General features: G+C 43.6%; 3 protein-coding genes across 5 annotated transcripts; all 3 read right to left on the bottom strand.

Moving 5' to 3' along the window:
* Window positions 1-11,109: 11,109 nt before the first annotated feature.
* flvcr2b (FLVCR choline and putative heme transporter 2b) lies at window positions 11,110-24,968 on the bottom strand. 2 transcript variants are annotated; one of them, XM_030109899.1, is made up of 10 exons: window positions 21,262-21,954; window positions 20,681-20,822; window positions 17,601-17,741; window positions 16,582-16,649; window positions 16,146-16,249; window positions 15,421-15,531; window positions 13,572-13,677; window positions 13,314-13,425; window positions 12,377-12,432; window positions 11,110-11,268 (listed from the first exon to the last, which is right to left on the bottom strand). In XM_030109899.1, the coding sequence occupies exons 1-10, from the start codon at window positions 21,892-21,894 to the stop codon at window positions 11,188-11,190; spliced, it is 1,554 nt and encodes a 517-aa protein (XP_029965759.1). In that variant the 5' UTR covers window positions 21,895-21,954; the 3' UTR covers window positions 11,110-11,187. The 2 variants fall into 2 exon arrangements, with proteins under 2 accessions (XP_029965759.1, XP_029965760.1); XM_030109900.1 differs by lacking the exon at window positions 21,262-21,954 and adding an exon at window positions 23,925-24,968 and having other exon boundaries at window positions 11,119-11,268.
* A 604-nt stretch (window positions 24,969-25,572) lies between these two features.
* batf (basic leucine zipper transcription factor, ATF-like) lies at window positions 25,573-29,864 on the bottom strand. The gene is made up of 3 exons (XM_030109901.1): window positions 29,605-29,864; window positions 28,602-28,706; window positions 25,573-26,234 (listed from the first exon to the last, which is right to left on the bottom strand). The coding sequence occupies exons 1-3, from the start codon at window positions 29,665-29,667 to the stop codon at window positions 26,031-26,033; spliced, it is 372 nt and encodes a 123-aa protein (XP_029965761.1). The 5' UTR covers window positions 29,668-29,864; the 3' UTR covers window positions 25,573-26,030.
* Window positions 29,865-35,115: 5,251 nt separating this feature from the next.
* On the bottom strand, window positions 35,116-40,265 carry zc3h14 (zinc finger CCCH-type containing 14). 2 transcript variants are annotated; one of them, XM_030109898.1, is made up of 17 exons: window positions 40,124-40,265; window positions 39,778-39,820; window positions 39,576-39,690; window positions 39,453-39,493; window positions 39,170-39,338; window positions 38,759-39,077; window positions 38,348-38,511; window positions 37,533-37,630; window positions 37,300-37,458; window positions 36,926-36,994; window positions 36,713-36,851; window positions 36,409-36,614; window positions 36,064-36,211; window positions 35,837-35,976; window positions 35,620-35,702; window positions 35,423-35,529; window positions 35,116-35,330 (listed from the first exon to the last, which is right to left on the bottom strand). In XM_030109898.1, exons 1-17 carry the CDS (start codon window positions 40,157-40,159, stop codon window positions 35,327-35,329), a joined length of 2,040 nt encoding a protein of 679 aa, XP_029965758.1. In that variant the 5' UTR covers window positions 40,160-40,265; the 3' UTR covers window positions 35,116-35,326. The 2 variants fall into 2 exon arrangements, with proteins under 2 accessions (XP_029965758.1, XP_029965757.1); XM_030109897.1 differs by having other exon boundaries at window positions 36,926-36,997.
* Between the last annotated feature and the right edge of the window lie 31,163 nt (window positions 40,266-71,428).

Below are 71,428 nucleotides of genomic sequence, written 5' to 3' on the forward strand. Positions count from 1 at the left end.
CGCTGGAACTTCATACTCTCCTAGGGTCACCCAGGGGTGACATTTTTAGTATGCATACTCACTGCCAACACGTATCGTAAATTACTCTTTAGAATTTTTTGTTTTCTTTGTTGCTTTTACTTACTGGCAACAAAATGTTGCTGATTGTTCCCATCACCACATTGTAAGCTATTTGTAACAAGTAAAGCCACTAACAGTTGCAAACGTCTGAACATATTGCGCTGAGTTCTTCCATAAGGTCTTTTGTTTTTCTTCTTCTTTTTGATTTAAAACTTTATGTGAAAAAGTCAAAAGTCCACCGAGCAACAGGAAATTGGAAACACGAGGGCGTTTTCACACAGGAAAGGAAAAGGCGGCTTTGATTTCTGCGAGCGTTGACAGCGCAAGGACACCTTATCCAGAGACCTCCCTCCCAACAGCTCCCTGAGCAGCAACCACTACAACAAAGACCTCGGAAGAATGGCAGCGCCACGAGAAACACTCACATGATGTAATTCTTTCAACGATCTCACACACTAACCTGATTTCAGTTCTTACGCAGAAGAAGAAGAAGAAGAAGAAGGAGAAGAAGAAGAAGAAGAAGCCAAATCTGTGACTGTAAATAAGCTCCAAACTTTCAATTTACTGCTGCAATTGTAGGCAGAAATTAGATCCAGGTTTCACTTTATTAAACAGTCTTTATTTGAACTTTGGGGTTGAGAAAAACCGCTCTACTGTAAATCCAAAACAAATAAGTCTTTCTGTGGCTTGTTGGTCAGAGTCTGATTTGAGGGAGGCCTGAAAATCACACACAGTGAGAAAAAACTGCTTACCATGGGAATCGGGACGAAGCTTGATGAAACTAATTCAAGTCATATGGTAAGACGACGGCATCAGAAGTCCACACAAGAGATTGATGTGGAGAGTATAGAGTGCGATCGTTCCAGCACAGTGTTTTTCAAGCGCTGCTGCATAAACAGACACCAGGATTTGTCGCTCAGTGAAGCCATTATTCACATTTAACAGTTAAATTCAGTGCAAAACTCTGCCGTGTTTAAGGATGGCTTCGTGTGTAAACTGCCGGTTTCATTCTGAACGGCGAGGAGTTCATTTTCCAGTCAGCGCACCCTGAGATGGTCCGAGCCTCGCTCACATTTCACCGGGACTCGTTTGCCAGAGGGCCTCAGAGGTTTCAGGCAATACCCCAATTTCCTTGCAAATCCCATACACCAATATTAGCTTTAAACTAGCAAAGCATTCTACGTCACCTCAAGAGACTTTCAGTGTCCAACACTATAGGAAATGGAGTCACAGAGGTTCAACCCCAGCTGCCAACAGACTGAGGGCTGATATGTGTACATTTGTATTTTATACTATAGGCAATGAAAACATGCTCATTTTTATGAAACCACGTTTGAAAATTATATTTTGTTGCCTTCTTTTAGTAACATACAAAATACCCTTATAATAAATAACCAGATATATGATGGCTTGCAGACATTTGCATTTAGTTTTATGTTTTTCAAGTGATTTCAGCACATGTAGTTTGCCGCTTTTATGCTGCGATCATAAATACTATTGCTGTGATAAAGCAGTATTCCCTTTCTACTGTAATTTATTGGAAGAACAAAAATGATTTGAACTCCAAATGGGATCTCAATAAACGCCCCGGTAATAAAAGCAACATTGTCATAGACTGTTCCTTCAAATAAGCCCCAGATGGCCACTTCTGGCTGAGTGCATTTGCAAATTTACATCTCTCTTCAATTATTACCCTTTTCCTGTATATTTTCCACTTGAGAAGCGTTGAGACTTTTGATAAGTCATTATTCATTGCATCTACAGCTCGTTCAGAGGCACCTTTGTGTGAGTTTTTCGAGAATTATGTCATTTCTGGACGAGGCTCGGGAAGAAGAGCAGGTCAGCTGGTAATTGCAGGGTTTGAAGTTCGATCGGAGCACTTCTTGGCCACATGTGGAAGTTTCCCCAAGCAAGACATTCAGCTATAAACAGCTCTAATAATGGCAGCTCTGTTAGCAGTGAGTGGAGGAATCGGTGACATTGTAAAACTTTGGTCAGTGTAGGCAGTATATCTATCAGGTGAAGTGCTGAAGGAGATCCCGGCTGATAAGTTAAGTCTTCATTTCAGCCACCGACACAGTCAAACAAACAGGAAATGCAGTATCTATCAGCATGTATGCTGCACAGTGAGTCCATTATTTAAATGCCTTTTTCTAATAAATCTGGTATAAAAGCTTAAGGATTCAGAAATAGAGGACCAAATGAAGCCAAAGGCAGCTCTCGCTGTTGCTACACTTTTATTGGGCTTTGTGAAAGTCTCAGACTGTGATTGATTGTAATTCACTTAACTGGCTCATGCAGCGCTGATGTAACTTCCTTCTTTACTCCCAGTGATCACATTCACAGTCGACTCTTTCAAGCCAAAGAATTGCTTCCAGAGGAATGTTGGGCTTTTTTTCTTCTTCTTCTTCTTCTTCTTCTTCACCTTACTATAATCCAAACATAAGGAATTTACATGAGATTCAGCCAGGAGGGCAAAAAATGGCAACGAGGCGGCCAGCTGATGCAGCAGATGAATGATCTGTGCGGTGATTCACACACCTGCTGCGTCCAACAGCGAGGCAGACAAATATGAGAGGATCCCGGGTCACGTTCAGCGCTGAGGGAGTAAGAGAATGACTCAACAGTTATTTATTTCTTTAAACCACAGAGTAAATCAAAGATGGGCAGAAGAGCAGGACCGCAGAGACTCATTTTAACTTATTTATTTAATCCTACTTGATTCACAGGCATGTTCAAAAACACATTAAATTTACATTTGACTCTGTCAGGAGCACCTTAATGTGCTGTGAGACAAAAACACAGAATCTCTGGCAATGTAACACATTTCAACAATAACCTCATCAAATATTATTCGACTTAACATTATTTAATTTAAAGGTTTCACAAATTCAAGGTTCAGTATCTTCCGTTGATTGAAACTAATGAAGACGTTAGCAGCCAGGAACTTATTCTAATCACTGGAGGCAGCTGGGTGGTTACAACAGTTTTTCATCCAGGAGCCTGGAGTTTGTCTCACATCAAGCTCACGTATTTATTTTGCTCGCCAACATGATGTTGTCTTAAACGTCACATCGCTGTTGTGTCTAAACTCAACCATGTCACAACAATTTGTTTATCTTGGCGACGATGGCGTGGCTGCCTGACACTGCCGTGCTTCTAAATGTTGATTCTTCAATTCTGGGCCAGAAAAATGGAGCCCTCATAACATTTTCCAGTGTAAACATTTTTTTTCAGGAGATTGAATTGGCTGATATTGTCGTTTTAGAGAGACTTGATACATTAATTTGGTTCCTCTAGCTATGGAGCTTACTGTACTTCTTCGCAGCCTTCTCTGGATCGCCGCCTGACTGCGATCGGCCAACAGCAGCTGTGTTTGTTTGGTGAATCATAAACAGGGTGTGTTTTGCTACAACCCTCTATTGCTTTCCCTTTCTAACATCTTCATCCAGACGATGATTGCCGGTTGAAGAATTTGGACTTTGAGTGATCTCAGGGTTTGTTTGGTGGATCAAAGTGAGACACGGAGGCGATGTGGGTCAGGCTCGTCTTCACGCTGCAGGTGATTGTGCTCGAGGGTTTCCGGAAGGCGGGAATAGAAGATGAACAGCAAAACTGTTATTCTGATAGTTCCCTCTATTATCGTGCAGCGAGTGAAATTTCAATTTTCAAACAATGTTGCGACTTTGAAAACTTGAAGAAGAAGTGGGGCATAATGCTGCTCGTCCATTTATTGATTCCTTTGTCACTTTGCAGCACGCGACATGCTGAACATTATGGTGAGTTTTCCTGGATCTGCTGCACCGACCAGCACTTCTGCACTCTGCTATTGGATTTGTCCACGAGCAACGGGGAACTATGGATGTTGCGCTGTGACTGTCCAGCATTACGTTTCCTTCTGGTTCACTGAATACAACTCAATCTTTAACAACTGGATGATTTTGTCCATATGTACATATATATGTAAAAATGTTCATGAGGCATATTTTCTTCAAGACTGAAGTCAAAATTGAAATAATGACCAGAAGTTATTTGAAATATGCATAAACTTTCCAATGTGTGCTTTTAACAGTGCTCTGATTGTTTTCAATGATGATTATTAATCTTGAATAAGCTCTATTTAAAGGTCACTTCAGACTCTTTAAGGAACAATGCGACTCTTAAATACACTTGCTGATGAAAGGATCGAGGTTCACGTTGATTGCTTTTTCCTTTCTTCCTTAAGACTGAGGACAAACGCCACAGCGGGTGATTGAATCCAGGCCCCACGCCTGGACGCTTCTGGGGCCGATTTTCCGAGAGCGAGGGACTTGGCGCCGGGGATCCTGTGTATTTTCCACCCTGATCTGTGCTTGGCAGAGGTCTAAATAATAAAGCTCTTTCTACCAAGCAGCCCGGGGTTCCCTGTGTACAAACACACACACACACACACACAGACACACACACACACACACACACACACACACACACCGCTTTGCATCTGCTGTTCTGACCATGGGGGTTTACCTCACACCCCGCTAAGCTCCTGCCCTGCAGATGTCTGAAAGTCAGACCCAGACACACACACACACACACACACCAATTTAGTCTTGAGGTAAGTTAAACGCACAATGCTGCATTTGAGCAGTGAACGCAGGGAGGCTGCTGACAACTGACAAATATCTCAATAGAAAAAAAAAGAGAAAACAAAACGGCAATGGAAAAACTCTCCAACAGTGACAGAGTTAATGTAATTTGGTAAGTTTACACTCCAGCGACGCATGTGTTTTTGTGTCATGGCCGTTATGTTTTAATTGCGTCACGGAGAGCGGCGGAGTGCACGATGACAGAGATGTAGCAATCGGTGATGAAACGTCCATTCATGCGTGGATGTGTGTTTATTTAACCACCGTGCAGGTTAATCTGGGTCCTCGAAGCCCCGGTGCTGGGACTCACTGCCAAGGCTCGCAAAACCTTGTGCACTCTGATCAGCCTGCCAGCTCTGAAACACGAGGCGACCGAGGAAACCACCTCCAAAAAGCTGGTGAGCAGAACTCTTCTGCATGCAGAGGAGCTTTCTGACGGGCTCTTTTTTTAAATTCCAACTTTTGCATAAAAACCAGACTTACAATCTGTCTCTCACATAAAAAAAAAAAAAAAAATCCAGATGTCCAGCAACACTGTAGGTCTGCTCATTGTGCCAGTGAAAGAATTTGAAAGGACCTTTACCCCCAGATGCCCACAAGCCTCTGCGAACGAGTTTGAGTTGAGCTCTAAAAGTCAAACGGTAGCTCGGCGCTGGAGGAATATTGTGTAATTTTTCCATTTTTACCAGCTGAGCCATTTCTCCCGTGAACAATAAAATGAAAACAACGCGTAAGCCTCGGGGAACACTGGAAGAAATTAGTCCCCGACTGACGGGAGCTTAATCAACACGGCCACGACTCGCGCTGCGCCGCCGCCGCCGCAGGCTTTTCTGTGTGGCACCGCGAGCGTCTGAGCTGGAATCACAGGAAACCGCATGGAAGGCGCCATGACACGAAGTTATTAAACACAAATTTAACTAGGGAGGGATGCTATTAAAAATATGTTCTTAAAAAAAAAAGAAAGAAATCCACTGGATGAGGATGACATCCTGTAACCAGACGTTCAATTTCTGCCACTTTCTGTTTTTTATTTCTGCATTTTCCACATTCACAACAAATGTGCAAAATCAACAACAAAACAAAGCACTCACAACCAAACTGGAGACAACAAACAAACAAACAAAAAAAAACACACACATCCACACACCCAGCAGTGTAATTAGTGGCTAATTAGAGCTGAATCAGAAGGGATGAGACTTTATCGTCCTCCTTAGAGGAAGAAAACACTGGTTGGGCTCAGCACTGCTCCTCTGGGCCCGAGCCAGCCGCGAATATCAAGAATGGCTTTGCAGTTCCACTGCGCAGCAGCACCTCCCTTCTGCAGTCCATCTGCCAGGGAGTTCAGCCTCTCCAGAATGCGGCATGGATGAGGTGCTCGTTCGGCAGCCTCTCCAAAACACACCGAGCGGCCATCTGTGTGTGACAAAGTCTTCACCACACTTACTTGTGTTTCACTTTCAGGCCCAGCGATGCTTTCATCTCCTCACTCGTCTTCGCAGTTGTGTTGATATCCTGCTTGTCAACGTTTTAGTCTTTCTGTTTTTCTCATCCCCCATAAAATGATTTGGCTTTATCTGTAATTCCCCTTCTTTAAGCTCTCTATAAGCTCCTGAATATCATCCTGAATAAACGATGCACAGAATGTTGTTTTTCTCCCGCTTTTCTACACAAGTTAAATACAGTGTTGAGAATCGGGGCTGTTTAGGTTTGTGGGTGCAGGACGGCTCATGGAGGCGAGACTCGATAGCATCAGTGAAGCTCCAGCTCGCAGATAAGATCGGGACCGTGGCGCAGAGTAAATCGCCATTACTGAGAGCGAAGTTCGCCGTCGCCCGTCCCGCGGTCGCGCCGGGAACACCGGCAGTCTGCGGCCACGCTTCTCCCACAGGGCCAGAAATGAACGCCTCTCGGATTTGGTGAAGTGATGATACAAGCCGCAAGTTGCAATTTATGAGGAATTATATTTCCTTGAAAGGAGCAGTCGGACATTTTAAGGAGTACAGGATTTTTGGACTCTACTTTAGTGATGAGAAAGTTTTTACACCGACGCATGAAAACATCATCCTCTTCTAACCATGTTTCTAATGAATAATTAACTCAAAGAGGTTGTGTGTTTTGCAATGGAAACCCGGAACATACTGCTAGTCTACGTATAGCCGCAGCTACTTCCTTACATCCTGAACAATACGTTACTGGTAAATGTTAGAGAAGAGGAAGAGTTGAGTTCCTCCTCGATCAAAAATACTTCATAACTGACCTTACACATCCACCACACACACACACACATACACACCTTCAGCAGTGACTGAGTCAGAACCAATAGCCTGAACCTTTCACTTGGACACTAAGTTCTTCCAAACCAAGAAGTCTGAAACATACAAGGGGCCTTGTTCAAGCAGCCGCTGGGCCACGTGGGAAGGCAGAAGTTTCCCCAGCAGGCTGCAGGTCACACCCCGCTCGTCCTCATCCCCGCTGACCTTCCTGTCAACAGTGCAAAAAGCTCACCGAGCGGAAACACTGAGCCTCACCTCCACATTTTTACACTCTCCAAATTGCCGTTTTTGCGTTTTTCCTGTGTGAAAGCAGCGTCAGCGCCTCACGAGCCACTGACAGACAGCAGATGAAAACCTGTTACTATCTCCACAACTCCGTCAGCTAATGACAGAAACAAAACAAAAAAAAAAACATTTAAAGATTCAAGCGACGCCAGGGATCAGTCACAAGCTAAGCAGAGAACAATGAGCTCATGAGAGCATCGGTGGAACGGGAAGCGCTCGCTCAGCTCTGGCCTTCAGTCAGCATGAGCTCATAAGAATCAGAGAAGTTTATCTCTTCATGCCAGCGACAAGTTCAGCTCCGTCAGAGCCGTTTATCCACGTCACCGCTGAACTCTCAGGGGCTCGTCCGTGTGCGACACTTCTCAGAATTGATTCCAACAAACGAACAATTCATGTGACACTAAAGACTCGGCTCAGGAGTGCGTGTGCTGGTTGTTTCTGCTTCTCCTGATCCATGTGGAGCTTGTGGTTCATGGAGGAGGACGGAGCCGTTTGGATCCAGCAATGCTGCCACAGTGTGGACAGATCATGGACACACAGTCCGTCCTGAACCCACCGGCACAGACTGACAACACTGAACCTTCAACAACGCAAAGGTTAACTGTGGGTTTAACAGAAGGATAGATATGAAGATATTTCTTCCCACTGTTGTGATACATCTAAAAGAGTGAAAGTATAATTTTGGGTCACGATTTCAAAGTGTATAATGGATTAAAAAGCGTGTTTCTGTCAGAATTTCCAGCGTCACTACTTCTTATACAGACTGACAAACTATTTTAAATGTATGTCAGAAATGTGTTGATTATTTTTATTTTTTTTAAAAAAGTCATTAAAAATAGTAAACTGCACTGGAAAGACGTATACGTTTGAGACAAATCCAGCCAAATATGGACTGATACCATCACATTTACATGGAATTTACAATGTTTTAAAATCACAGTAAAGGGGAAAAAAAACTATTTTGTTTTTGTGTTGATGAGAAGTTTAAAGCAGAATTTATCATGATCATCATAAACGGTCAAAATCCTCTTATCTCAATGTGCAACAATTTCAGTTGTGACAAAAACCGGTAATGCTCACTCAAGGAAAATTGATAAACAAATGGTGAATTTCTTTAAGGTTTCTGTTAAAAAAAAAAAAGTTGTTTGATTTTGTAGAATAAAACAACCGAAGTCAGGTTAGGCCAAGGAGTAAAACAACTGGATCCATCCAGATAAGGATGCTCCTTGTCAAATTCAGTTCGCTGCCTTCAAATGTGAAAAATCTGCTTATTTTCAGTGACTAATGTTCAATCTTTACTTACCATTCAATCCGACAGACTCAATGCTGGTCTTTTAAAGTTAAAGGAAAAAAAAAAACTGTTCCACATAAGGAAAAGTTACACACTTTAAATTGTAATCTGTGGCATCTGCAACTTAAAAACTTTTTGAACATATTTCAGTTCATTGCATCAAAAAATCATGTCACTATTACCGTTAACTTTGTACAATGTGCAGTAAGCATATCTCAGGTATTCATACAGTAGATCTTTAAAAAGTCTCTGATCTATAAGTGGCTGTTTGCTTATGAGATCCGTGGGAAACAACCCGTCTGTTCCAGGGCTCCATTCTTTCTTATCAACTGTTCCTAAGTGATTCAGGATGTATGTTTGGCGTCGTTCTGAGCTGCAGCACGTGTTTAGGACCAGGAAAATTCCTCCCAGTTGTGACAGATGAGGATTTAGACATTATTTTGGACAAATGCACTAAATTCACACAAAATACCAAAACATTGTAAACCAGATTTTATTCTTTTTTTTTTTAAATAAGTAAATATGAGTGGTGTTACCAATCAAACTGCACAGCTACAGTTCAATATGTCTCTTGTCTTAAAAAGAACTGAAACTGATAGAAAACCATTTTACTAAAATGAATTCTAAACTGTATTTACAACTGTTAATGCAAAGAAAAATAAAATTCCCTTAACATTTCTCTTTATACTCAACATGATCGAGGATTCACAAAATACATCAGATTGTTCTCGCGATTGACAGGTTTTAATTTAAATATAAAACATGTTAGATGCGTGGATTACGTGCTTCATGTCTAACTCTTCTTCGAAGGGAAACGGCTCTAAAGGCGTCTTGATGCTCAGTAGTGGCAGGAAAAGGCTCAGGAATCGGTAAAAGTCTAAAAACTGGTCTCTTTGACGACTGCAGGCGGCTCCAGGATTCCATTGCAGTCATCAGGAGGATCCTATCAATCAAAGCACGCAGGTTAATCAATGCAGCTGTATGGATTCAGCAAAGAAAATGTTTTCAGCTCAGTCTTTCATCTGTATATTTACTGTGACTTTATGGTTACGGTGTGTATAAAGCATGTTTACTGTAATGGTGTCTATTCTTTGACAGGGATCAGAAATGAACTGTATGTTGCACCAGAGAATTAACTCGATGAGCCACCAGGGGGCGACTATAGTCAATTAACTGTGCCATAAACAGTAATTACTGAGGCTGAGAGTCATTTTGACTGAACACACACCAGTGTTTTGCCAACTGTCTTTAGCAATTAAGAAAAAAAAAAGTATTCATACCACATGCCTGGACGCACTGATATGCTGGCAATGAGGCAACAAACTGTGACTAATACACTTTTATGCAATTTCACAAAACAGGGATTATGAAATAGTAACTGTGACAAAAGCAAATACTTCATCAAGACTTCATATCACTCCTCTTCAGACTGCAAGAAGCAACAGAAAGAACTCAGTGAGATTATTTAAGGTGTAAGGTAACAGAGATTAACTGTAGTTGTCAAGCAATTATGATGCAAACTTTGAGGGAGAACTGCATATGGGCTTAGAGGGAAGTCAAAGAAAAGCGTCACGATGACGAAAAGTAGCTGCAGGAGTCCTCGAGAGAGAAGCGAGAGATTCTGAGGCACAGACAGGGTCCGTAAGGAAGTTACTGGAACAAATTCTGATAAACTACAATCAGCAAAAACACCTGGTGTTCAGTTGCAAAAAATGAAATGAGCGAATTAATGAACCCTGAAGAGATTCTGCAACTTCTTGAAGAAAAAGTCAGAAACAGACAAAACAAGGCTGCATGATAGAAACTGAGACACATCTTGCACTGATGTGTTGAGAAAAGGGGAACTTGAACCGCAGAGGCACTGAGAGGAAGAAGAAAAAGAAGAAAACCTGCAAAGCTTTTTCAAACGGGCTGTTAAACAATATTATGTCACTTGATTTATGCAAAGCAGCTGGTGTGTAAAAACTAAAAAGATCAGATGGGAATCAGTTATCTTATCTTATCTGTGTGTGTGTGTGCGTGTGCGTGTGTGTAATTTGTTTTCCACGCAGTAAAAGTCTCTGGAATATAGGTGTATTCCAATGTAACACTACCATTTAAACCAGTATTACTCCTCATGTGAGTCCGTGCAGAACGCAGGAGAGGATCAGTATTTTCATCTTGTTTCAACCTACTTTTAAATTGTTATTACATTTGGAAGAAAGTTCTTCTTATTAAATTAAAGCAAATGGAGCTGCAACTTAAGTATGAAAGCTGCTGTACAAATAAAAAGATCTTACCCAAGGCCACATGACCTTGTATATCAACAAAACTTTATCCAATTCATTGTCTGCTAATTTAAAACAGCAAATAAATACATTCCAAAGGGAAGAGTGACGGATTCAGTGATGATTTGATGGTGAATCAGTTGGTTATGATCACAAGGATCAGCTTTGGTGAAATAAAAAGCAGAATTATCGTGTGAGTCTTTGCAGTGAAGCTCAGAAACGTCAGCAGGCGGGTGAAAGGGTGCTCAGCAGGTGATTCAGGTCAGAGTGTGGTGATTTCTCCGTGCTCCTACCTTAGTGCATCTGTGTGTCGAGCTAAGATTTGAGAGGAAAGGTTTTTTTTTTTTTTTTTTTTTTTTTTTTTGTGAAGCAGAAATATTGATTGATCAGGCTTGAGAAGGAGGAGTCTGCTGCTGGGAGATTAGCGCTGTCGCTCCGTAGTCTTGTCCCGACATCTGTGCTTCCGCCTAAAACAACAGCTACTGATCACTTCTCATCCAGGGAGACAGAGAGGAGCGAGGCCCCGAGTCTGGGCTGAAGTCTGCTTTTGATTCACACATTGAATTTGGACTCAAATTATTTTATTATGAATGAAGCTATATGAAGTCTGTTTGTTTTTTTTTGTGACTTTGTGATTGTTTTCAATGGATGAACTTGTGATTAAAGCTTTATAAATGGAGAATTTAGCCGTCAGATCTTTATGAAAAACTTCACCACAGAACTCGGGGTCCCGCCCAGAAACAGAGAGAACTGCTAATGTGACAGAACTGGCTAAAAACAGACAAAAATCACAACAATTTGACACAACATTCACGTTCACTCGTCGATACGCTCGTTTACACACAAATGTCTGACGCCGCAGAACTGCTAAACAGTAAGAAGAATGGCTTTTGAAGCCTATAATCTCACAAAATCTAAATTAAATGACTGTTTTTTTTGTAATCACCCTTTGTCTTTCTCCTGTCTTTTCCTTCCATAAACTGATCTTTCCTTTAAAAAGTAATCTTTCTGATGATACACTGTTTTAAACCTCTCGTCTAGTGTTTTCATTGGGCATTGTAATGTATTCGTAACACACAGTTGGTGCAAACAAGCGGGTCGGCTGAGGATCACAGAAGAAATAACACGTTAAAAAAATCCACATGTGACCTTGACAGCGTTCCTTTGGGCAAGCGTCCTCCTCCTGACATTTCAACTTGTCACATTTAGAAAAGAGTGGGTGTTACAAAAAAAATCTAAACTCTTCATGTTCTGCCATTAACCCTTTACGAGAAACTGACTAATAATAATGTTGACGGCTGGACAACTAAGATTTTTGTGAGACATTTCGATCCTGCGGTCTTCTCCTGAATACTGCCTGGTACTTACAATGATCTACAATAAAATGACGTCCCTCCTGAAAACAGGTTGGTTCTGTGATCATTATCAATGTAAACAAGACAAAGAATTTCCTCGTGCAGTAGTCAATATTTTTAGCACGTGCTTTTCTTTTTTCTCGTTTGTTTTGCAACGACATGTCAAACTGTTCACCGTCAAAAAGACCTTTGGCACTTGATCGTTTGAAAAAACACTTACAGCTGCTTTGGCCTGTTGGTTTGCGTTTTGTCTCCTGAGGTCGGACTTGATTAAACCTGCAAGGAAATAAGGACAGAAAATCAAACCCACATCAGAAGCACATCTTTTAGTCATTAAACAGACTGAATCAGGCAGGGGAAAAGAATAAAAAACAAACATTAAATGGATTTAGATAAAAAAAAAGATACGACATTAGTGATGTAGTGAGGGTGTTTGTCCAGTAGGTGGCTCCAGTGTTCACGCTCACATAACATATTGAACAAAAGTGCTTCAAACTCTTTCCACATGTTAAATATTTTCCAACCAGTGTGGCAAGAAATGCAAAACACAAGACAACAGCTGCCCCTTTTAAATCCAATAACTTCCAACTCCAACGAAAGAAGGCTTTCTCTTGAAAACCTCTGAGCTTCGGAAGTCAATATGTTACAGGGGATGTGAATTTTGGTTGAAAGACAGAAAGAATTTACATAAAATTGTTCTCCGTCTAATAAAAATTCTCAGATAACCAGAAGAGACCTTTCCCTCCTGCATGCGCCGAGTTCCAGCTCTGAGTCAGTCTGCCGACCTTTGTGAGGGACGGATCTTCTGGTAGCTCAAAGTTTAACGCTCCACTGACTAATGCATCTTTTAAAAAGTTATACATTGCTCATGAGAGCCCCGGTGCAGGGACAACGAGCCGTGTTTGTATTGACTCTGGCACAAAGTCTGATTTCTGGTGTGAGAAAACACACTCCTACTAAAAGCAGTGCTGCCGATTAACTGCTGGGTTTCCACCGAGCACATCAAACATTAAAGGAGGCAGATCAGCAGGACGTTTTGTACTGGGAGAGGAAACCGGACTGCCTGGAAAAACCAGAGAGAACATGCAAACTCTACACAGCGGGCAGCCAAAGCAAAAACCTGGAATTGAACCATCTGATGGAAGTTATCTTCATACCTGTCAGAATGGTGCCAATGAGGAGAAAGACACACAGGAAAATGTTTCCTTCCAGCGTTCCAAACTGATCGATGATCTTTCCTTGAGCGATGGTGAATATAATGCCGAACACCTGAGAGCAGAACCGGCAGAATGAAGTAAAACCGACAAGGATGCAAGTTTTCCTAGATCATTTATGCATTGCGGTGAAGGAATGGCATTAGAAAAAGATCAATCCCTCAATTTTCCCTGCATTAGATAAAGATTCTGAGGCAGTACCTGTGCCGAGCAGTTGAGGAGTCCCGATGAGGTTCCCTCTGACTCCGGGTACGTCAGCTCCACCGCATACTCAAACCCCAGAGGCAGGTAGCCCGTCATGAAGAACCTGGACAGACCCGGCGTTTCCTTTCAGCGTTATTGTTAATGTTACGTCAGATGTCATTTCAGCACTCCGCCGTCATGTTAAATCTCATTGTCTCCGCCGGGAGTTTGAGCAGGAATAACGGGTTTTGAAAGTTGTTTAGTGACACCAGGAGTCATTTTCTCTGACTCACTGACAAAACAAGCGAAAGCAAATCAAAAGGTTTTCACGTCGAGGAGCACAAATTAGAAGTGCCTGGCAGTACGCCGTGTGTCTTCCCCGCTGATCAAGTATGCTTTGATGACAAGAATTCAGAGGATCAAACGCGATCGATCTGCTTGACAGATGGTGCAGATGCCTCCATCCAGATGTTTTCAGTCGCCACAGACTAAGAAAAGTATTTTCCATTGGTCGTATAAAACAAGAAATAAAAGAAATAGAAGAAGATGGTTGAAAAAGGCTAAAACAATGCAGGCTGTCTGGCATGCCGACTGCAGGTGTGCATTAAGAAGGTGTGCCATTCAGGGAAAACGACACGCCAACATGCAACTCAAATCTGTGCTACTGAAAAGTTTAATGATTTCAAAACTGCCACGTTGCAAAAGTGCTGCTGGCAACAAATAAAGAAGCACGAAAAGGAAAGACGACTTCCCCCATGAGCGGTGTGATTTTTACAGTTCATATGGGCAATATATCATTTTATATGGGCTCAGCGATGCTTTTACGATGATTATTATCTCATCTAGCTCCACGGTTTTCCCATTTTACTGCCTTGTGTGCGCATTTCCTCTGAGACTCCACGAGTGGAAGATGTTTTCACACAACTGTCGTCTCTGCCGTCCAACAGGTTGGTTTCACTCTGGATGTCCTCAGTCTGAACGCCAGAGTAGTGTAGTGAGAAAAACAGCGAATTATTGATAAAAATATCAACAAAAATATTGAAGGAACCAAACTACCGACCCGAATGACAGGAAACTGTAAATTGTAGACTTCACCCAAGGACTATAGTCCACTCATTCATAACCACACAGATAGAAAAATACAGAGATAGAGACAGAGGGAGATAAGGGGATCGCTTGTATTGTATGTCTGCACTTTACCTTTGCAAACTATGCACAAAAAAGTAGAATGTTTGATACAGTTTTTGTTGTTGTAACAATGCTCCTTGACAAAAAACCCTGACTATTTCCTTTCTGAATGGTGCCATAATAGTAACAAACTGCCATTTGCAGAAAATTGCGGCATAACTATTTGTTTTCTGATTTAAAAAAACTAAAACTGTCCGAATGGCAAACAATATTTTCTCACACTGCTTTTGACTTTTGTTGAGAGTTATAAAAAACAAGCTCTGACAATCAGTAGGCACCTCTCAGTGCAGACACCTATCAATACGAAGTCCTCCAGCCAAATGAATCCGAACTATATTCTCCTTGTTTTCGTGAAAAGTCATCAGAATAAGAAGTTACGTCACTGACATTATCTTCTGCATTAACTTATATGTATTCTGTGTTCTATTCTGTTTGGAGAAACGCTGAAAAGTATTCCCCTCTGGGACCAATCATGCATTTCTATTCTTTTCTATCAGAATTAGAAGACAAAAATGCATTCTGCATGCTGGACTGGTCAGTTGTTTTTCGGAATTGCATAGCATTAATGAAACCAAATTTCCAGATGTTAAAGACAAAGACAACAGAAATAAAGTTTCCAGTGATTAAATAAATAAATAAAAAAGAATAAATAAATAAAATAAATGGATGGGAGGATTACCCGAGAGCTCCACCGGTGATGAAGACCACCCAGAGGTGACCCAGGCTGAGAGTGGCGGCGTAGACGATCATCCCCACCAGAGACATCAGGTAGACTGCAAGAGTCGTCTGTCTGGAAAAAAACAAAACAACACAAAGAAGATGAGAAATATGCTGCATCAAGTTGCAGTGTTCATGATAAACATCAACAAATTCAGACTGTTTTAATGGTCCCTGATCCTGCGGCAGTCTTTCCTCATTCCATTCAAAGGTTAATATGCCGGATAGAACGAAGCATCTGCTTTCCGAGTTGAGCTTGGCAGCTCCTCGGCGAAACAGGCCTCAATCTGCAGTTACTCAGCGCAGCGACAGCTCAACATATGTAAGACACAATGTGTGTGTGTCGGGTGACGGCGTCGGGTCGCGGCAGTGACGAGCGAGGCCGCATTCGCCGCATCGCGGAACACAACTGCTCTCACCACGACGACGACGACGACCGGGGGAATGTCGCCGGGCGGAAACGTGAGAGCTTTGAAAAAAAGCAGTACAGCAGGCTGCAGCTGGATAAACACACACTGACATCCAGCAGACAGCACACACACACACACTCTCAACAGAAGCTGCCGCAGGAAGAACTGAGGGGGAAAATGACAGGAAATAGAAAATAAAATGAAAAACAACAATCTTTTTTTGTTCCGTTTTCTTCTAAACTAGATCGTCGTCTTGTTTCGCCGACGCCAGACTCACTTGTACGTTTTAGTTCTGTCCAACCAAATGCCGCAGATCAGGGAGCCCACCATCCCGGCGATGACGAGGGTCAGGCCGATCCTCCCGGCGTTCACCTCCTCTCCCTCAAGAGTCGGGACACAGTCAAGAGACGCTTCACTTAAAAAAAAAAACTATTCTGCAAACTCAACAGAAGTGACATGATTTGAATAATGAATCCAAAGACCGGCTTCATGATTTAGAGAAGGAAAACACTTTTTTCTGCATCTGATTATCTGACTCATTCATTATTAAAATCACTGCAATATTACCATTCATTAGTGTGAGAACAGCAGTTACAAGGCCAAATATATCAAGCTAAATAACGCTCTGAGCAGCAGCAATAAATGGTCGTCAAACAGAGGAAAGGACACACAAATATTTGCATTTCACAGAGGTGCAGAATACACCGACTTACAGGGTAATGGAAAATAATCATGCGGTTTAACAAGGTCCCGACGGCATAGAAGCAGCCCACGTTCAGACCTGTGAGGCGGAAAACAGCTTCAGAACACAAAACACACCTAAACAATAAAAGAGTTTTATAGAAAAAGAGAACAGCTGTAACCAGCTCACTGTGGCAACGGAGTTAAAGAAATGAGACCCGTGAACCTCATCAGGCCAGATTTCCAAAACAGAGCCGTCCCGACACAATGATTTCTAAAAAAGGATGAATCTTCTCTGAATGGGAGGCTAAAAATAGACAGTCAGGTTTGGGCGTTCAAAAAGACAAACTCTGAGACTCAGAAAAAGTGATGGTTGATAGCGGAGTTTACTTTTTGAATCCAGAGTCGTATCAATGAACGAGAATAGCCTGAATACAGATCGATACGGAGTTTGGCTGAACTGATAGCGGTAGGCGAGGGTAAATAAGCTCGACGCGACGGGGACGGACAGACAGACAGGGACACCTTTGCACTAATAACACACTAATGCTGGTCACATGAGTGAGTCACATGAAGCCGCAGGAGGAAGGTCAAGGCTGAGTCTCTTCCCTTCAGCTGCTCGCAGCCGTCACGCCATTGTTCCTGTGACTCAACGCACTGACTAACGCTCCCGTGGAGAAACAAAGGCTGCCGCTCTGGACCGGCTCTTATCAATAATGATGTAATCGACCGCTTGAATAATGACAGTTCTAATCATTTTACGATCGATCGGTTTATTCAAGCGCGCCTCCGACAAAGTTCATTCATATTCAGCAGCTCGCTCTTTGGATCAGATGGATCTGACTCGTTTGTTAAACATTGTTGGACAATAAACAACCTTTGGACGGGAGCAGGACAGACGCAGTCGCGTCTCAGAGACGTCTCTGGGGACTCTAAATGTCATTTTAATTGACACATAAAGCACTGATTTCAGGAATTATAGTCGGCGAGGTTTAAAAATAAAAATCGCTGCACAATTTCACAGGCCTGGGGAGGAGAGCGGGTGACTAACCGTAAGTGACGATGAGGAGGATGAAGGGCTTGTTGCGGAGCAGCCGTCGGATGGACGCCGTGTAGGAGTAGTGCTCTGGAGGGATGCTCCGAGCGGCGGCCTGGGACTGAGTGGGAGGCAATTTGGGACGCTCCTGGAAGACTGGAGTGCGAAGACATCGGCAGACGATGAGAAAACGAAAACAATCAGCACATAAAACTCAGAGGCAGAGAAGACAGGGTGGACGTCAAGGTGCCTCAAGGTGGAGCTGAAAGCATTTTACAAGGGGAGACTTATTTTTAGTGGAGACGGGATCAAAGGCGGAAGACTAAAACTGAAATAGATGGACTGACCACTGTCACTTCTCCATATGCTCGTCATGGATCTGTCTCACTGAACGTCAGCTTTCAGAATTGGGACAGAAAGTCCTCTGCTCTCTCTGAATTCTCTAAGATCTAAGGTCCTTTCCAGTTCCTCTCCTGAATTTCTTCAACAAAAATTCCTTTCAAGGTGCAAATAAATCAGTGAGGCTCATTTCTGAGCAGAGGCAACATGAAACAGTCAAAATGATTTGGACGCAGCCGAACAGCCGAGTAACACTGTGTTCCGTTCCAGTTTCTCCACCTGAAGAGCGACTGAACTCCTCTCCGTCAGTCGGGGCAGGACCACGGACCCGCAGGGCCTCATGGGGAAACAGATGTCTGTGTTGACATTTTTGGAACCAAGCCAAGCCAAGCAACCCCAAACCCCCACCCCACCACCCCCATCGCCCCAGTGAGGTGACCTGAGGGTGCGCCCGGTCACCCTCTCCACAGCCAGAGAAGAATTTGAAATATGGCTGCACCTTGACAGCACTTTCATTTGAAAAAGTTCCTTTTTTTACGCATCTTTCTTTCCCCGTCCCTCACGTCTCTGTCTCGGCAGATTTCCACGCCTGGACGTTCGTTTAAAGAGGGACGGCAGCCAAACATCCTCCGCCGCCTCCCTCAGCAGCCCGGGGACTCGCAGACCTGCTGCAGGGCTACAGATGGAGCAGCCAGCAGGACAACCCTACACATGGCACGATGCACGCATGTGAAAGGGAGGGCTTCGTGTGTGTGTGTGAGTGTTTGTGTGTGTGTGTCATCTCATGAAATTAGCATAACCGCAGGATACATGGAGAAAGACAAGTTTTCATTTCAGACGCCTGCTGCGACAAGGAGGGCGTCCAACAATACGTCGATGTACAGCAATGAGCAATAACAATAAAGCTCTTATCTTATCTGGAAACAAGACGGATGAATCAGAGTGTGTGTGGAGTGAGTCCCAGTAAAGACGCTTGCCAACATAGTAACTGGTAATATTTACGACTGAAAACGATTAAATTGGGTCAGCTACTCATGTTGACCTGATTCAGTTGCTTTGAGACGCGTCCTACCTGGACATATGAGAAAACGTGTCGACGCCGCCGTTTCTCTGTCACACCAGCCCGACTGGTTCATCAAGGTCTTTCTTCACCCAGCTCCACTCTCAGAGCTTTTAATTGGAACTACCCATCTTCCCATGATTAATTTGAAACAAAAATGAAGTCAATATTGAGAAGCAAGGCAGTGTAATATTACCTACAGGTTATCAGGCATGTTGTTTGAAAGGAGAGCAGAAACAGAGGGAGGACAAGTCAACATCCGACGATCACCTGAGCTGAGGTGAGAACACGACTCCGCCCACGGTCAACCGACCGTTTTATTGTTGCTGCCTTATTTACTTGACTCATACTTGACTTTGCTTCCCATGATCGGTTTAAATTCTGTGGAAAAACATGTTTACTTGGTCAATCTTCATAAAGAATACGAAAACAGGCCTGTTTTTATGTCTCAGTATGAGTCTCAGCAGTGACAAACTGCGTGTAACGTGTTATTCACTGTTCTTTGAAGACGCTATGACACAAATTCTATCTTGCAGATTTGCTAAAATAGTTACTCCAGCTCACTGATTACCCATTTTTCCCTGCACATGTGACCAGGGCTACTTCAGCAATGGATGGATTCAGAATGAATGCCTTGCATAACGTGTGTGTGTGTGTGAGTGTGTGTGTGGTTACACCCAACTTAATACACGAGCAGAGAAAGAGCTGACATTTGCTTTCTGAGGAACAGGAGTCTCCAGTCAAAAGTTGAACCAACCCAGTATAGTCAGCGTGAACGCTGTGCACGGCCGTACTATGAGATGCCTTCACAAGCATCCTTTTGTGTTTTAGGAATGCTGCTGAGCGCCCCCTCGCTCGCTGCCTCCGTCCCGACAGCACAACAGTGTCTTCATGAAGCTCGCTTGAATTTACAAAGTCGATATAGTGGTCCACTCATGGCTTCATTTCTGAATGAATCCCCACTGATGTCCCACCTCAGTGACTGACAGGGCCTATGAACGAATGAATGAATGAAAGCGGATGTTCTCCATGTCAAACGCTCAACTTCTGATAGATCATGTGATCTCTGCGTATGGAGGTCGCAGAAGAGAGAAAAAAAATGCACATTTTTCTCACAGATCACGTCCTGTTCGTCGTGTCTGGTCTTGCCACTTCCCTCTCCTGAAAGCTTTTAGTCTTTAGTCAGCACAAGTCCTCGAAATGAAACTACGGACATCACTGTATGGGAGACTTTGCGCTTTTCCCTTGACCTCGCCTCCATTTTAACAAAGCTCCCCTTCAGGAGAGGTCGCTGCAGGTCAGCGCTCCGTCTCCGTCACTGAATAGTGCTTCTTGTTACGGTGGAAATCAGGTGTAAATTAAAACCATAATCGGGTCAGTCCACTGAATAAGAAATTCCCACTGGCCTCGGTGAGTCAGGAGCCGAATGATGGACGTGGAAACGTCGGAGCGCTTTTTGAGCACAATGAGGGAAAGTTTGAAAGATGGGAAAAGTAAGCCGTTACTGTCCTGATGGTCATTTACAAAAGAAATCCCACAGGTTCAAGTCTAATCACGTATAGTGGGAATCACGCTGCACTGCACAAAGCAGAAAGAAAATACAGCCAAAAGGTTTAATATTTCCCCTCTGGATTAGTTTTAAAAAGGGACCCATAAACAGTTTGAATTTTAAAGTCCTTCAACCCAGTCACCTTACCAAAGACAACAAGGACGAAGAGGAAGGTCGCCACTCCTGCAGTTATGTAAAACATGATCCTGATGTGGTGAGCCAGCTCGTCCATGTCGTCCACGTTGGGCACCAGGACCGGAGGCACGAGGAAGCCGATGGCGATGCCCAGCTGCATGACCACAAGCACATTGAACACAAATTAACCCAAAAAAAACTATCAATTACTTGTTCTGAAGCAATAAAAAAATGGTAATTATTGTAAGACGTTTAAACTGGAAAAAAGGTTGCCAACAGATTTTGGCTGAGAAATACAATACGCATAGACCACAACATCTGCTTCACAAGAAAAAACCTCACCAAAGTTTTAAGATATAAAACAAAACCCACCTTTTTGTCATCTTACTGGTTTAAAACAAAATTCCACCAAAATGTGTTTTACATTCGCAGCTCTGAGCCGAACAACACACTGGTTTCTCACACCAAGACTCTAGAAGTCCCATGTGCCTCTGGTATCCAGCCAAGCCTGCATATCTCCAGGCAGCTGTTCGACAGTCCCCTCAACAAACACACCGTCTATTCCAGCAGGACCAAACATCTGTCAGACAAACCTGATATCCCAGAACTCCAATGGAACAAGCAGTGGAAAGCTCTTCCTCTGAAAACCAGACCGAAGCGAGGTAGGACGGAATGCCGAGGACGTACGCAGACGCCACCGCCGTCACGAACTGGCCGAAGAACGTGAGCGGGAAGAGCGAGGGACTGGCGCTTCCGACTTTGATCCAAGCGCCGATGCAGTTGAAAGCGGAGCCGACGAGGATGACGTCCCGGACGCCCTTGCTGTGCAGGAGCCAGAGGACGGGCAGGATGAGCGGGAGGTACGTCACCAGGTAGATCATGGACAGCCAGTCGATCGCCAGGGCGTCGATGTTGTAGAACTTCATGAAGATGTTGCTGATGATGCTGTACTGCAGCCAGGCGAAGCCGTTGCTGGCCGAGAGGGCGCCGAAGATGAAGAGCATGAGCCAGCGCCGATGGTAAAGCCTGACGTCGGCCTTCGGGATGAGCTTCGCCCGGTCACCCCATCGGGACCCGGCGGAGAAGGCTCTGTCCAGGGGTCCTGGACTCCACCGCTGCGGGGCCAGGCTTGGAGCGAGATCCATTCCAGCCTTGGACCACATCCATCCCTCTCCGCCGAGTTCAGGATTTGCACGGTGGCCTTTCAGGGTATTGTTCTGCGGCATTTGGGCTGCGCTGAAGCGGGAACCCTGCGACGTGCGAGGCGAAGAGGTCCTCCGATTTCGGAGTCGGTACTCTTAACCGCTCGCTGTCCTGTATGCAAAGCAGCTGGAAGGAGGGCAGGGAGCGAGCGCTGATTAACTTTCTATTGTCCAACCGGCGTCCTCGAGCCCTTCGGCGCTCGTTCCATGTGATAGCACAGCGCCGCTCTGCCGCACGCCCATGTGCTCATTACGCTCAGGCCTGGCATGTGAGCAGAATCTAGGAAATCTTACAATGTAGAAACCACTTCTATGACCCCTTGGTATAATGACTGACACAGAAAACCAATTCTGAGACACTTTGGGGGAAATCAGTGATGAATAGAGATGTGATTCTGGGACAAGGGACAGAATCATTACTCTTATTTCATTAGCGCCGCTGGCTGTGTCTCATCAGTGGCAGAAGGAAGGTTAGAATAGCGCTTATTGTCTCAATACATAAAGACGGGGATCTGAACGCTTCCACACAATCCAAAAGTTTACAAATGTTCGTCCTTGTTTGTTTAAACTCCATCCAAACTCTGAAGTGTTTTCGGTGCTAAATGATGACTTTTCTTTGACATTTACTCGGAGTTGACGTTAAGGTGACTCAAGTGTTGTTTGTGAAGAAACTTCCAAGTGTCAACTCTGATACATGTCTGCTTTTACCGACAAAGGCACACTGCTGATCTTTGCACTCTCTCCTGCTTATTTGGCTGTTTTTGTGTGAATTTCAAAACGCTCTGCAGCCATTGTTTAAGTAAAAAAAAAAAAAACTGCAATATTAACAACACACCAACAGCTTTCTTATTTCACGGCTACATGTTTTTTTGCTTGTTTTTTTTTTAAACTTACAAGTGTATCATAAATTCTTACCTGCTGTTTGTGTTCAACCACATATTATGGCTCATATAACGTTATTGCCATATGCTGCCTTGACTGTACTGTACACACAGGACATCCAGACAACTTTAATTAGATTTGGTGTGTTTTATCTTTTGCAGATTGGCTCATAAAAATGGTGAGGCTACAGTTAGTGTATGGAGGCTCAGCTAATGAGAAGGACAGACAGCTTCTCCTTGACCCCCACACACATGCTTTAACCCCCCCCCCCCCCCCCCCCCCCCCCTTTGGTTCCAGTAACCCCCACAGGAACATCTCTCCCACGGGAAACTGGACAGGAGGCAATTCGCAAACACAGCTGTGAGAACAAACTCACATAAATTGAAATAGTGTTTCATATCAATGAGCTTTGGAGGATGTTTAATAAGTTAATTCTGTGTTTAAAACAGAGGCTTGTTTGAAATTTAAAACATTGTGATTGTCCAGATAGCCCACACCCATCTTGCATTTCTTTCTTTCTGCCAAAAACCTTACATTTTTCATTTTTCCAACGCGTTTAACTGCACAGTCTTAAACCATTTCAGTCAGGCAAGGCAGCAGTGAAACACTTTGATTTGTTTTGCACAAAGACACACTAGCCTGAACTTGCTAAATATTATGTCTTTCTTGGAGATGTTTTGGGGAGAGGCTAATCTTTGTGCTCATCATGTTTAATAATTGTAAGAACACACTGAACCTTTATCTGCAAACTTCTGTCAATCATCAAAATACTAGTTGTTTGTGTTGGGCTTTCAATTGGTGGGAAAAGATGGCACACTGAGCATCTTCTTGAAGTTTTCTTTATTTGTGGACCTGTTAAAGTTCTGTTAAACTCACATAATGAATGAAGGCTCAGATCACATTTGTCCTCATGAAGCCCGGTGAGTTAATTTGTATTCATTAATGAAAGCATGATGTCATTTAATCGGCAATTTCAGATTACATTTTCACCAAGCTTAATGCTTGGATGCACTGGAGGTGCTTTGCGGTCGCATGAACGTGCGTAATTACGCAAAATCGTCCAACAGGTGAGGAAATGCACGAGATGTGAAGGAACTGATGAACCACCGACAGGCCAAACCAGTAACCCCAGGGGACCAGTTTCCTCTGGACCTTTCTGAACCACATCCTACCTGATTCCCGAACACCCCTATGGAGCAGGCGGTGGACACCTCCTCCGAGCCGAACCACACGGACGCCATCCTGGACGGCATCCCGAGGATGAAGACCTGCGCCAGGGAGCAGCAGAACTGGCCCAGGAAGGTGACGGCGAACAGGTCGGGTCTGACGCTGGCCACTTTGATCCACGTCCCCGCGCAGTTGAGCGCCGTGGCCACCAGCGCGATGACCCGCAGCCCCTTGGTGTCCAGCAGCCAGGTGACCGGGAAGACGAGCGGGATGTATGTCAGCATGTAGATCATGGACATCCAGTCTATGGTGAAGGCGCTCACGCCGTAGAACCTGGTGAAGATGTTGCTGATGATGCCGTACTGTATCCACTGGTAGGAGTTGCAGAGCGAGTAGGAGCTGAAGAGGAGGACGATCATCCAGCGCCGCTTGTACAGCCGGGTGGGCTGCAGCGCCGCGCCGCCCGGCGCGTCCGGTGCCCCGAGGCGCCGCGCCGCCTCCAGCTTCGCCTGGCTCTCCGGGTCCGTCTTATTATTACACTCATCTCCGTTGAGTTTGGAGTCGCAGGACGCTTGTCTGTCGTTCATGTTCACCGGGTCCTCTCAGTGCACACATGGGAGTCACGGCTCCGAAAAAAAAGTGAAGTCCCCCCGGTTTCTCAAAACTTCTGCAAACTGATGATCAGGACGGAAAAAGTTTTCTGAAAAGTCACGGAGCAAAACTTCGGCCCCGTGTCACCGAAACGAGGCGAGGCGGCTTCATGTGACGGGCAGGCTCGTGTCCAAGGTTATATTAGAAATCTCCAGACTTTTTTATCTTCAACGGTGACGCAAGAAACAACTTCCAGTGTGAGCGGCTTCCCCTCCGTCCATTCACTGATTTCCTCAATGGGAGGGAGTCTGTCAACTCACCCAACTTCACACACCTCGCACGATCAAGCGCGGCCGAGAATAATACAAAACAAACCGGTCTGTTTTACTTGGAGGAAATCTCCTTGCGGGCAGCACGTGCCGCCGACCCTCCACCCGGACCTAAAACCACTTCGGGGATCTGGTCCGACCACCACAGTCAAGGGCGGAGTTACAAGAGCTGCTCTTTCAGCTATCTGATCAGCCTGGAACACTGACTTATCTGCCCCCTGCACCATCTGCGACGCCCTTTTCTGTTTGCAAAAATATATATTCGGTATCACAACTGTAAAAAGAAAAAAAAAGTGATTTATTATACAATTTATAGCCCGCGTCCTTTGTCCAAAAACTAAACAGATCACAGATTAATAATTTGGAACATTTTATGACTAAGCGTAAAGCTGCATTTATGATGAAATATAGTTCATAACCAGACAAAATAATCTGTAAATCCTCCTAGTTTTCAGCTTTATACTGTCTCCTACTGTGACTTCCGCTGTCGTTCTGGTCAACAGTGCCATCTAGGGTTTACTTTACAGTGGTTGACAATATCAGCAGCACTCAAACTACACTGCTTGAAGGCAACAACAACATTAAAAATAATAACTCCTTTAAGGACACACATGATCATCCAAAAGGTGTCACATTTAATAAATAGATCTGCTGGCTCTTGTCACACATCAGCTTTCTCACCAGTACACATGTCAAGATCCTTTAAAATGCCCCTTCTTTCTTGCTTGCTTTCTGGTGCACGTAAGCCTTTCTTTTACAGGGATCTTGACTTTACATTCTCTTTGTCCACATTCAAATTGGTCAGAAGCTCCTGAGCAATGTCGATCAACATTTACACAGTGAAACAAAACGACGAGGGGGGGAAAAAAACCCACAAGACATGACGGAATGATGAAAATAAGCAATTTACAAAAATATAGCCTGAGTCACCTAAAACATACTCGGTCAGTCATTTCTCCCAATGTAAACAAAGACTGGTTGATAAATCTCCTCATGAAGGTCACAAACAGGTCACTGGTCAAAAAGAAAACATTGAGCAGAAGCTAAATAAATAGTTTGGAATACTGGGAGATTCTGTGCTCAGGTTTTTTCTTTTTTCTTTACAATTCGGCATCTCTAGACACATCTCCAGTCTCTTTCCATTGAGGTCAGTCGTCTGTTTCGCAGCACATCTTGGGTTAGTCGGGCGGGTCAGGGCTGGTAGTGTGGGACAGCGATGTGCTGGTGGTAGCTGCCGTGGTGAGGAGGGTAGAGGAGGTCGGGGGTCTGCGGCGCCAGGCCGGTGCACAGCGGCTCGTGGCTGCTCAGCACGGACGTCAGGTACTTGGCCTCCTCCGTCAGCTGCTTCACCTCCTTCCTCAGGGCGGCGTTCTCCTTCTCCAGGTTCTCGCTCTCCTGGAAACCCAGAGGGGAGGAAGTTCAGGCATAAATTCATCCTTCAAACAGCAAAACAGTGCTTTTAATGTGAAATCTGTTGTGCTTTTATCATCTGCAGCTGGTGTTACACGCCAAACTCAATCACATAAGTATGCATTTTAACTAAATATGCCTCAGAATTAGAGAACCACTACTCTGTTTAGCTCTTCCAGATAAAAAGTCAAACTGATTACTGTTGTTGTTCTGCACAATTCAGACCTTAAACTCTAAAGGAACTTTCTGAAGTTTAACATAGTTAATGTTTAACGTGAAAACACAGTCAGGTCGCTGTTTTTATGCAGACTTACTGTAAATGGCGTCAACAGTAGTCTGGTGAATGACTTTTACAGTCATCCAATTGCTGATTGATCTGTTTTTAATCTGTTTCATTCATTCCAAAACAGCACCTGGGTTTCATTGAAAGTTTCAGACTGTTACATTTTACAGCCACACATTTGGACTTTACTTTACTTATGTAAGTAGCCTTGCAGATGCTAACATGCTACAATGTTAGCCAAGTGCAGCTAACAACGTGGATCTGCTCTGCATCTGCAACATAACCGTAAAAAAGCATGTTTTGTTTTTCAAATCAGCGCAAAGATCAGAACCAAGTCTTTCTAAGTGAGAGTTTCATTCCCTCATAAAGATTGCCTGCAATTCTATGGTATTTGTAATAAAACTTTCTCTTATGTGAGGATAAATGTAGCAATGCATTAATTAGTACTGCAAAAATATCAGTGTCATTAATATGAAATGTTCCTTTTATTAATAAATACATTTTAAATCATTAGTTAAGTGTCCCAAAAGGCAAAAAAAAAAAAAAAGTACTAGTATTCTAACCATGACATTAACAGAAACTACAGCAGTTCACTGCAGCAGCTGCACAATCAGAAAACCTGCCGCTTGAAGCATTTTAAGTCTTTCAAAACAAAGTGGGTCAAGGTGTCGTTCTCACTGATCGACAACTTTCAAATACTACAAATAGAGAGAGCGTATATACGTCAGTGCTTGACACACTTTGTTTTTGTGCGGGGAATGGCAGTGGTGGAGAAATCTCCCACTTTGCTGAAGAAAAGGTCATCTCTTTATGGGCCAGAGATTAAAACGCTGAGCTGTGAAGCTTTACTGTCACAGAGGCTCTGGGCAAACCCCTGCTACTTGCGTCACTTAGTCAAATGCAGCCCACTGATAACACTGCTTTACAAGAAGTGACTGCCTTTCTCTCCCCGTCTGCCCACGACGTACTGCATTCAAGCTCATTTACACAGAAGAGAAGAAGAAAAAAATTACTACAGAAGAAACAGGAAACCAGCCACCGTGTCACTGAGAGGGAAAAATTCACCTTCCTGTTTATGTAGTGAGACTGTGAAAGTAAAACCACAGACTATGCTCTGTGGTCCCCTGGCGTTCTCTGTGACTTTGTGAAAGAGGAAAAAAGAGGTTGAATATATACGCCATATTTCACTAGAAGGACGCTGGTGAATTCAAATGAGTTACTTTGAATCTTCACCCGTCTACAGTGCAGCTTTGCTGAAGATCAGAATCAGGAGCTTTACTGAGAACCTCATGTTGACCGAGCACATTTATCAAAGCATTTATTTTGTTGCAGAAACGAGTCTCACGGCAGGTGGACATGTGGTCCGATGGGCTGATGTCAGAAGAACTGAAATCAATCAATGAAGAGATGCGAATAAACTGAACATGGCGTCCACAGAGCTGCTCTCTGCTCCGGCTGGCTGAATCCTGGACTGACTATCATCCGCGACATGCTACAGGCTACGGGCTAAAATAAAACGAGCAGTGAACAGAGGGCAGGGTGCTCCTCTTGTTACATGCAGTGCTCAATCCCTGGCTCTGGATTCATTCTGCTGCAACAACAAAAAAAAAAAAGGAGTGATTGCCCACACGTGCTAATTTATTCCTTAATTTTCTGCAAACACACAGAGCAGCGTCCAAGCGTGCAGCCCGACAGAAGCCATGACACATCGCCACATGGTCAGGTAGCGTTTTATAAATACACAGCAAAAATAGGCCTCAGTGTGTTGCACGGGTTCATAAAAAGCATTTCGGACGGTATTATGTGGGTCATTAGAACTAAATCAGGAACTTTTAGGACGCTCAACAATCACTGCTGCGTCAGGGCGGTTCATATGAATGTATCTTAAGAGTGCATGCATCTCCCTTTCTCTGGAATTTGAACTTATTAATGCCTTTTCTAGCAAACTTTGTCTAGTGTGTGAGCTTTAGCCAGGCTGCCCATGTCTCTTTGTTAAACGTCTGAAGGAGCAGAGGTCAGGACGGTGTGAATGAATGTTGAGATGGCTGCAGAGAAGGAGAGGTCCTCACCAGGTGAAGGCTGTCGGCTTTCTGGGTTTGCCTCATCCTGCTTTTCTGAGCGGCGATCCGGTTCTTCTCCCTCCGCATCACCTTCTTTGCGTCGTCTGAGGAGCTCTGGATGAAGCAGAGTGCAGACATTCAGCGGCTTTGCAGGGGACCTGCGGAAAGTCACTCAGCGTCCTGGCTGGTTTCCCCGTTTTCTCGCCTTTAGTGACCGTTTGACGGAAGACGGGCTGAACATCACGCCTAATGAGAAGGGCTGGGCCGGGGAGTGGCTGACTCATCAGTTAGGTACAACTCACACCCTGTTTCATGTCCTGAACACTCCATCTTCTTGGTATCACAATAAGTAATCCTTTTCAAAATGTTGAGTCAGTTCTGCGTCGACGCGGCAGCACATCAGTTTCTCACACATCACTTAAAACGGACCAGTAAATGCTCAACTGCTGAACATGTGTGGCACCGTATCACTGGATGTTATTTCTTTTCAGGAGCAGATCTGAGTGTGAGCGCGCTGCATGACTGGCACACGTGAAAGCAGCCAGCCAGCCAGCCCTGAGGATGCTGGGCAGCGTCTCACATGCACAGAGATGTACAGTACATGCTGTATTCAGCACGCTGTGCTGTCTGTTCCTGACAGCTCACAAGCCATTCACAGTTTGAGGACTTGCAACGAGAGAAAAAAAAAAAAAACAAATAAAAAAACAAAGGATTCCCACTATCTGGGCGAGTGATGAATTTTGCAGTTCACAAAAGCCTACACTTGAGGCGAGTCATGCCTCCAGCCCATGTGTGCATGTGAAACATTGTGAGAAACTGTGAAAAGAGCCCACAAAGGCAAGAGGAGCGAGTCTGTTTCTGCCCAGAAGAGAACTAAGAAGCCATGCAGCCAGGGGACGACTGAGGATGAAGGCATCCAGTCCACATGCTTCGAATGGAGCTTAAACAGTGAAGACCTCTGTGAGGCATCAATGAAAACAGGAGCAGGTGAAGAGAGAACGTGCACACTCACCGGTCTGCTTCCAGGTGACGGGGACTTGTAGCTTGTGCCATTGCTGTCCGAGCCCTGAGCCATAGCCAACCGCGGCGACCGAAACCCTGTGTTGTTGTCCACTTCTGCTTTGGTCTTGTTTTTTCTTTTTTTGTAGTTTGTGTGTGTGTGTGTGTGGTGAATGTGTGTGAGCCCTGGTGAGAAAGAGAGAGAGAACGAGAGAGAGAGGAGGAGACGAGAACGAGTGCTGAGAAGAACTTGGCTCACCACTTAATGAGTAATGAGACTCTTTCTTCCTTCTTTTCTTTGCCCTTCTATCACTCCTCCTCTCTCTCTCTCTCTCTCTCTCTCTCTCTCTCTCTCTCTCTCTCTCTCTCTCACACACACACACGCATCGAGAGACTGTCTGTACAATTAGCTGTATACGTGATGTGGCTTCTGGTAAGAATCGGGGTGAGTTGCATTAGACTGGAAATCACATGTTTGATGGAAAGTGCAAGCACAACAAGCGAATCTAGAGAAATCGAGAAAAATGTCCTGACATGTCATTTCACGCTGACAGTGAGCATCGGGGGATGTTTACAGCCTCACATGTTAAACAGGCGCCCGGTTACCGACAAGAACCTGCAGTTGGCGGCGCCACAGGGTTAAATTAAAACCTAAACTGCAACCGTTTTTAACTTGAATTCAGTGCGGTTTTGCATTTGTGGCGCCAGGGCACTGTGGGAATTCCTTCTTCCTCTTTTTTCAGTTGATACTACTGTGTGTTTCGACTTGATCCCCAAGAGACGGCACATCCCAAAACTCCACATGGATGACTGATCTCTGAGTATTTACACGATTCATGGTGATTTCCAAGGTTGTGAGACACTTCAAAGCTTGACAGCAGCTGCACAACAAGTGACACAGTGTTCAGAGAATCAGGGAAATGGCTCCAAACCCCCCCAATGCAGAAACTACAGACCCCCCCCCCCCAATTTCTGTCTCTCTAAATGAATCGTTGTGAAAATCCTAAAGTGCGGGAAATCCTCGAGAACATGTACACTTTGCAGAGTTTTGAGATATACTGAACGTAGATAGACATAGGGGAAAACGAGTGTTTGCAACACACACACACACACACACACACACACACACACACACACCGATGACTCATCAAACAGAAAATCCTGATAAAACTGGATGGTGTGATGAATCTAAAGTCGTGGTGCCCTTTACTTGTTAGTCCTTTTCTTCTTGTTTGCCCCCATCACGCGATAGCATTTGGTGGTGCAAGAACAAGATTTTCTTGTGAGAAAAAAAAAAAAAAAAGAATCAGGACTAAAACAGCTTTGCTTGGCAGAACAGTCCTCCCACACAAAAACATGTTCCACCATCACAGGAATTTTGAAGAGCTTGGGCAAGGGCAGACATTTCTAATACTTGGCATTTAACGCTGTCCAAAAGAGTTGAGGCTGTAAAAAAGAAAAGAGAGGCTAACGAGGGAATCTGATTATTCAATTTCGACTTAACCGAGACCTGAATGTGGTGTGATGAAAACACAGAGCCAGGATAGATCAACACACGTCTGCTGACTAGAGTTTGATTTGGTTAACTGTCTGAGGTGCTCAAAAACATTGATCAATTCAAATTCATTTACCAATGCTTGTCACTCTAAATGCCGCTGTTTGGGATCTCAAAGTCGACTTTACGTAACAATCGGTAAATAACTGATGAGCACAGCTGTGAGGAGAAACCGTGGTATTCTCTGTTTTGATCAGTTCACTCGGAAAAACCCTCCGTCTTTCCGTAGATACCAAACTGAGATGCCCTCATCTGTGATCTCCTCTGCTTGGAAGTGACCGTAGGAGGTTTCGAACAAATGCCAGAATATTAAAAGGTTTGTTTAGACGCTGATGACTGCAAAATAACAATACTTGCACATATTGTGGGTTAAATATGTACAACAGAATAAAGGACATCCATGAGTCACTGTATCAAACGTGCAAAAGTCCAGTCTGCAGAAAATGATGCTGTTATTTTCACTTCTTGTCTTTTTTTGGCCTGGTTTTAACAAAGTCATCATCATTTGCACAGGAACATCATGATTAAAATAAGAAAATAGATGGAGATAGACAAATTATTACAACTTTTTAGAAGGATTCCTTTACCATTATTCAGGTATTAGGTAGGACTTGATCATAAAATCTACATTAAAACATACTTCACTTGTTTGGTTGCCAGCAATGGTTAGTGCTCTCACCTCACAAGGAGAAGGTCATGAGTTCAAACATCTTTCTGTGTGGAGTTTGCTTGTTCTCCCCATGTGTGTGCGCATGGGTTTCCTCCCACAGTCTGTGTGGTTGTCCGTCTGTGTGTGTGCTGCGATGGACTGTCCATAAAAACAGAGAACCGCCGATGATAATGTGACTGAAGAATGTTGGCAGGAGTTACAGCAGGTGAATCAAGTGAATTCAATAACTTAACTGACTGCAATGGTAAAAAAAAAATAAATAAATAAAAGACTGAATAATTTTACAGATTTCCAAAAGAATGAAACCCAACATTTCAGTACACCCACACAGGTGTATTCAGTGGTTGAACAAACCTCTGATCGGAGGTAAAGACTGTGACCACACTGCATGTCAGTGACGGAGGATGATGCTGTCATCCCACACACACCTCAACAAAACTGGAAAATGAGGCAAATGTCAGCAATGCAGGTTGTGCCTCCATGGCCACATCACCCACCGGTGTGGGCGTGCAGACACTTTGGGGGGTGGGGGGTGGGGGGTGGGGGGCTTTTGGTTGTCTGAAACCCACAAAAAACTGCAAAAAGGCTCAATACATATGAACAAATGTTCAAAACCATGATAAACATGAAAGCTACAGCATGTGGGAAAAACCACAAATCTGAGTGAAGTCAAAAGGAAGGAAAATGATATAAAAAATATATATATATACTGTTTTATTCAACTTAGTGAACACACACACACACACGCACACACAGACACACACACACGCGCGCGCACACACACACACACACACATACTGAGGCCATTCCAGTGGCACGAATTACCGTCAAACACTTGCTATAGGACTGGAAAATCCATGCAAAAATCTGCTCAGAAAAGTGAAATGATCACGTCCCACCGCCATTAACACCACATTGCGCCTGTGTATTTAAATTAGTCATTCGGGTTTGCACGCGGCCGGGTAACAGTCTTTATTGTGTTCTCTAAAGCGGTTGGTAAATGTTCTGTGATCAAGCAGTCGAAAAGCACCAATAAATGTAAATTTGAAGTGACTCACCAGCGGCTCTTGAACAACGTGAGTTTGTCGCCCCCTGCGGGGCAGTACTGGACGTTTACGTGTAGTTCCACGTGTCCTCCAGGAGGAGGCGGTGTAGGACAGGCGCTGCAGCAGCTTCATGGAGCAGTTCGAAGGCAACAAGGAGAAAAATAAACATCGATAGCGCTGCTGTGCGGTAAAAATCTGACGCTATATGTTTATGTTGAAAGAGCAGTGTGTGAAAAAGACTGGGTCCCGCTGTATTACTCAGGCTGCACTACAGCGTCTATTCACAGGCGCGATCCCACTACTGAGCGGCACGGGGGCTTTGACCTGCTCCGTTTCCGACCTGGGCCGGTGCACCCCTCCTTAGGCGACCTGGTGGTCCCGGGCTCCCCCAGGAGCACCATATCGATACCGAACTTAGTGCGGACACCCGATCGGCATAGTCCGCTGCAGCTCAGAGCTCCTGAGCTCAAACGATCCGCCAGCCTCAGCCTCCCGGTAGCTTGGATTACAGGCGCGCGCCACCGCACCCGGCGAAAACAGCTCGAGCTCAGTGGGCTTTTGACTTCGACTAAAATGACGTCATCGCGTGTGCTCGGTTGCGCCCTCTTGTGGCAGAAGCGACACTTACAGCAGACCTCAAACACGTGTTCGCTAAATGTCACATAACAGCTTTAACAGCAATTTTCAAACGAAAAACACATATTTCCGCCTCCAAACCCTTAAAAATGGGTTACCTTTTTTTTCAATCAAGTGTCCACAAAAACAATTATGTTCAATGAGTTAATATGAGGAAGAAGCATCGAGAATAGTCCTTCAAACGATTACTATTCGCCTCCAGGTTTGGAATTAAATTAGTGACAGTTCACATTTAAACCATTCATATTAAAGTGATTGAAATACCTTTGTATTTTTGTTAAAACCACCTTTACCCAAGCAGTCAAGACCCTGCTTTCTCAGGATAAACAGTAAGTTTTACAGTTTTCTCCTTTGATTACAGAAATTACATTTTCAAAACTCTCAAGATCTTTTCGCTAAACAGCCTTACAGTTCATTAAAACACCATGATTCACTTGCAAAAGCTCATATCTCTCTGCATTTTGTTAATGGAGACGGCCATTGAAATATCCCAGTCCTTCATTCACATATGCTTACTGAGCTGTTTGGTAATCTTTTTATTTATTTATTTATTTTTAGCTAACATTAGACATACTGCATACAAAACTGAAGAAGATTAAAAAAGCATTTTACAGTAAGAAAAACCTTCAAGTTCTGACTTTACACCTTGCTCTCATACTGCCAAGGAAATTTGATTTTTTTGTTTATTCACACACAAAGTAACTTCCGTCTATCAAACCAAAACTAAAGGAAAAAGAAAGGGAAATTGTATGGAGCCTACAGTGCTGTAAATGAAGTTTCACAGCTCACTTTTTCTGAGACAGAGAAATGTACGAAGACATTTGCAATGGGGTGTACTGAGTGATAAATACCGTTCTGTTAAAAGTTTTGAGGTTTGTCCATGTTGTTTTGAGAATGTACTTTATTATTAAAAAACCAAACCAAAACAAACAAACAAAAAAAACAAAACAAAACAAAAAAAAACTAGCCAAACCAATGGAGAAAAACTGGAAGCTGTCACCCCAGGAGTTAATTTCTCTCAGCAAGGACGGCAGAATGGTGTTGAATTGGTTTGAAAAGTCACAATACTTCACTCTCACCTGAAAGAACCAAGAACCAGCCATGTCCAGTGCAGCCGGAGACCCACTGCGTCTTCTAATGTGACTGTGATCTGAGGAGGATGTGGTTCCTGAGTGACCTGCGGTCTGGAGCAATGGAGAAGGAGCCCCAAGCTCTTCGTGATGTGTGGTCTTAAAGACACCGGTATGTAGTCATCCATCTTGGCCAGCACTGGCACTTTTTCCATTTGTAGACTCTTATTGAAGATTCTGAATTGGATTAACAAATTTGTTGCCTTTAGTTGTGTGCAGCAACGGTACAAAGGCCTAAATGTCACTGTTATGATAAAGCACAGCCGTGTATGCAGAGATCTTGAAAGTTTCCTCACCCATGAACAAGTGTAAATCCTACGCTGAGAAATATCAGTATTTCCTCATTTTAGATTTCACTGCACCAAATGTCACTCTCATCAAGACAGACCCGAATATAATAAACTGCAACTGATTCACTAAAAATCATCATGTTGTGCCAAATGAGGAGCGTGAAGAGAGTGAGACTGAGGAGAAAATGAAATTTAAACGCAATAGTCAATTATTTATTATTTCTTGAGCATCAGCGAAACGGTAAAATTTCAAACAAGACAATCCACTTAAAAATCCTTCTAAAACAACAAGTTAAGAGAAAGAAAAGTAGATAAATGTAATAATAATCCATGGACACTCGAGGCACACATCTTCCGGAGCTTCACATGTTGACCAGGAGGTTTGTGGCTGACTCGCAGTGCGTAAAATTAGCTGTGAGAAAGAAAGAGAAAAGTTGGGGTTGATACAGAAAACAGAGGACTATTTGTTTTACTTTGACATGCAGCCGAGAGGGAGAGCTTCACCTGCTCTGTGCTTTGGTCCACTTCAGGGCGTGTCTGGGAGGCACGGCTGTGGTCGGGTGGTAAAAGGTACATCCGGCTCGTTTGCACTGCGCCGCAAAGCGACAAGCCTGGAAAATGCACAGCGGTTCAGGATTTTAAAAGCGACGGATTGCCCACTTGACAACCTTAAACCAATCAAATTAACACACAGGTTTTACCTTGGGATGAAAGAAGGGGCAGTCCATCTTCATGCAGTCTGGGAAGAAGCGGCACACGCTTGTGCTTTGTAACGGCTGCAGCGCTGCGGACACGGGGCGCAAAATGACATCTAATTACACCTTTCCTTCAGTTATTTTTGCGCATTATTTGGTATAATCTGCACAGATTCTATCCTAACCGTGCTGACGACGGGGCTGAACGGCGGGCAGACAGTACCTGGTCTGGGCGGAGGAGCCGCGGCGCTCCTGCGGCTCACGTGAGTGAAGGGACAGTCTGGCTTGGTGCACCGCGCGTCGTATTTACAGTTAGGATGCACAAAGAGGCATTTATCTCCAAACTTGCAGTTGGGAAACGTCCTTCAGGAAAACAAAACACAATGCATGAATGGATTTTGTTTATTTTTTTAAATGAGAAAATCTCCAGGCCTGCTTCCGTCCGCTCACTTGCACTGGGTTGTCGGGTGATGGTACAGACACTCATCTCCGCTCTTGCAGACCGGCCAGAACTTGCAGCGCTCCAGCACCTTTTGCTTCTTCAGAGGGACGTCGTCTTCGTCTTCGTCTTCTGCCATCTCTACGTCCAGCAAGTCATCTGTCGGCAAGAACGGGTGAAACAAAATCTTTAGGGCTGATTGTAGATGAGAAGCTACACGAAGTATTTTTACAGAAATTATCAAAATCTTTTGCTGTTCTTTACAGAAATCTTGCTAATTCAGCGTCTCACACTTATTGTGGTTTATATGTTCTACTGTGGAGAGATTTTTTGGGAGAGAAGGCACATGATCTGACCTTCTGATGATGGGACGGTGCTTTGTATCCTGTCCAGGATGCTGACTTTGGGCTGCTTGTGGGCGTGGCCACCGGCCTCAGTGACCTTGGTGGGGGGTCTCACATGATCCAGCTCCATGTCACAGTCGGCCAGGTTCCCCAGCGGGCTCGGGACTCCATCCAGCGTCACGATGAATTTGGGGCTGTTGGACTCCACTCTGTCCTTACTGGAGGCAGAAAGACGAAGCAGAGAGAGGTGAGATGAAGTGCAGCAGACACACAGATGTGAGAATAAGGCCGTCCGGACGCAGAGTGAAGAGCAGACCTGGCTTGAACCGTGCGTGGTAAAGACGACAGAACGTGCTGCTGGTGTCTGGCCGGAGATTCTTCCACCTGACCCCGACTGACGATGAAGGAGCGTGTATCGGACGCCTTTCCCTCACTGCCTGCAGTGACTTCCACACCTGGCGGAAAGACATGAACAGCATGAAGCCAAAAAGTTCAAATATTAGTAGACGTATCAGAACAAACAACTCACCAAATTCATGAGGTTTATTTCCTTCGTGTCTCTCCAGCTGAAGGCGAGTAGCTAAAGATCTCTCTGGACCTGCTGGGGAACGATGGTGTAAAGTCACTGGAACAGAAAATAAACTCAAATGTGTCCTCAAATCTACATTATACATTAGAGGTGGGCACTAGTGGTCTTGGAGGGTCGCAGGCCTGCAGGGCTGCTTTAGAGCAGGAAAACTTTGAAAACCTATCGGACTGCAGCTCTTTTAAGACAAACAGCATGGAAAAGCTACGCACTGTATGATTTATATCAGGTAACAGTGAGGTGTATTTACAGCCATCCTGATGCATAAACTATTCCTGATCAAAGACAAACACTCTGTGTGCTGCTGGGATACGTACAGGCCGTCCTGGACGGAGGTAGACTGGTGGAGGTGTAGGCCGGGTCCCTTGGGGCCAGGCTGTGGAGATGCTCCTGGACGAGCTGGATGGCTGCGGTCATCTCCTCACTGTTGGCCAGTCGAGTGCGAGGCGCCACAGGAACAGTCTGTCTCTGTGGTACTGTGGGGTAAAGGTCAAGGTGAGACTGCCGTAACTGATGTTAATGATAAGACGCAGCGCGGCAGGTGACGTACTTGTGTAAGCTGTAGTTTTTGTGATGGAGTCCTGAGCCTCAGAGATGGCCTTCAGTATCAGGTTTCTGGTGGCTTGCTTGGTCGGTGGAAGAGTCGGTCTGAAAAATGGAAAAAGAAAGAAAAAAAAAAACATTGATAAAGCCCAGCAGATAGCCTTGTAAGGCATCTCTTTTTTTATACGATTGAAAGGAATTTTTCCTTGACTGGAGATAACATTCATACATTGAAAACAACGTGAAAGCTCCAACTCAGCTGAAAAAAAGGGGTCATGAGGAAAACGCAGCGGTTGATTTTGATGTCTGTGACTGGAGGAGTGGAGAGGAACATGAACGAACTGTGATCTAATCTCATATGAATGTTTGAAGGCTTCACACAACATCAAACTAATTCTGTAGTTTGGATTTACTTCGAATCTTTCTGGGTTGAATCCTGACCTTCAACATGTGGAACCTCAGAAGACATTTGATTGTCCCAGGTAGGGTAAAAAGTGCGCAGGCTTTGGAGCCATTTGCAGTGACTTGCTGTGGGGACCGTCGAACAAACTTTACTATTATTACGACAATTTTAATGATGGAGCAAATCATGTTTCTTTTCAGAAATTCTTTAAAGTGCTTTGGTTGAGGGGCCACACACAGCTCAATGTCATCTTGAGTGGGCTAGACTGGAAAACAGCAGCCCATGGGTCTTATGTTTGACACTCCTGCTTTAGACAATTATTTGCATGTGTGTAAAAATGTGTGTACTTCAGCGAACCATTTTCACATAGTATATATCACAACGGAGGCAAATAAACGAGGTGAGGTGAAAACACTGACTTTCGCTCTGGTTTGGAGGGGAGAGACACTCTGCTGGACAGTCCTCTGCCGCCGTAGCTCGGGTCGTCCTCTTCCACCTCGTCACTGTCTTCATCGGCTGCTCGGCTCACTCGGACCACCGAACTCGCAACTGGAGCCTTTCGCTTCCGGGACAGCTCTTCTGACTGAACGAGCAGATCATTTTTGAACATCAACATTTTTTTTTTGTTTTTTCAACCATAAACTGTCACCAAAAGTTGGCTAGGTATATAACGGTGTATTCATATAGTTTCCACATGTACTGGGTAATTCTGTAAATGAGATTTGAGGAGTATTTCCCTGTCAAATATGAAGCAAAAACAGTTGTTTCTGTCTGACAGACATAAGCTGGACCTCGTCTGTTTTGGACAGCTTGCCGGTGGATCACAGTACCTTACTGGATCCATTTCTGGAGCTCCTGCTTCTGCTGTCCTGCGGCTGCCTGGAGTGAGAGGATCCTTCTGCGGACCGACTCGTGGCCGCAGAACCCATGGATGTGAACTTGCCTTGGCCGGCTCTATAGAGTTCAGCGGCGGATCTACTCGATGCGCCGTGCGTACGACCGTGGTTGTTCATATCTACAGGATCGTCACCAATGAGGTCGTCGTCCATCTCTGGTTTGATGTCAATAACTGCCTCCGAGGGGAGCGTCTCCATTAGCGGCTTGACAGTTGAGGTAAGTTGTGAGGAACTGGTTTCAACGGTCCCCCTCCTGACAAAGAAGAAACACGAATGGGTTGTATTTTAACACTGCGGGTGGGGGGTGGGGGAACCTCATAACAATATCACATGTGAAGGAGGTACCTGCTCTCATGAGCGGAGCTGGACACGCGGGCTTCAGTCCTGTCAGAGCGTGAGCTCGACACCATCAACAACCTGGACTCTTCAGCTCTGCTGTGTTCCCCGGCAGTCATTCGGCTTTTTGAAACAGCACCACTGTCAGACTGCAGCTGATGTCTGAGTGAAGCAGGCTCTGAAAGAAAGAGACAATTGAATTAAGAAGACAGGATCATGAAAAAAATTCTAACCTCAAAAATCTAACCTAGAAGATGAATGGATGGATAGTTAGGTAAAGAAACAAGCTTACCTCCAGCAACAGATCGTAATTTTTCCAAGACTCCTTGCAGCCTGAAAATGAACAAATAATTAAAGCTGTGACAGAAAGAGTGTTTGCATGTGATGCATGCAGTGAAGGGAAAATGACTCTCACCAGGTTGTGAACTTTATAGTGTTGTTTCCAAGGAAAAGAGACAGATCATCAGTCATTTGATGGGAGGTTTTTTTGTTTGCCACCATGACCATGATATAGTCAGGAAGGTCTTCATCTGAGGAGGAAAAGATAGAGAACACATTCAGCATGTTATCTGAGGAGACACGTCTATGGGGATCTTACAGAAACGTCTTAAGCTTACCGATGTATGCACCGAGCTCTTGAAGCTTTCCTTTGATGGCAGCCTGAAACAGAGATTGATGGGATGTAAACAAAACCAAAGCAGCAGATGAAGTGAACACATTCATTCACACTTTCTCACTGACGAACACTCAAAACAACACATTTGACGCCCGTACATTTACTTTAAGACAGTGTAAAAAGAAACCAACCACTCCACAGACATTTTTACTAAGCATAAAGATGAAGTGAAGTCAGTCTTTGAAGTAAAGACTAACTCAAATTTAAGCTAACAGGCTAACAATAGCTCGTAGCGCGTCTCCGACGCAGAACTCGAACGGTTCACCAACACGTGCGTTTCCACTCACTCTTATTTTCTTGCTGATTTCTGTTCCGATTTCCATGTTTGTTTGTTTGTGTTTTATTCAAGAAAAGAAGTCAGAAAGACGCGGGTGTTTTTCTCCTCCACCGCTAAACACCAGGGACGCAGACGGCATGGAACCACGTGACCGGCTACGGCAGCCGCACAGGGACGAAAAGGATTCATTCGACTGTTTTCTTACAAAACGGATTTTATTCTGTGAAAAAAAACCCAAAAACTTCTTTCATTTCCACTGTACGGAATGTCAGGAATTCTGACTTTAGTATTAAGATTCAAATTCGTTGTCATCACACCTGAAGTACAGAGTAAAAACAACTCACCTGTCATGCACAGATTTAAATATACATTACATATTTTTGGTAAATATGAACATAGACTAAATACACAGTGTACACATATGAATATAAAGAAATGTACACATACACAATACAGAAGTATACACATGCACAATGGAGTGGCACGTGTAGAGGTAAGGTCAGCGGCACGAGGAGTTCACATTGAGATCCATCCACAGGTTTACAACACATCAACAGTATACTCTGCTATCATCACAATATTGATATAGAGGCTATATCAATATTACCTAGGCTACTAATACAAGACTGACTGTATTTCATAACAATTTTCAATCAAATTACGAGATTAAAAAAAGTAACCCGAAACTGAATGTTGTGTCCACACGGTGGCGCCAGAGACCAGTTAAAAAAAATCTATACTGCAACTTTACTCCCTTCATAACAAGAGTCGATGACAACTTTAGTGAACAATAATAAAAAAAAAATATATGAATGCATCTCAATGTAAAACCACAGAGAGGCAGAAAACACGAGCAGAGAAAGCTTTGCAAGTCAAAATATTATAGGGAATTTACTGGGAAACATTTTCAAACAGTCATTGGGCACATTGGTTAAAAAAAATAATCCCAATCATTGTGATCACATAGCTTTTGCCATTAAATCTCTCAAAAGACTAATTTTGGGCTTTGAATTAAGTTTTCTGTCATTCAGTTATATAATCAGGAAAAAAAACTTGTTTTATTATTAATCCATCTTGTGCAAAGCTATTTCCTTGCTTCCTTACCTTAATTTATTATTGATTACGTTACTTTGTTGTTGATACTGACAGCTTACTGAACTTTATAACAGCATCAGTTCTTGTTTACTGAATGTTGATGTGTACTATGTTGCACAGTTTTACATTTTAATCACAAAAGCTTGTTCATGTCACACACCAACCTGTATCCAGTAAATTAATCAGATTACTTTCAGCCAGAAACACACTCAAGATTTATCTCACAATGATTTTCAAGCCATAAAGGATTTTTAAAATTAAATGAAACAGTTGTCAACAAATGTTGCCTTTGTTTATTTATTGGCAAGCCATGTGCAAACTGTACACAGCTCTGTGTTTTATTTTGAACGTTTTAACCCATGTGTCATTTGCATAAATCAATGACAAATTTGAGAGTCTTAAAAAACTGATGGATTTTATAGAAGTTTGAACTCTTTGAAAAACAACAGCTGAATAAAATGAACAAAAAAAAAAGTTTAAAAAAAAACAACCTCAGATCATTGTTTGGATATTGTGTTGAATCAATATGAAGTTATTGGAATTTGTTTGAACACACACGTGTAATCACTGTGCTTTACCGCATGTGTCTTTGACTTTCTAATGTTCACGGTTGTGTTTTCCCTCAGAGATTATTTCCTGTTTTGCAGCCCCTCAATGCCAGCCAACAATGACGGGAAGGATCTTGCTCGCAGTCTAGACAAACGTCTAACACACTCTGAGCCGTGGTCGTCTGCTTCATCTCTGTCTGCTTTGTTTGGACTGTCTGGGTTCATCAAAGCTTGTGCACAAACATTAACTTTGCCTATTTTAAAAACGTCACCATGAATTTTCTGTGGTTTACTGTGGCAAATTTTTTTTCTCCCCTCTCTCTTTGCAGTTATGCAAATTGTAATTATTACTATCAGCAACATCACTGTTGCCACACACACAGAGCAGACCGTGATAGTCACTTCAGTGATTTTTTTTTTTTTTGCAGTGCACACCTCAACTTAGAGTAGCTGCCATTTCTATTCAGACGGGAGCTTGAGTGGATGAGTCTGCGAGGGAAAAGAGAGCAGCCTTTTTCTATCTGTTATCGTTTGGAGCGAGAGGCAACCTTGAATGACCCGAGCAGAAATCCTATACACGACTGGGAAAAAAAAAATATTCAACCGAGGGCAGAGCAGGCTCCGTCTCCGTGCTGCGCACTTCACTGTAGCTTAATTAGATCAGAAGAGACACTGGACCTCTGCGGTGACCCCTGTAACAACAATCTTGAAATAACATCAATCTGCTGAGTTTAAAGGAGACTTTTTTTTACTGCAGCATCATACACAGTCAATCTCCCGCACATTATAGGTTCAGGGTTTGGCGTCTGAGCTGTATTCATGCTGTGCATGGTTTCAGTCGTTGCCGTTTGCAGGGGGTTGAATCACTGAAGTAGTAACGACTGGCCTATTTCTTGACGCGTGTGCTTTGGAAATTCTGACTGCATGTTATTGTCTTTGCGGTTTCACTTTATTGAATATGTGCAGGTGACGCTCTGCATTTGCATGGTAATTTTGGAAACTCATCTGTGGTGCAATGTACAAACGGTGAGGCCGGCCTTTCAGAGAATTTTTTTTATGGTAATTCCCTCTGCAGCTGCGCTCTGCCACAATCAGCGCTGAACGCATACGTATAACCGGCAGTCCTGTATTCTGCGGCGTGCACCGTCACCCCTCCGCCTCCAGATACGCGTCTTCAAAGAGAACCATGCTGATCGTACTTCTCTTTTCTTTGAAATGCTGTCATAAGCCAGCACACTTTTTTTTTGGTTGAGAGTCAGGTGATTGACTTCCACAAAGACTCAAACCGCATGTGCTGCAGTGACGTCAACGCTGCCACCACGGCCTCGTGTGTCGCAGCCCTTTCCTCCTTCTGAAACCGAAGAGAAGTGATGCTCCTCACTTTCACGTTACGATGAGTCAAAATCCTACCTCGAGGCTGACAAGTGGTAAAAAAAAACAGGAGGTTGCAGAGAAAAGCTTTTACAGTGACATGTGCGGGGGGATAATTCATTGCACCTGCTCTGACAATGTCCAGAAACCTTACACGGGCTTTCCTGCAGAGCATGACACCTGCATGAATGGGTCTCTTGCAGTTGGGTGTCAGCGCGCACACACACACACGCACACGCGCACACACACTGAAATGGAGACTTGCCAGTGTGCAGCAGTTGTGCAGTTTTTTGTGCACAATCACACACACACACACACACAGATAGGCTGTGCAAACACGCTCTGGTTGAATCATTGGCTGCAGAGAAAAGGAACAACCACTCTGCTGGGCAGAGCTGCATAGAGGGTGTGTTTGCAGGCAAGCGTGCAACCGTCTTCCCCTCAACAGTTTGTTGCAACATGCCAGTAAATCCAGCAACAGACTGAAACCAGATGTCGAAGGGTTAAATCAGTTCGGCACACAGAATCTGAGTGAGGACTAGTTTGTGCTCATTAGTCTGACATGGAAGTAAAAGCCCATTTATATTTTCCAGTTTGTCTAATTGCTGTTGCAAAACCTGCTGGAGGTTCATTTCAGGGACTTGGTGGGTCACAGCAGGGTTGCCAGCGTTTGTGTGCGGATGAGTCAGGGTTACACAGCTGGAAACACTTTCAAATATCAGTCTTGGTGTTGTGTAGCAGTGCAGGTCATGGCTTGATTCTGCCTTTAACAGCATTTTTGGAGGACTGTAGAAGCCGGGAAAGAGTGAGGAACTTGGCGAACTCTGTGCTGTTGTGTCATCACGGCTCCGCATCTGCATTCATTATTAATTGGGCCTCCAGAGGGTAGCATCATTTGCAAGAGCTGAATGTTTTCTGCCTGTCAATAGGCACCTTCGTTCTATTTTATCTCACACAGCAGCCGCCCACACAGACCAGCTCTGTTTTGGTAGGTTCTTCAGGAGATGTGAGCCCGTTGTTTTAAACAAATGCGGCCTTTCTGAAGTGGAGACAGTAAGTGGATGTTCTGGATCATCTGAGGGCAAAACTGTTATCCACAGATAATTCCACTTCCAAAGGATTCAGTCAGAGTTTTCTTATTAGACTCATCTCACTCAAATTGAACATCAGCAGTTCTTTAAATAAGCAAGCATATAAAAGAAGAATTCCACCAAATTTAGATTGCTGTGCTGCAATAAAAAGTCTGAAAACAAACACTATTGTCACCATGGGAAAAAAAAAAAAAAACATAACATAGTCAACACAAGGTTCTCTATGAAGGAAACATCCTTTATTTCAGTGAGTACAAATGAGAACTGACAGGAAGCTAATGCCACATTTTTTGCATGTCATCCATTAGCAACAGTGTCACTTTATTTTTCTCGGAATGGCCGCTCCTGTCAGGGGATGACTCCACACGGAAACCATAATTTACCATGAATGAAGTGACACTCACGACAGCAGGCAGTCGGTCCAGCATATAAACACAGCTGTAACAGAGAAAAATACATGCAAGTGACTACCTTGTCAGTCTGAGACTCATGAGGGAAATTCTCAGATTCAAAGCAGACCATGAGTGTAATCCATTTGTCTTCTATACGTCATGCTCCAGCTGATCTCAGCTGACCATCGGCGAAGGCCCCGCATACAAGACAATGTTTCAGATGAAAATACATTGCTCTTGAGTTGAGAAAATTAAGAATTTAGACTACATTTTTCACCTGTGTATCTCTGCCTTTCTCTCCACAGCATCACTGGTCCAAGTATAAGCAGGTAAACACAAAAAAAAGAAGATCACAAGATCTCATATGCCGACATACTTTTCCACATGGTTTTCTCTCTCGGACACGCTTAACTCTTTTCTCCAGATAACAAGCAAGGCTTATGTTTAATTGCGCACTTATTGGAACTGAGGGGTTTAGTTTGCAGCTTCTCAGGACACTTTGAGCCACAGCCTGTTGGAAACCTTCACAGCTTGGCAGCCTCGTAATAACCTGAGTGCATTTGCAGCTGGTTGGCAAATGAAGCCTCTCCTCAATCTTTCCCAGACGGCCAGGTTTTAGATCTCCTAATATATTCTTTTAGGACGCTTCAATAATGATCTCAAATATTTATTTGTTAAATGCATACATTAGTGAAGCTAATGAAGAAAATGTCTAGTCCAAGATTTTCCTTGGCTTTTTTGAACAGGATGCACACTGGACTGTTTCACTCAACGCTCTCCACATAAAGCCAGAACGAGGGAGGTAATACATGCTATTGTGAAAATGAGTATTGGTGAGATGGTGGGTGGGGGTGGCGGGTGGGGGTGGGGGGGTGCAGCTGATAATGCGGCGGAGCAAGCCGCGCATCTGTTTGGCTTTAATTAGAGTATTAGCAGGAAGCCGAGCCGCACTTTTCATCAGTGGACCAAAGGAAAGAGAAACATCAGAATGAGACACCCTGCAGAGCTTTCGCAGAAACTGCTGAGATTAAGTGCATGAATGATGCAATCTGATATTCACTGAAGATCTTACGATAATTAATACGCTGCCCCGGATCATATCCAGAGATGTTATTCAGCTGGAACTTGGATAATTATTTTTCAATCATAATTAAGGGTAGGCAGTCTGCTCATTGTTACCTGTCAGTGTGATCAAACGACAAAGCAAGCTTTGTTTCAGTACTAAGACCGCAGTTCCACTTTTGATGCATTTAACAACTTGTGAAAAGTTTACTTGATTGTGCCATACATAACGTACTTGTTAGCATTGATGAGTTCAGGCAGCCTCACTTGCAGATGCACCTGCACCCACACAGAGGACTCAGCCCCAAAGGACTGTGGGTGTGAAGTTTCACCATTTCTGTGAGTCACTGAAAACACAAAGAAACGCTCTGTGAAATGTATATTATAGAAAGTGATTCTGTTCTGCGTTGTATAAAAAGCTAACCATTTTTATATTACACAGAAATAACTTTAATCCAAACTGAAATGTGTTTGACAGCCCTGGTTTAGAGGCAATAACCTGTACTGATACGTCGTGACGATTCAATCAAAAATATCACGAAAATACCATGATTTGGTTATTGCACTATAACCATATGAACACTGACCACACAACCTCATGAAATCTTTATAGCTGTTTTCCAGTAGTTTGAAGCGTTTCGCTGTGGCCTGAAGGTGAACACAAACGAGGGAATAAAATTGTAAAGAAACACACGACATGGATCAATACCATCCTATTTTGTGGTGCAATTCAAAGAAAGATGTGTTCAAATAAACTCTTTTAACTAGTAATAACAGGTAGTGGTGGTTTAAGAGCAACTATCTAATTACAAACATGAGTTTATATGGAAGACAGACTTGAATTCATTAACCTTAATGTTTTTTGTAACTGATTAATGTGATTAGCTGTTACTTTAATCAAAAGCTTCCAATACGATGTGAACTTTTCTGAAGTGGATGACTGTGTGGTAAAATGATCATTTTGTGGTCACGGCCTGCAAGTCTGAACTGTGACCTTGTGCTCTCAGCGCATCTGTCTGCAGCCTCATCACCACTCCACACCGGTAGCAATTCCCCACAGCATCCAGCCAAAAACCCTCTGTTTGTGAAGGATGTGGAAGGAATTCTATTATTTGGAATCGTTGTGAATAAAACATGACTTCACCTTAAAATCTGCGCTCTTTTATTATGTGTAATTTTTACCACTGTGTAAATGCGTGTTCCAACAAGGGCAGCCGTTACCGGATGAAAAGACTCTCTGCAGGGAAACAACATTCATACATAACTTTTCGGCCTCTCGTTTAAGCCCTTCTTTCAGCACTTTCATTGCCCCCTTTAACCCTGAAGCCTGTAGCTATAATTATCTATCCGCTCTGCGGTGAGCAGGGAGCGGCCTTAGGTTTCCAGATTAATTACCTTTGTGTGAATATCACTGCTGGTGTTACTGGATGAATAAAGCTGTCAGACGCCGCACCTGATGGATGGGAATGGGGAGGCTCACACAGAGGAGCTGGACTTATCTCAGAGGGTTATATAAGCCCTGTGAGATTACAGGTGCTAAATAATGAGAAACAGAGTCTGATGACAGGAGGCATTTTTTCCCTCCCATGGCCACATGCAAACAAGGAAAAAAAACACTTAATTTCATAATTTTCTGTTAAGTTAAAGTCAAATTCTCACCGAACGCCATGAATCTTTATGAGCTGGTTGATTATTGTAAACGAACATCAGAGAAAAAGCAGGAAAACCAACGTCATCATGAAAACTGCATTGTTTTCAGTTTCAGTGTTTCTGCCATCTACAGGTAAATGCACAAAATATGCAAATGTGAAACTTTTCTGAAACGAAGAAAAAGCATTTGCACTTGGAGCCTTTATTTTGGCTCAGACGTGAGAGTTTGCGGTATCAGCCTTTAGCTCACAGTCATGAAACGTCAGCTGCAGCTCTTTGTGAATCTGAGGGGGGAACTGATTCTATTGTCTTGTTTTTGTTATGATAAAATATTCCAGAAGTGACTTACTGGCTCGGCAGAATTTCCCTCACTGCACACGCTCCCTTTTGTGAATGTCTTTAACTTTGGCCGCCCCACATTTGATCATGTTTACATTTTTTTTTTTCCCCAAGCAGCAAAAGCTGACAAGAAGATTATATTCATTATGTTGTCCTTCCTTTATCCTGGTCGGTGAAAGAAATGCCCCCGGGGGACGATCCCAGCGCAGTACTTTAGCCTAATCGATTTTAAAAGACTTCAAAGACTGTCTCTCCTTCATTATCTCGTAAATCATGCATGAATACCTGCAGCAACTGAACAGCGACACACACACACGAAAAGACAATTAAAAGCACATTATTACATTAAAGCATTAATTTGAAATTGATGGCCTGAACGACGAGGCAACACCATCTTCTGGTTGTTGCACTGGAGGTGCGGTGAACATTTATGACACATAAAATCAGAGGTCGCCCTGGAAGCCGTTCAGAGGAGCAATAAGGACGAACACAGCGTAAAGCCACGCCTCAACAAGAAAACAGCAGATGTCATTTATTTTGTTCGCATGTCTGAATTTCATTGGCGAGCAGCACCTTCTTTCACGCAACAGTTTTGCGAGTCTTAGATTCATGTTGTGCAGCGCGGTCATGTGAACGTATTGTTAAAATCAGACAGTGTGTAGGAGTCTTCTCTCCCGAAAAACACGAGAAGGAACATGAACCCTGACTGCGGTTCAGTGAAGTTGGCATAGATTCGGGCCTCAAGGAGGATTTTTTTTTTTATAAGTCCAAGTAAGTACTTGAAAAAAACAGACTTAATTTTAGGTTCATATGGTATATTAAAGGGAAGAACAAGCAGTTAGAGCATCAAGGTTAAAACCACTCCAGTCAATAAGAGGGAGAGTAAGGACATGAAAAGAGCGCGGCAGACAATGGCTGTTGATTGAGATATGCTGGACAAAACACACGCGCTAAACTTCATTTTAATTAAGCCTGATTTTGTGGAAAAATCTTCCAATAACCTGTGACTTTAGAATGGAAAAAAAGAATCTATTGAGTATTAAAACTTGCGAAGCTATTCGTCTGCTTTTCAGCCTTGAGAGGCAATATTGGAGTCTTAAAGAAGAAATAATGAGGACCGATGTCAGAGAAGAAATCCCCGTAATTGTTTCATTGTCAGAAAGAAGAAAAAAAACAACAAAAATGTCAAGTAGCATGTTTTTTATTCTGTAATTTGACAAAATGCAACATTTGTAGGCCAAATCGAAATGCAACAGTTGTGAAATACAATTAAAATTCAAACTTTCCTTTGTGTGTGTGTGTGTGTGTGTGTGTGAGCGCGCCAGTGCCCCCTACAACCCGAGCCGATGAACATGTGTGTCCACGGCAGCTCATGTATGAAGCCATTATGCTCCGTGTCTCCGTGTCTCTGACGCGAGTTGAAAGTTCAGCCGTAAAGCGGCTTAAGAGCGCCGCGGGCTGTTCTCTGGGGAATCAAACAGCCATCAGAGGTCACCGCTTTGTCTGGAGCTGTGACACATTAGCAGGTAATTGCAGAGGAGGCTCTCTGCAGCTGTATGAAACATGCCTGTGCATGTGAACATAAATGTGGGCGCATTAATCATACTGGCCATGAATCGAGCACACCCGAATTTGTGTCTTTGACGAGCAGGTACAGTTTGCCTCCTTAAGTGAGATGCGTTTTTCTTTAATGATGGGCTCGGACGTTAAAAATAAAACAAAACGTAAGAGAGTGTACGAAGTGTACACCCATGTTGGCGCTGTCTGCTAACACAGACTGTTCGGGAACAATGACTTTTACTGAAAAACGGAGAAATCTGCGTCTCGGTGTGAAAAACACTCCGAGTGTCGAGCGTTCTGCGGCGTTGCCACAGGAGGTCTGGATCAACATACTGTGAATGGATGATACAGACAGCAGTGAGTCAGAGGAGTCATAGGAAGTCATCACCTCAATCTGGTGGCGGTCTGGGAACGGTACAATCAGAGAGCTCATTGTGTCTGCCCTTCCTACAGAGGAAACAACTGCCAGTGGTTATTCACTGTATTTTCACCTCATCTATCAGCACTTTGCCCCCCCCCCGGGCAATAACAAATGAGAGCGGGGCGATAAACAATGGCGGCTCCGTTTCCTACCTGAACTTCAGGTCTGTGATGAGGTGACGATGAGGAGGATTGATGTCGGTGTTCTCTGTGACCCCCGGACAGGATACGTATGAATGGGTGGACGGGTGGACGGATGATACCTTAAAAAAATAACAAAGATAACAACTGGAGCATTTTGCTTTAACGTGCACGTGGTCGGCCACACGGTGGAGCAGTGGTTCGCACTGCTCGCCTCACAGCGGGAGCTCGATCTTCTTGTGGGTGCTTGGGTTTCCTTCTGGTACTCCGGTTTCCTCCCACAGTCCAGAAACATGCACGCGAGGTTAATCGGTGGCCCTGAATTGCCACGAGGTGTGAATGTGAGACGTGAGTTTGCATGTTCCCCCTGTGCGTGCACGGGTTGTCTTCGGTATTCCGGTTGCTTCAGTCCAACAACATTCATAACTCATGAAACAGTTTAGTTTAGTAGGAATTTGATTCTTTGCTGTACTATCCTCAGCTGGCTGATGGACGGATGGAGTGAATCATTGCTATAAAACGGCTTCATCTATCAACACACAACCCAGACATTCATTTTACTGCAAATGCAGGATAATATCTTTCACATCTATTAACGATAATGTCAGTAGATATGAAACGCATGCCTGTATCTTTTCACAATAAAAGACTCAATCACTTTCTAATCTCTTTTTTTTTTTTCATCTAAAACCCATCTCAGTCACCCTTGTACTGCTTCAGCAGTGAAGAACTTTTGGAAAAAAAAAAAAGACATTTCTCTAAACTTGATTGAATTCCTTTTTCAACATCAGTACGTTTCACCTTCACTCCCGTCTGGTCAGTCAAAACATTTATTATGACTCTGACTTTCTGTCTCAAAGGTAAACCTCATGGGTATTTGTAATATTCAACTCAATTTAATTTATACAGAGATAATAATGACAACATAGCTATTTCAAATCACCTTTACAGATAAAAGTCCAACTACTACTGGAAGAACTCTTTGCAAAACTGGGTTGAAGGATAGAAAGAGAGAAAAGGATGAACCGACCCTTATGGCGAGTGACAATCAGACTGGTTGGACTTAAAGTGGGAAATATGTACAGATCACAAAGTTCCACATCTACTGTCAGAGATCCTGCAGGAACGCAGAGAGAAAACGAGACAGAGACAGAGACTGCAAGAGAAACAGAAGGTTAACGACATGTGATGGGGATTTATGAGTGTATGAACAGTGAGGAAAGAAAGAAGCTCAGCGTAAGCCAGAAGAAAATGATCCAAGATGGTCCGAAGCAGCCCCAGTCGTTCCTTCTCTTGGCCGCTTCGTCCTTTTCAGGGTGGCGGGGTGCTGGAGCCAATCCCAGCTGCTTACGGCAGGAGACACTCTGGACAGTTCGCCGGTCTGTCGCAGGGCCAACGCATAGGGACAGACTACCATGCACACTGAGGGGCAATTTAGGTTTGCCAGTTAACCTGACATGCATGTTATTGGACAGTGGGGGGAAGCCGGAGAACCTGGAGGGAACCAACACACACACACACACACACACACGGGGAGAACATGCAAACTTCAAACAGAAAGACCAAGAAAGAACGAAAGCTCTGCCTCCCGTTCTACTTTTAGAGAACTGAGGAACCTCCAGCAGAAATCTAGAAATCTAATTCTAGATTTAACATGTTTTAAAACACCAGTGAAGAGAAGCTAATAAATTCTGACAAGACTCTCACTGCAGCAATTTGAATCGACTGAAGACTTTTTAATCAATTATTCAGGCACCCAACAGGAAGTTACAACAACTACTTGGAGTAATTTCTCAGCATCACTCTGAGTCAACACGCGCCTGATTTTAGAGATTATTGAACAAGTGAAAGAAAGCAGTCCTGCATACGTGTTTAATGTTTTAAGAAGTTGTCTGTTATGACAAACCCTCAGAAAACCTCGATCACCAAACTCACTTTCAGTCACAGCAGGTGGCTCTTCTGAATAAATCCACTCCTTCCTCAAAATTCACTGAAAACCTAAACATTAGAAGATAAAATGCCTCATGAGTGAAACAAACTTTGAACTCGTGGATTTTCTGCAGAGAATGTACACAAAGTGTATGATTCTCTCTTTAGAGCACTTATTTTTCCAACCATCAAGTCGTCCTCGAATCACTGAATCAAACTATGTAGCACAACTTGTTGTTGTGACACTCTCTGCTCAAGTGAATTTTGTTATTTTGAATGACTCACTTGTTGATTCTGCTCATAGTTCTCGCACCAAGTATTCTTTGATTCCAACGGTACTTGAACATGAATCTACAAAACGTTAGTCTCTATCATATACAAGCTACCATTTGCTGTGATCATTTAGTCATAATTTTTGATTGTTTCCTATTTTAAAAACAAACATTTATGGTTGCCTGATGTATTCTAATTTGCTAAAAGCTTAATTTCTTAAGAGAGTAAAAAAAAAAACAAAAAAAAACCCAGTAAGTCAGCAGATCCTTTGCAGCGGCCACTGACTGCAATACCGAGGCTTTATTTATCTGCCTATAAAATGTGTCACACAAGAGGAAGAACCAGCCTTGAGCCTGCGGCGTAAATCCTCCCTGACAGGACTGCTGAGATAGCTCTCTGTCCACAGCAACGCTCGCAGAGCCGTCTGCCTCGCCGTCCACACAGCAACAAAGCTCACACAGCCGGCTCCGACCAATCAGGAGGCTTTGAAGGTGACAGGCCCGGGCCAGGTCTTCCTTTGCTCTCTGTCGCTATGGCTGCTGTGGGCTTTTTTTTTTTTTTCTTCTTCTGTTTCTGATCGAAAAACCTGGACATGTAGTGAGAGTGTGAGACAGTATGTGTGTTTGTGTGTGTGTATGTGTGTGGGTGTATGAGACGGAAAGAAAGAGAGCGAGAGAGAAAGAGAGAGAGAAAGAGAGAGAGATTTCCCACAGAGAAGTTATGTGAAGCTCTTGCTTATTTTTCTATATTTCCTGTATAACTTTCCTGAATTCCTGAATCACACTGACTGGCATCTGCGTTGGCTTGAATTCATGAAAAGTTTTGCGGATGAGCGTCAGGAAAACGCGTCGCTCTAAGGGCGACACGTTTCTCTTGGGTTCACACCTTCCTTTTACTGTGGTTTACACGTGCACATCGTTTTCGATTCTTAGATGTACGTAATTGTCTGCTTGTCTAGACATTAATACCGCAAGTAGATATGAGAAAGGAGATTGTTAAGGTGCTCAACACCAGCCGAGATGCTGGCTGAACTGTGGACTGAATTTGCTGAACATGTGATACAGCATGTGGGACTTTCCAGATGATGATTTCTGCATCATCAGAATCATTTCTGTTCGTAACGCAACATCTTTAAAATCACCGGTGTGAACGATTGATTAAACACAGATTTCTGCAGATTCCCCATTGATCTCATTATGAACTGTTGTTGATGGTTTGTTATTCAGGATATTCACAATTTTGAGGAACATTTCATTTTTGTTTCAACTTATTGGTCGGAATATCCACGAGGGGAAGACTCTGAGCCCGCTGAATGCACTTCAGAGAAGTTAACTGATCTTAAATTGATAATATGATATTGTGAATTAAATTAACGGAAAATGGATTCATACTGATTCCACTGAGATTATTAGCGCATGTCAACCTTTTGGGGAGTTGATGTTGTACTAACAGTGACGATCCTCCACCGTGATATCCCTGCTGTAAGATAAACCAATTTCGCAAACACTACTTGCACGATTTTCTTCATGTGCTCACCGATACCATTTTATCTTGAACAAAACCAATTGGTATTTAGATCACTGCAGTCATGAACTCCTTCACATGCATTTGCAGTTTCTCTTTGAGCATTTTAGTAAAATCTTTCCTGTAGTATTGAGCTTGGATGAGTGCCTCCTCTCTGCTCATCACTGCTTCATCCCGCCGCGCACTTCAAAACCTCCACTTGTGCTGTTTTGAGGATCGGCTCCCTGTTATTTGTGTATGAGACTAATTGTTTCCCAAGTAGTTCTCCTCGGTGTGTTGGGGCAGATAAGGTCTGCAAGCAGTGAAATATCTCGAAAAAGAGACAGCCAGTCACAATGGATTTATTGTGTGCATATCCTGAGGTGACCTCCATTCTCCCTCGGTGAGCGTATTATTGCTGGAGCCTGCTGGAGTCCATCTGGGTGTTTGGATTTGTTCGCTCCCGACCAGTCCAAGAACAATAGTCCTTCCTCTCGTGGCCTTTTCTTTTCTGCTGGCATCACTTTACCTCAGTCAGACATTATCGAGGCACCTCACCCTGACCAATTAAGATACAGGATCAAAAAATAAACCTACTGCCACTTGAGAGTGATAACCTTTGAGGTTAATAGTCAAACTTGGGCTGAATCTGGGAAGAAAATCTGTATCAGTATAAGTCATTCAGGTTGTTGTGGAAATTACTCACCATTTGCCCAAAATGATTCATCATCATTTATGAATAAAGCAGAGAGGACAAAACAGAGAGAAAAAAAAATCTCCACAGCATAAACTGATCAGTGTGGATCAGTGTAATTCAAATACCAGAGGTCAGGGGTCAGATGAGCACATGAATTTACTTCGATGAGCTCCAAAAACAACAAGACGAGACAAAACAAAACAGAAGACAGACATTCATTTACTTTAAAGCCTTGTTTATGCGATAATGTTCTCAAGAGGAAATGGAAAACACTCGTTGAGTTTTTGGGTGTCTGTTTACACGACAATGATCGGCGACGCTGACAACGCACCGTTTTGAAAACCACTCCCTCGGTGGAACTTTACGGAAAGGCTTCGACTCCATCGCCGTGGAAACGGGGGGAAACGCTGCTGCACAGGCTGCTCTTTTCTGAAATGAAAACGCAAAAACAATGAATTTTCACCCAAAGCGTCTTGTAAACGGGTCCTAAATGTCGCAAATTAACATCAATACAGAAAGACAGTACAAATATGCACACTCTTCTTGGTGAGCTCCCACTCTGGAGCATTTTATCTGCAAGTGTAAATAAGGTCTTTCTATCTTCATGGGTTCGTTTTAGACTCCGCCAGCCTCAGCAGTGTTGACCCAGACTGTTTTCTTTGCCAAACTCATGTGTTAGTCCTCTCCCGTAAGTCTCTTCTGCCCTGTAGTTAAAATCAACAAGCTAACATTTGAAAAATTAGTAAGCCACTTTTAAATACATAAGCCTCTGGCACGTTTGGAAAATTTCCACCCTAAGAAAAAACAAAAACAAACAAAAAAAAAAACCTTCTGAAGTGCTTTACAACAGTGAGTCTTTGAGGCCAACATGAGCATGGCTGAGCCCCGTGGATAAGAAAAACAACACTGGAAAACATAATATCTTACATATTCATATCACAAGATTGGAGTAAGGTTGGAAAGATATAGATATTAATTTCAGCACTTAGAGAAAAAAGTAACAGTATCGTAATGTGTTGGAAAAACTCTGTTTTGAATTTGAGTTGGAGTTCATGAAATGAAACAAAAGCACAGCAAATGGAACGAGGGGCCGTACAAGACGGACACTGCGTGTCTGGCCCGGGACGGGGAATGTCCCGTGTGGAGGATTCTGGATCCGCAACAACAGAAAGCTCAACAGGTGAAGCAACAGACATGTCAGTAGTAACACAATCTGTTGATGTGCTGCTATGCAACACGTCTGCTGATGTCTTTGCTTCTAAATTTGCATGTCCGAACAGTCACAGAGCAGATCTCCGTGTTTCTTTGAAACCAGAGGTTACACAAGTTTTCGGATGACGAAACGAGACGCCAATCAACGTGTCACAAGTGTTGATGAATGTCTCTGAGTCTCACGTTGATGCTGAGATATATAAAAATGCGGTTGATAATGTGTAAAAGGAGCCTGATTTGAAGATAGACATCTCTCCTCAGTCCGTCTTCAGACAGTGTGGGTGATGTGTGAGTCGTGGTTCGCCAAACCGTCTCTGTTGTCCTCACATGGACCGAGTGTCAATACCGAACATCAAACACAAGATGCATTATTCACACTGTCTGCATAATATCACCTTAGATTTAGAGATGATTATCTTTTGAGAATGCCCACAAAGGAGAGAAAAAACACGTGAGGAGCAACAAATTGTCGAGTGATGCAAAAAAGATGCTGCTAAATCAACTTTGATCAAATCACTTCCATCACACATTTTCCACTTTTCTCGGTCTTCGGCACACGGATCTCCAGGCTGATTTGACTCATCAGATGAACCAGGCGTTATATTTAGCCCTTGTAACTCAGCCGTCACGCCGTCCCTTCACTCAGCTGAGACCCCGTCTAACAAAAACACCAGGGCATCAAGCGCTCCAAGTTTTCCCACGACCGTCTGTCCTCGACAGTTGGCCCTGGCAGTTAGCGAGACAGGTGCGCGTCTTTCACTATGCGGTGCATTCGGGGTCAGCGCCGCGCCGCCACAATGACCTTGAGTCACGAGGGAGCAGGGAGGACCTCTCTGTTTGCATTTACAAGACCCAACATTAAACTTAAGACTGTTGTTTACACTGCGAAATTACAGGAGTCGGAGCCGGCTGATGGTTACACAAGTGGAGCGTAAAGGCGTTCACCCACAGTCATTGTGTGCTTTGTGTGCATGTTCAGTTTTGCTCAGAGGGATGGATGGAGCGAGCGCTGTTCAGTCTGGCACTGCGTGGATCGCAACGCTTCGGATGAACAAGTTGAGATGTGAATTTATGTGCTGGTATTTACAACAGAGGCTCAAGTGAGATCCAGCTGCTCGGACTCGTTTATGTCAGAGTGTTTATTTTCCTGTGCTGTGAATTTATGTTTGCCAAGTCAGTCCAAACAAGGTGTTTTCAGAATGTTCCTTTTTGATGTCGTAGTAGAAGAGAGATGAAGTAAAAACAGTAAAGTCCCTTCAGTGGGAAAGAAATTAGTCAGCAGCATCCCCCCCCCCCCTGCAAGACCTCCTGCTCTCCAACTGAAAGTTTCAACCTTGTCGTTCCAAACTGTTGACTTTCTGACCCGGGGCTGAAGTTTGCCTTGACCCCTGCACAAGTGCACAATGCCCCCAGATGGGGTCGGATTTGCATGCCGGGCATACCTGGAGCGTGGGTTTACTTATGGAGGGAGGCATGCCTGCAGCACACACATGAGCGGAGACGCAGCTGCTGCGAAAAGCTTCTCGTTATGAGCCCGCGATACTTTTACATACCACAACTATCAGTGAGTGTGGGTGCGAGAGGTGGCACGCTCAGCGGAGTGACACCGATACGGGCGTGGCTGATGTGTGAATGTGTCACGTATACGTGCCTGTTTGTGTGTTTATGATGCAAAAACCCCACCGCTGAGTGCAAGCAAGGCGCAGTGCGTTGCATGCACGGAATAGCTTCCAGAATATGAAATGTCTTCACACAGAGGAACGCTCATTTAAGTAGCATTTCTGCTATTAATAGCTACTCAACGAAAACTTGACAATCCCGGCCGTCAGGAGTTTCAAGGTTGTGTAACATCAGCAGATTTTGCAGCGCGCGTGCCACTGCAACCAGTAAGGAGTGGGACGAGGAGATCGGGTTGCGAGTGTGTGTCTGTACATGTTTGCACAATGCGCCCTCCTCCACATGCTCCAGCTGAGATAAGGTTGCAGGCGGGTTCTGCGAAACATTAGCCGCAAATACTGATGGAGATAGAGCGTCTTAATGAGATGGGCAGAGCGGAGGGGGGGGGGGGGGGGGGGGGGGGACAGCGGCGATACCAGCCGTGCAGGGCCCTTCCTGACCACTTCAGCCTGCAGCCCGAGAGGAAGCGCGTGAGAAAACAATGTGCAATGTTTCCTTGCCACACATGCCATTATAGCGCAGGCTGTGATAAGTGTGATAACAACCGCCCTGCCATGCTGAGCTATTCTGGGAGAAGTGGGCTCAGGAAAAACAGGATATCCCCTTTGTTTGAGCTGTGAGCATGCGGAACACGCTTTTAATCAGTCTCACCCTCAATTTGTTTTCATTTCGCATCTGAGATGAACACAGGTGGAAAACCTGTTTTCTCCCTCCAGTTTTTTTTTTTTTTTTTTTTTTGCTGGAATGAGGGTCAGGAGGTTGTCGGGGTCAGCGGGGTTGCAGATGGTGCTTGTTGCACATCTTCTTCAACCAGCCATGCAGCCTTGGTGTAACCACAATTCACATGTAAATGAATCTACGCCTACATATCATATATCTTTTAAAACTCTAAATCCCCACAGCACATTTTCTCAAAGCGTCACGAGTCCACAAGACGTCCTCGCCGTCCGTAAATCCCATCGCTCGTGGTCTCTGAGCTGGTTTTGAGGTTGTGCTCCTGCAGCGTGTTGTCACTTCACAGTGCACGTCTTTTCTCCTAGTTCCTCATCTTCCCTCCCCCCTCGCGCGCCCCCCTTCTACACACCGACGTGGAGCTATCTGTCAAGGAGGGAGGGGGAGGGATGCTCCTCCAACCAGCCGTGCACTAATCCATCCTACACTCTTTAATACACACTGACAGCGTTGAAAGGATTTGTTTTCCTGCGTTCGCTCCGTCACCGCTCTCAGGTTACAGTGGATGTTTTAGCACCAGCTTTCTTTGAAAAGAAGAAGAAAAAAATCCCAATTGAGGCTTTGACCTGGACTCACAGCTGCTGCCCCTCCGACCCCGAACCGCTCACCCCCATCTCTCTCAGCTGACACTGAAATCACAGTGTGTCACACACTCGAATGGCTTTTTTTTTGTTTTTTTTTTTTTTAAATGAAAGTGAATCATGAACACGATGTGGTGGCAGTTGTGTAAGTGAGCTGTTTATAAGAAACCTCTGCAGGAGTTCACAGCTGCAGACGCCCGATTCCCATATTTTCTCCTGCAGATGCCGACAAGGTTCTGTTATCTAAACAAAAGCCTGCCGTGGAGCTACTCAACGTCTGATTTAACACACATACTTCAGGAATTAAGTGCACAAGGACAATCAAATGATTACAGATGACGGTTTCAGTCCCTTCCTGGCACTTATATCTGAAATACACCCGAACGAGAAGTCGAAGCGTCCTGTAATGAACCGCCAGCGTCTCCGGGGACTTTATTCCTTCCACTCAATAAATATATCCTTGGAAAAAGTCCAGTCTGTCTGCGACACACACAGGGAAACTCAGCCAGAGTGAACGTTCTCACAGTTTGTTGGTGATGGCTCCGTCGTGTTGCTTACCGCTCTTTGTTGTTGCAAATCTGAGAAACATCTCAGAACAATGCCGATGAAGAAAATGTTCAAGGCTTCCCAGAACTGCCGCCGAGGTTGAGCGACCACGTGTCAAGACCGATATTTACACCAATAAAAAGTTTTTCACCTTGAAAACACAATGGAAAAATTAATCAAGACTCAGTGTTGGCTCGACTGCTGCATCCTTTTCACACGGAGTCTGCTCAGTAAACAAGAGTGCAAAGAGTCATTTTTTTTTTCCTTTCATTACATTCAATTAAAAAGACACGACGTGAAAAATGATTTCAGTGAAATGCCTTTATCTATTGAGTTTGAGTATTTTTTCAAATGCAGGATTTTGAAAAGATTCACTGAAACTTGCAAGAAATATGAGCAAAACTTTGAGTTTCAGGCTACTTTCTTGAGTGAAGATAAATTGATTGAGAACGCTCTTGTGCAGTACTTTACCTGTATGTGTCCTAATATAGAAAGTAGGTTCATAGATGCCACTTTTTAAAATAAATTGTTAATAAATTAAGCATTTTGACCGTCTGAAGTAGAACAGGGGAACTACTGCCCAGTTCTTTCATCTTGAATGTTCATGCCATTGGACATGTCGTCGGTAATGTTCTGGAAAATCCAAGATCACAGAAGGCTTCTCCAGCCTGTCTTCGAGGGAAAGTGCAGGAAATGTTGAGAAAACAGGAAAGGAACCACTGGAATAATCCACACAGCGGAGGCTCATGTGTTTGTTTTGTTGTTTAAAAGTTTCATGGCCGCCATAGTTTCCCTCTCTAAAGGAGAAAAAGACCGAAGCAGCGTTGGGCTGTCTAAAGTCTAAAACGCTACGGACTGGCCCTTTAAGATGTCATGCCAGGCCACGAGCGGCGGCGTCTCTGCGTGAGGATGGCCGGTCCCCGTGGATAATGACTTCATCTCTCAGCGTTAGATAAGCGGCACCTGGAAAGTCCCCTGCTTGTGACAGTCAGCGCTAATCTGAGAGACAAGTAAAAGTGCTCTCATTTGCGGTCGTCCTTTTAATACAGTCGCAGCAGTGAGTGCTTCTTGTTACAAAAGTATGGCCACTGCTCCCTACACTGCTGTGTCAAACAATAAAAAAAAGGAGTAAAATACAGTCATGTGGTTTCATAACAATATGTTCATTATTAAAAAGATGAGCGTGACCTTAAGTAACCACAGAAAACACAGCATTGTGCACACTTTCATTATCACTCTCAGCCCCAGTAAGCAAACTGTAGTAAAAGTAAAGAAACTTAAAGGATTTTGCTGTTTTTATCTTGTCACATGAAGCAAAAAAGGCCCATGTTGTCCCAGAATTAACTGCCTGTTTTAAACCTCTGAAGCCGCAGCATCATTGTTTCTTCAGCCCACGGACTTCTGAATCATGTCGTGTAACCGACTGCTGTGTGCATGAGTCCGCGCGCCAGCAGCTGGATGTCATTACTCATGTTTGCGTGTGCGCCGCTCGCCTCCCCTTTTGGCCCGTGGTGCCAAAGCCCCGTTCCCCGCGCACACCGCTGAGCAGCCGGCCAGCGCCAAAACGCACAAGCTTCCCATCGCGTCACGGCGCGACAGCAACGCTCACGCTACACAGTTATGCAGAGCTGAAGTGAAATCTTCGAAAAAAATCATTAGACAGGCTCAATGTTTTATCAGCGATGTTTGACCTCACTCGTCATAACTCCAGGAAGCTCAGCAATCCACCGTGTGGATCAGTCTGCTGATCATGTTGATGTCAGGATGGTTTTAGTGGAGGATTAATGAGGAGTTCAGTGAATCGTTGTGACAACAGTATTATCTAATGCTAATGTAAACTGTGGAGGCAGAACGCAGGTCGGGGAGAGACAGGAGCTCTGCAAGTGTTTTCACCTGCAACAGAAGCAACAAGCTGGAGAGAAAAGTCTTTAACTGCATTAAATATTCAGTAATAGAAATCTGTTTACAAGGGTGTTACTGCCAGATGCAGTGGCGTTATAGTGAGGTGTTATTTCAGGAATCTGGAATCCATCAAAATCTAATTTCAACATAATTTAATTACAGAACAAATGCTCATTTTTAAGCCTTATCATGTGTTTTGGCCAATTCACATCTTCAAGTCTGACAGCCATCTCAGAAATCACACTGTACTTTTATTTTTTTATTTATTTATTTTTATGTATTTTTTTTTAATGAAACACATCCAATCAAATGAGTTATGCCATTGACAGTTTTTTTTAAATGAAGAGCTTAAGAAACATTTTTAAAATCTTAGTTATTAATATGTCCTTAAATGAACTTTGCTTTGTCAGCAATAGATCTGATGATGTTGCTGTACATGAGCACACACAGAAGAATGAAACAATCAGGAACCCCGGGGTCATTAGTGTGATTTAGGGTCTGTTTGTTTACTCGTTTTGTAAGTTCAGAAAAATGCCCCATAAATAAACATTACTCTGTGTATGTGTGTGTGTGTGTGTGAGATCTCTGGAGTGAGAAAGGTCAGTACAGCTTGTGCAGACACATGTGATAGTGAACATCCCTGTCGATGCTGAGGGCTAAAACCACACAGCTATCGGCAGCCATCAGTGTCTGACACGAGGTTTTCACGTCTATCGAGCTGTGGGAAAGTGTCGGATGGGAGCAGCGATTGACACACTAATTATAGTAAATGACAGCACCGTGTGAAGAAGACCTCTTCTCTTCTTGACACTTACAGAAGATTCTTTAAGGTTATAGTAAAATAAGGCTTTCATATTCAGTGGATTTAATATGACGTGTTTTTTTTTCAGTTGAACACCACTGACTCTGACCTGATGGTTAGTGTTTTAATATTTTCTCGGGTAGTGGAGTAAAACCTTGATTGTGGAAAAGCCACAGTCCTGCTTGCTTTAAGTGTCTCCCTCCTTCAATACACCTGATTTCTCTGAGAGGCAGAGCAGCACAGTCGCCCTCCAGAAGTGAGACTGGAAAGCGGTGGGAGTGTGCGAACCCCTCACACCCCGCAGCACTGGACCGCAGATTTATCCCAAAGATGTTGGAACAAACATATATAACTGCATTGAAGCCACCTTAACAAGGAAATAGCATGCAAGCGAGAGTTTTTAAACAACAACAAAAAAAATCAACACTTTCTTTGTTCATCTCTTCAAAACCGATTGCATCAAAAGTCAAAGAACCAAAAAGCCACAACAAAGTGCAACTTAACAAAGACGAGTCAAGCTGATTCTTTTGAAACCAGAAACATCTACAAGGCAAAGAGCCCGAATCGCCACGACTGGAGGTACACTGAATAAAATCAATGAAATGAAACCAATGACAGCTATAAGACGTAATTTTACCTACTTTGTCCAAACTTAGATAAAATAAAATATAAATCATATTCAGCCATTTTTATGTGTACAGTTTCTTTAACCAGACTAAGGCCACATTTACACAAGAGAAAACATAATTTATGTGTTTTCCTTTCAGAAGAGTTTTGCATTAACATGCAGGGCCACTAGTGGGTGCTGTTGTTAGTTTTTGTAATGAAACAACATGTGCACAGACAATCTGTTGTAGCCTTAAAAACAGCAAGTTCTCACACACTCATATGGACATGATCGAGGTGGAATTCTAATCCAGGTGGCTGCCAACTCCGAAACCACCAAGTTCCAGGAGAACATGAACAACGTGGAGGCAGACGCTGTTGTTATTGTCCATCTGCTCGAGCATGTGCAGAAGAAATGTTCGCTGCGGTGGTGGTCATGCTCAGCAGCAGCATTACAGAAAATTAAAATTCCCCCTGTTTCCATGGAGACGGAGTCGGAACGCCTTCGACCGGTTCCACCGTACGAGTCGGTTTCAAAATGTCGTGTTTTTGGCCGTTCCGAGAACAATTGTTGCGTAAACAGACACACAATGAAAGTTTTCAGTTTTCGCTTGAAAATGTAACATAAACACGACAAACATCCATCCAGTTCTCACACTGACGGTGTCCAACAACAACACACAGTGTCACTCAGTACGGTAGAGACAGTGGCTGGACAGATGTTAATGTTTACAAAAACCCCGGCACACCTGTCGTCTGAAAACCCTGCATGAGTCATCTGGGCCATTTGCACCATTTCCTACCTGACATAGAATATAGAACAACTTTTTGGCTTATTCTGAAGAGTCTTTACAAATCAGGCTAATCTGTAGCCTTGATAAGAGGAAGCGGACATGTTGGCATCTAATAAGCAACATCTGTGGTCAGTTGGGTCGCTGCTGTAATCATTTCTCTATTTTTTTTTTTTGTCGAGTATGACTGATGTTCTTTAGATGCTGTTTTTAATTTCGTTTGGCTGGAGAGAGATGATGGAGATAGCCTCACAGGCCGACGAGCGAAAGCAGCAGGAGTTGTTACGATGCTAAAGCTTGACTCGCACAGCAGAACAAACACAGCTACACAAACTGACGACACACACACAGCGATTCAGCAGCAAGCCGAGGAGAGACGAGATGTCCACGGCTTCATCGCTTCTCGTGACTTTCATCTGTCTGCTTGTCTGAGTTGTATTTCACTCTGGTATTTTTATATCCATGTTTTAAAGGGTTTTACATGCAACCTTGAAAAAACAGTCAAATGAAGTATTTGGGTGAAATAAGTTAAAGTAAAGGTAGAAATGACAACTGAGGAATTATTCCAGGTTGTGTGTTTACGTGATTTTTCCACCTAAAACTAGCATCTGTCCATTCAAGATGTGTACCTTTAAAGTTCACCAATGAAATGCTTTGACATGAGATTAATTTGATTTTCAAGAGTTATTTACTATTTTCAATTTACTTCAAACCAGATGCAAAATCTTCTCTTTTCTCCATAATTTAAAAAAAAAATGGAGGCAGACTAAATGCCTTTACATGAATGTTCTTTACTGAATGGACAAAGTTGGCCACTCACTCATTAAAAAACACTCAAATCCTCCAAAACCGTATCACCGCATATCCGCGGCTCTGTCGCCACCCCCGATGTCCGCTTGACGGCCAATATCCCCGTGAAACACAGCGTCCATCTCGCTCAGTGCTTTCACCATTAAGAGCAGAAATCCAGATGTTGTTTCCTCTGGAGGAAGGCCAAACCTCTGCGTCTCCTCGACTGTCAGCGTCGGGTTCAGCAGCTGGATCGTCTCGGTCTGCTATCTGACGGTTTTATACGCTCCTCAGATGTGGGGATCATAACAAAGGCAACGTTCCCAGCAAACCTTTTTATGCACGAAGTGACAGTTCAGCTGCCACCGATTCAAAGGGAGTGACGTTAATGCCAGCGTGTCGTGATTAAGCCTGCAGTTGTGCTTTCCAAATCATAGACATTCCCTGACTACCACTTTATTAGCCTGTCCATCACTGGAAACCTAAACTAAGTTAACATTGTGTAATTCTACGGTGTTTCCGTCAAAAACGTTAGGTTTCTGCTCGGTGGGTTGTTCCTGAAAGTCACGTCAGACCTGGGAAAAGTTTCATCGAAAACTCATGTGAAGAACGAGTTTCATTACCAGGAGGCGTGCAGTGGATAGCAGCGACACCTCACAACGAGGAGACCCGGGTCTGATTCTTAAAACGCTTGAGTTTGTTCTCGTTCCGTCCACATCTGCTGCTGAGGTCCATCTCCTCATGATTTATGCAGGTTTCAGTAGTTTGACCAAGTTTTTGTGCTAATCCTGATTTTTTTTTTTTTTTTCCTGGCGAAAAGGGAAGCTGTGAGCTTTCACTTCTGTAACCCTTATCTTTCAAGTAGACAGAGTCTTTCTGTGGGCTGGGGTTACGTCGTGTGTAATTTGTACAATTTGTAAAGTCACCGCACACTACAGGATGTCCAGTAATTTCTAAAAAAAAAGTTTAGGTGCCTTATAACTTTGTGTCATAAACAAAAACAAAAACTGAAAGGCTTCTCAGAAGTTATTTAATATTATATTCATTACGCCTGAAGCGGGGTTTAAAAAAGATAGAAGAAAACAAAATTGAGAACCGATATAAGATCTCAGTGATGCTGTCATGAAAGGTAACTTCCTCAATGGCCTGCTGTCAGGTTTAATTTGTAAAAATATGAAATGCATAACAGCTAAAAGAGGTTGTTTTTTTTTTTTTTGACATTTCACTGTATTTTGCATCAGAAAATCTGACTTTACGTTGAGATTGTAGTAATTTTCTGGACTAATTGATTTGTTGAAAATATAGTCATTTTTATCACATATACTCTGCGTTACAAGAAAGAAAAAAATGAGTTTAAAGGTTAATACGACACTATTTCACAGGTGTGGCTGAGGATGAAAATTGTCCCTGAGCTAAAATGTGTTTGACACCCCTGGACTAAAATCATCTCTCTTCGGTTATTAGTGGCATAAAATAACACCAGCAACTCTCTTTTTAAGTCTTCCTGGACATACAGACGGAACAGGATCTGGATCAGATGAAGCTAAATAGAAGATGCATGGATGGATAAATACATAAAATACAAAATGCCTCTTTCTTTTTTTCAATGGAATCATAACAGTCTGTAATGGGAATTGTAATGACTCCCCAGGTCTGGACTGAGGAGGCCTCCTCAGGACTGCTTAGAGCAAACAGTAATTCAAATAACTTATTTTTTGTTATTTAATGATGAAAACATCTGTAGGGAAGTGTGTGGTGCCTGAAATGAGTGTTGTCATTTTCCGCCATGCTGCAGTTATCACGCTTAAAAATGACAGCAGGCGGCTTCCATGCAGCTTCCTGAACAACAGCGTTGGGCTGACTTTATCTCAGAGAATTCAACATGTGACCGCCTTTTGCCGCCACTTCCTTCCTCACCTTCACTCAGTGCGGCCACGTGGCCTTTCCCCCAGATAGAGAAAGTCCCTCTCAGCTGTCGGTCACGCGCCACAACCTGATAAAGAGCCCGAGGCCGAGCGTCGCATGTGAAGAAGTGTGAACAATAACCGGGCACGGTGACAATGAGAGCCGCTCGCCGCCTCTCTTCCTTCCCTCCACTCTCTCTCCCCGCTGGCTCGAGATGACGACTAGACAACAATGCGTTTCGGCTTTTACGGCTCATAATCAAGCGGCGCTACTGTGACATGAGGCCACCTGTGCTGATCCCGCATCGCTGCAATTGTCACGGCCTTGCTCAACAGGATGCACACCGCGGTTCTTTGTAATATTACACAAACCCGTTCTGGTTCAGCTGGTCAGATCTGTTCATAAGGAGGATAATAAAAGCCACTTGGTTTTTGCTGCAGCATGCAAACGCCAAACTAAAGAGCCGTCTTGACTGGGAATGTCAGACACCACCATTGATGGAGCAGCAACCCATTTCATTGAAACAAATAAAAAAAACAAGAATTTTCTCCAAATTTCCAAAGACACAGAACACAGACTGAGATGCAAACCCACAAAACACACTCATTATATACCAAAGCCACCAGGTGAAGGCAATCACACAATCAGGCACAGGTGAAACACATCAGGGTGGGGAACGGCAATCAGGCATGAGGAGTGGAAGTCAAGGAGCCTGAAATTAATCCAACACATATCGAGATGTTAAAGACGTTAAAAACATTGTAAAATACAGTGATTTGTAATAAAATTCATACTTTATTTCTTTGAAGAAATGATTAAAATCAGTGCTGTGGATGATAAAGAAATGTTATTGTGGCAGCCACAGCCTGAACGTGGTTTAAGTCTTAACACTGCTACATGGACAATAAGACATTAGAGGCACTTTTTTAGATTAAAAAAAAAAAAAAAAAAAGGGTGGCTCTGAGGGAAAGCCCCACAGTGCCTGCTGTCTGTGTCTTTGGCAGTGGTGTGGAGGCATTAAAAGCTTGGCAGGATTGCGTTGCACTCGTGCCTCTTCGCTTGTCGATTTGAATCGCTGCCACGTCGGAGTGCCAGGTCCAGGTCACAGTTTGTTAGCCTGGTTCAGCAGCGGGAGTAAAGACCCATGTGAGGGCCATTGTCTGAAATGCTCCGGCGGCGGTGTCGGTTTCTCTCCCAGCGATTCTGCTGATTGAGATGGAAAATCAGCGTCGCAGTTCTCTCGGGGTGTTGAAGTGTCTCCTGAAGTCAGGAGAGAGAAATGGAAAAAGAAAAAGTGACAAATGATGGATGAAGTTATAGAGAGGAGACGTTACGGCTGCAGCTCAAAATTCATTAGATATCAGTGAACGAGCAAAAAGATTTGGCGTGACGTCTGGAGGCTGGATGGTGAGACAACATGCATTTGTTCAGCTTTGCAAGGCTGCCAGTTATTGCTATAATCCGGAGTGTGTGTGTGAACGCGTGTGTGCCGTCACGCTGCTGACCAAACTGTAAACAGGTTGCAGGAATTCGGTGCAGCTGCTTTCATATCAGCTGACGGGATGGAGCGCCACTTTTCCACGACTTCTGGATTTGACGCCACAGTTACGTTTGCACAGACCACAATGTATTTTTTGACATTGCTGCATTGAGTAAATAAAGCACAGTGTTCAAGAGCTGTGCATTCATGAAGTCATTAGTAGTCAGTGAATCTGTTTTTCTCCCTGCGACCTTGGATCATGCTGACATACAGTACATGCAGTTAGCTGGAGCTCATTAATATCCTAGAAACAAGAAAACAGTCACCTGGTTATTACTTTTTAAGTTAATAATGGTAAATGTGATTCCTTACTTCGATATGACCAGTTCAGCCTGGTTTGTGACCTTGTTTTCACTTCCTGCGGGAAACTGAAATGTTTTCACTGTCAGTCTGAATCTCGTACATTTTAGCTGTTAGTGGATAATTTCTGCGTCTCGTCTGCAATCCACAGCTTCAACAGCTTTTACCCTGAAAACCATAAGAAGCATTAATTGCTCCTGGTCAAGATCATAAAACAGTCTTTATTAGACAGAAAGTAACTACAGATATGCTTTTTATTAATTTTTATATATGTAGTATGTAAAATTTAAGTAATGCCACTTGGTTCACTCACAGTAGTAACAAGGTTTTGCATTGTTAGCTCATCTACAGCACAGCATAAAGTCATTCTAATCCCTGTTTTCTTTATTTCTAAACTACAGTTTAAATGGAAAAAGCAAACATATTACATGTTGTATGTTACCTGAAGCAACAGTCTTTCACAGCCAAAGTGGCGTCGTTGTCAAAATGTAACCAAGAGACTAACGTGCTTCGACTTGCACAGCAGCACAGAGTTTCCCTCGTTTCCCTCATGCAGGTGATGATTGCTGGTAAACATCCTCCAGGCTGTATCTGTAATCAATATCCATGAAGAAATCACGGTGATCTTTTGTTTCATGAGGATCGGTTGACGTTTAGTCACAAAAATCAGAGCCTTTGCGAAACTTTTTCAACCGTCACTGCCCTGATTGGCCCATTCCAACAGATATCATGTGAACGTGGACGAGGGGGGGGGCTTGTGAAAGTTTCGCCGGTGTTTTGTGCCGTGTACATAATTGTTTTTAGGACAAAAGACAAACGCACGAGAAAGAAGACATCAGAATCTGCAGCAGCATTACCTGTATTTTGTTTATACAAGATGGCTTTGTGTGATCTCATCATGAGTTTGTCAGCAAGTGTGGAGTTTTGCGAGATTCAGAGTTTGTTTATTTCTCGGCTAAATCCCGCGTCCCTCGGGAGTAAAGAGCTGCGGCAGATCAACAGCGACAGAAGCTGCATGCATTAACTCGGGCAGGAAACGAGCGAGAACACTTTCTCTCTCACGACACAATGGAGATGATTTTCAACGACTCCTCTCTGCATCAGTCGTCAGTGTACCTGGGATGAAACCGTTTTTAACTCCGTCCTCGTGTGTGACTATGATTTACTTGTAAGAACAGCGAGGCTGGTGAGTTTTGCTGGCTTCACACAGTTTTTCCATGACAGCTGTGGATAATATTTCGAACGAGAGGCTGTAAAGACCACACTCTCCAGCGATCTTCTGGGAGAAAAAAAAACATCGCTGCAAATAAAACTCCTCGGAAAGCAGACAAATGACCAGCGAAAACAAGGCAGACTTCACTGAGATATCTGACAGTGATCGCACCATCTGTGTCCAAGAGGCAAGCATTAGCGCTCATTTCCTGTCATTTTCTCCTCCAGCGTGCAGATATAACACAATTCAAAAGCAAAGAGACTACAAGAGGGGAAAGAAAGGCTTTATTCTTAGCTCAAAAAAGAGACGAAAAGGAAGAAAAAAAAAAGAACCTGACAGAGTGCAGACGCATCGAGTAAGAAATTAGCTGGTGAACTCAATGAACTATCCGCCACTTCATTTAAAGAGCCATCGCCCATAAATCTGAGCCTCCCGTCGAGTGTCTCAAGTCGAGTTACAAGCAGACACTTATGGCCTCTCTCGAGCGTCCTCATAAAGCACATGGTTTCCCGCTCATCCCCGCCTCGCTCCCCAGAGCCGCCCGGTGCCAGAAGTTCCCCTCGCAGGCCTGTTCTAGTGGGCTTGTTTTGGGGACATCTGCTACCATGTCCAAATATTGTTTTTGGCCGGGCCCGTGCTGGCTCCGCCGTGAGAGAGCAGGACTGGGGAACTATTTTTACCTCGGCGGGATCGACTGTGTTAACACACAAAACAATGCTCTTCTGCCTCGGTCCTCCAGCTGCGGTGAAACGCTATATATGAACTTTTAACCTCTGGTTTTGCCGCTTTCCTGTGTGAAACTGCTTGCTCATCACACGCTTATTCACGAGAGGATAGGTAATATAGAATCATCCCTCTGAAAGCATCTGAGGCCGTTCCAGACTGAATTATTTTACCTTTAATGCACTCTGTCGTCATTCATTGTACATTCAGCCTTCCTGCTCTCTAAACACTGATAAAACACAATCACTTAGCCAGTTGCAGCGCTCACACACACATATTCCCATGAGACCTGGAGTCACACTTCATATGCATTCATTGCACTAAACAGGCAAAGTGCCCAATTCAATTTATTTTATGTTTACAGTGGGATTCTTAAGGGCAACACTTAATGCAGAGGCCTTCGATATCGCAGGGGCGCCTGCAGGAAATTATACTCCGGCTAAGTAATTGAAATAAAAACATTGGAGAGGAAAGGCTCTGTGTTTGGAGGGAAGACATAATGACCGCTAAAGCTGTTTGCCTTTAACATCATGTTACACTATTAATAGACAGCTTCTGCTGCAGATGGTGAGAGAGGAAAGCTATAGAGCATAAAATAACAACCCCGTCGTCAATCCATTTAGAAAACAAAACAAAACAACCACCGAGGTATTCGTGATCTCACATTCAAGCTCTATGTAGAAGCGACAGATTATTGCTGTAACACTTGAAACCCACTATTTTATGTCATAAAAAATTAATACTTTGTCATGTATTTTAATAATTCATCTGTTAAAAGACCATCTCAACACTCAGTTTTGCTGCTGTTGTATTTTGTATAAATTTGCTGAAACAAAAGTCACATTTCAAGGACGCCGATGTTGGTAACATATCTGATGAGATTTGCGTGTGCTAATAGAATCACTGAGCTCTAAGGCTCCATTTGTTTGTGAAAATGAACTGTTTTTTTTACATTTCGTTATCCATCTACTGAGCTGAACAACTGTTTACTATAGCCTGAGTGCAGCATTTGCAGCAGCAGCATTTCAGGAAAGTTAGATTTTCCTCCATTTCCATGGAGACCGAGTTTGAAAAGTCCAACCTTGGGAACCATTTTTGAAAAGCTGCCCAAAAGACAACCGAAGTTTCCCGCGTTCACTGAAAAATATCATCGTTTAGACGGGACCAAACTGGAAGCTTTCTGCTTTAAAGTGTCTTTACTCTAAGATGTGTAAAAGTGGTAAATATGATCTTTATCTTAAGACTCATGACATGATGTAAAAACTGAAAATCACACGTGCATAGATGGAGATTTTTAGGAAAACTTGAGAAACTTTCTTCATCAGTGTCTTTGTCCTGTACTTAACCTTTTCCATGTGCTCCTTCTCCATAAACATTTCTGTTGACATGCTTTGTTTGAAAATCTGTTAATGTACACGCTACGCTTTCATGAAATTCTCCGAATCCATCGACTTGAACGCACGTGCACGTTAAGGACATAAAGGCTGATTCATTAAAGGCTGAGCGAGGACTGGAGATTGTTACTGTCGTTACTACGCTGTCCTTAAGCCATTAGTTACCGATCACAAAGGAGTTTCGTGTTACCACAGCATTATGTCACTGTGTAAACTGATACTGACCTTTGTCCAAGAGGCACACTGTCAGAAACTCAACTTTCCAGGAACTGACGAACCGCAGACGTGCAATAAACATCAGCTTAGAAAAAAATCCCGAGTATATAGGAGAGTCAGTAAATACTGGATAATATAAGAAACCTGCCTTCTTTTTTCTTTCTTTTTAGACGATGTAAGTAAATCAGAAGTGCTATTATTGCTCAGGCAGTTTAGGCAGTTTAAATAAAAGGAGATGGACTTGATTCATCATTCAGATTTCTCTCTGATCTTAACAGTTTTTCTGTTTTTTTTTACATTTTGGCATCATTCAAG

Source organism: Salarias fasciatus, chromosome 15, assembly GCF_902148845.1.
Source record: "Salarias fasciatus chromosome 15, fSalaFa1.1, whole genome shotgun sequence".
Taxonomy (NCBI): Eukaryota; Metazoa; Chordata; class Actinopteri; order Blenniiformes; family Blenniidae; genus Salarias; species Salarias fasciatus.

Excerpts from the sequence above, each read along its gene's own strand:
- zc3h14 (XM_030109897.1), bottom strand. The coding sequence starts at position 40,159 with ATGGAAATCGGAACAGAAATCAGCAAGAAAATAAGA. Across the intron at positions 39,494-39,575 it reads ACTATAAAGTTCACAACCTG|GCTGCAAGGAGTCTTGGAAA; the intron begins GTGAGAGTCATT and ends GTTCATTTTCAG. Across the intron at positions 36,615-36,712 it reads CCACGCACGGTTCAAGCCAG|TAAGGACAGAGTGGAGTCCA; the intron begins GTCTGCTCTTCA and ends TTCTGCCTCCAG.
- flvcr2b (XM_030109899.1), bottom strand. The coding sequence starts at position 21,894 with ATGCCGCAGAACAATACCCTGAAAGGCCACCGTGCAAATCCTGAACTC. Across the intron at positions 17,742-20,680 it reads CTTCGTCCTTGTTGTCTTTG|TCTTCCAGGAGCGTCCCAAA; the intron begins GTAAGGTGACTG and ends TTCGCACTCCAG. Across the intron at positions 16,650-17,600 it reads CCTCCTCATCGTCACTTACG|GTCTGAACGTGGGCTGCTTC; the intron begins GTTAGTCACCCG and ends TCCGCCTCACAG.
- batf (XM_030109901.1), bottom strand. The coding sequence starts at position 29,667 with ATGGCTCAGGGCTCGGACAGCAATGGCACAAGCTACAAGTCCCCGTCA. Across the intron at positions 28,707-29,604 it reads CGTCACCTGGAAGCAGACCG|AGCTCCTCAGACGACGCAAA; the intron begins GTGAGTGTGCAC and ends TGCTTCATCCAG. Across the intron at positions 26,235-28,601 it reads AAGCCGACAGCCTTCACCTG|GAGAGCGAGAACCTGGAGAA; the intron begins GTGAGGACCTCT and ends CTGGGTTTCCAG.